A 72,089-nucleotide genomic window follows, 5' to 3' on the forward strand; every position below is an offset into this window, starting at 1 on the left:
TTAGCCCAGAGTCTGTATTTTTTTTTTTTAAGGAATAAAGATTTTTGCTTGAGTTTTGGATTTTCTGGTGACACTGTAAGGGGTTGGAATTGCATTTGTGTTAGTTCTGTGGCTGGAGCTCTGGTAAGTGTTTTGCTTCAAAATTATTAATTTTCACATCTATGAGGAGGGAGATCCTGGCATAGCCTTAGGTGCTCTAGAGGATCAAGTTCTGCTTAGTCTCCTCAGTACAGAACTTCAAGTCACTCCTACCTGGTGAAGCCATACAACTCTCTGCTTTAGGTATGGAAAGACAGAGGGCAGTTGATTAGGTCCTGGATCTGGAGTGTTTGTGCATTTAGGCCCCACAAGGTACACTGGCCTTCCATGTAATCAGCTCCTATACCAGAAGGTGAGGTAAGGGTTATAAATGATTAGGCCCCTGGCTTTCTCTGGGCTCAGATTCTGGGGGGAGTCTCAGAAAGAACTCTGTAGGCAGAAGCATCCCCCTGGAGGTGCCTATGATGAGGGTGTGGGTGCTAATGAATGGTAGAACATGTGTCTGGCCAAGCGTCACAGCCTCTTCTGCAGGGAGCTGCAGAGACACATGCCCATTGCCAATCTGATGCAGCCACATGACCTGACCCTGGAGAGCCAGGCTGCCTACAGCCTGGAGTTGGTAGCCCAGGACAGATGTTGCCAACCTCCTTTTGCCATCTCAGCTCCCAGTTTGCTTTTGCTAGATGCCAATGATTCCATCCCAGCTCCTTTCAGGCTACCTTGGCTGACGTGGAATTCTCTGACCATGAACCAGAGTGATAGCTGCTGCTAGACTTGAATCATGCCAAGTCCCCATGAGGGTCCCAAAGGCAAAGAGGTGTTTATCCTGGTTGCCCACACCCCACTGGAGCCTGCCACACTTTCTGGCTCTACCTGCATTCTGGCAGCCTCACCTCCAAGCACCAGAACATCTACAGGCCTAGATGGACTCTAAAGCACAAGGCCATCGTGAGCTGTCAATGCTCTCAAAGTGGTTATCATCCTACTAGCGTCCCCCAGTGCCCACACTCTTCTCGGTTATCCCTGCGGCAGAGGTGACCTTGTTAGAAAAGCCCACGACACTGGAGGTCTGTGTTACTTTGCTGAAGAGAAGGGTGCAGCGCTCGCTCCTTAACTTGTTGGAACTGGTCAGCACCTCGGACAGAGATCTGGGCGCCAAAGCCTTCCGCTCAGAGTGTCAGTCCAAGCCACCCAGTGCCACCTAGCGGTAAGATAGTGTCATTAGACAGCCAATGCCTCACTGAGGACGACTTGACCTTGGTAGCGGAGGGCCGTGAGGACCCACACTGTGAGAGCGAAGTTGACAAAATGACAACTTGACGGTCTGCGCGAAGCCAGAGCGGTGTCGTTGCTCAAGAACAACCCTTCCGACATCTCCCTCGCCACGATAATCGCCTGGCACGTGATCCTGAGCCCCAGTGGCCAGGTCAGCTTCTGGCAGCTGAAAGCTGAGGTTGACCGGTCTTGTGCTCCCTCCCTCGTCCCCGAGAAAGGACGTCCTCTTGCTTGTCCTGAGCTGCTATTCTACTATAATTGCTTGTGGACCGGGCGCCACCTGGCGGGAACGTTGTGTTGGTCTCAGAGTTGACATTAGTATCAAGGAGAAAATGAGCTGGTGGTGGAACTCAGCTTTGGGAGTAGAGAGGCAGAAGGTTTTTTTGTTTGTTTAATTAGTGGATTGATGGTTTGGCCAACGGCTGAAGCCTTCTGGAGAGGCTGGGTTTCCCCTATCACAGGGGAGCACACACAGCTCTCATTTAGACCTCACTAACATGCCTTCATGCCAGGAAGCCTTTTGCAAATTCGGTGCTGATTATTTGGGACTTTAAATGTCAATTTTGCTGTTGGGAGCATATCTACAGATGATCACAGGAGGCCTGATAGCACCGTTCACGGGAGTCTGTGTCTGCCTTTGCTGTCCCTTTGTCCGTGGTAACTCTAGATTTAACACAAACCTTCCTCAGGGTCAGCTCCTGATTGATGCACTCCTGATGAGGGGAGCAGAGCCTGAGCTGTCATCTCCTTACCAAAGGGTGAAATAGTAGTGGCTGCTGCTCCGCTCTTTACAAATAGGGTTCAATCTTAGTTCCCTTCCACTCCCCATCCCTTAACAGAGAGGATAAATCTGCTGCAAGCTTAAGGTAATTTCTGAATATTTATCGCTACAGCTGAGCAATGTGTTTGACATTCTGTACATATTTTATGGGTAGCAAAGTAATTCTTTTCGGTTTCAGGACACATCTGAATCCAGATGAATTTAGTGTGAAGGACAGTGGAGAAGGAGACAGTGAATCGAGTGACAGCATCTCTGGTACCAGTAAGAGAGGGAGTAAAAAAAAAAAAAAAAACCTCTCAGATGATTAAATAAGTTCAAACTGTACCTTTGAACCCCTTACTCTCAAAGTCATCATATTTATATCTCAGGGAGAAAAGAGTAAACACATTGCCCCCAAAATGCAGCGAGTGTGTTCTAGTCATTTGAGGCTGCTGTAACAAGGTGCCCTAGCTTGAGCAGCCTAAGCAAGTGTCTATTTCTCATAATTGATACATAAATTTTGTATAGGGCCAGATTTTCCTTGCTGGAACATGTGTACACGGCTTTGCTTGACTTAACTTTGTTTAAAGATTGCTGCACACAGACAGGCTCATGCCGTGATATTTTGAGGTTTTTGTCTCCAGCCAACATATTATCTGATGGTCAAATTCTTTGTCATGGTGCATGGGGTGTGTGGTTCTGAGGTGGAGTTCCTGTGGGGAAAAGTGGGGTGAACAGTTTTCATAAAAGTGTTAATTTTCATGAAGGTGAGGCCAGGCCCTAACTCTGTGAGAGCTAGAACTTTATTCAAAGGTGACAATGAACAAGATGCCTTTGTGGCTCAAATGCATCCTCACTACGAAGGACACATTTGCCAATATGCGCTTATAGAGCCTTCCGCTTCCGAAAATTTGCATGACATCTAAAAATAGCTGCACCCTGATTGTCTTCCTCAGAATATGTTTTGGTTTGTAGACATCTTGCCTAAAACATGGCTTTTGCAGTTCAACTGTTACAGAGCCAGGCCTCTGCAAAATCACGTACCAAAATGGTCTCAACATGTCACTCTGAGTGACAATGGACGTGCTGCAAGTTTGAAACGAAATGCTTGCTTTTTATTCGCAAATCTATCTGTCTATGTCTCAGTAAAGGATACCTCTAGTTACTTATTGCTCTAGCTAAGCTCTTCAGTGCTATTCTCCCACACACAACTTCCATTCAAACAGCAAATCCTTTTGAGGTTGCTATCTGGGTGAGTCTCATTCATTTTTCTTCTTACCACATTCAATGCCACTACTACATTCCTGGCCCCATCATCAACTCCTGCTTGAATGACCGCAACAGGCCCAAACCGGCCTTGTTGCTTCTTCTCTTTCCCTTTTTCTCACAAGTCCGTGTGCAAGAGCTTGTTTCAGTCCTCTTCCTTCACTTGTCCAACCCTGTGTCTCAACTTGCCAAAGTTTTCTATTTCAAAATGAAATCCAAGATCCTATTGTGGTGTCCAAGTTCCTACCTCTGTGTAACTTATAGTCCAGAGTATAGTGCATTAAAACTCATTTTGTCATGATCATGGATTGTATGGATCAGTCTGGACAAGGCACCACCGAGATGGCTTGTCTCTACTCCAAAGCCTCTGGGGCCTTACCTGGGGAAATCTGATGGCTGCACTTTGGAATTACTTGCATACTTCTTTTGCTGTGTGTGTGGTGTGAGCTCCCACGACTCAAGCTACTGGCGAGCTGACTTGAGGGGAAGAAAGGCAGGCTCCATGCTCCCTTTACATGTGGCTTGGCTGTGGCAAAGCGGTCTCAGGAATGTCACATGACAGTTTAATGCAGCATACATGAACAATGCAAACAGACTCAAGTTCAATTTTCCTTTATGACCCACGTCTGAAATGATAGTGATTTATTTTGTACCTTATTATTGCTCTAAGCTCACCCACATTTGAAGCGAAGAGACAAAGAGCCAATCTCTGCACTGAAATATATTTCAAAGAATTTTGACATCAACTACACCTGATCTAAAAGAATTTTACATTATCTGGTCTCCAAATGCCTCACTTGTCTGATATCTTACAGTTTTTCTTCCCCGGATACTTTAGATAGTCTCAGTGACCTTGTTTGTTGAGTACACCAAACATATCTTTGTCACAGCCCTGAGAGAACCACTTCTCCCTTTCCTGGGAAGCTCATCCATCTTGTTTACTTCCCTTGAGCTTTTACTTAAATGTCTTTCTACTCCCAAATATTGGCTTGCCTCTCCTCCCTGTTACTTGCAATTTCCTTTACTCTGAATTACTGCCCTCCACAGCATCTACTTAAGGCATCATATTTCTATGCTTGCTATTTGTTCCCTGTTCCACATTGAATCTCCAGTATCAAACACGTGCACAAAGTGAAGCGAGGCAAAACAAAAAATATCAACTTTGCTGAGTGTATGAACGAAAGAAATGTGGACCTAACCTTCAACTTCTTAAAATGTGTGTGGTGACCCCATATGGTGGTAGGAGTCAATTTGGATACTGTAAAAGGTTCTGCATATACAACCAAAAATTTATTCCCAATCTTAGGTGATTAATCCAAGTGCTGGGAGTGCTCATTTGTGTGACATATGATGACGTCACAGAAGACTTGAACACGGATGTCACCACTGCACAGAAAAAGCCTGCCTGAAACACGTCAGCTCAGATAAAGACTATTGTATGCTGCTCTTACAGAAAATAATCAGTTAAGCCAAACAAAGATGTTTAATGTTTTCCTACCACCGTTCCTCATTGTATAGGTATCAAATGCGTAAAACTCTGGATTGTATCCTTAGAATGTTTGGTTTTAAAAATTGCCGTTTAAGCTGCAGACTTGAGTTTCCTAGAACATGGAATTGTTAAGTAAAAGTTGGCTTAGGATTAGCACAGGATTTTCAAAAGTTCCTAAAATGGCCCTAAGTACTTCTGTACTCTTGCACTACTTATTTATGTGAAGTAGAGTCCAGTGACAATTATAAAATCAGAATATTGATCAACTTTGAAAAGCGTTGAGGATGCCCAACCAGGTGTGTCCAACCTGTGACCTGCAGGCCTCAAGCATCTCTGGATTACTGTGAAATGCTCCAACATATGTGAAACTACAATTTTAGGTTGCAATTAAATATGCATCCAAGATGTAAAACAAAGACATTCGTCTCATCAGTATGCAAGTTTCCTCTCGTTTTTAGTAAATGGTAAAATTGTATACACTACAAAAAGTTTAAATTAGACATTTACTTACTTTTAATTTTTTTGAGAATTTGCTGCATCTGAACAGTATTCATAACTTTTCCACCGCTTTCGCTCTGTCTCAACAATATATCTGTAATATTGTTACATAATGCATATGTAATGATAACAAAGCAGCATTTGCACACTCACAGACAACTGGGGAGTCCATACAGTAGTGCTCATATGTGTTTGTAAGGCTGACCAGTTGGGACTGGATAACTTATCTGGATGCTCTTCCTTAAAGAAGTCTGATTAAGAAGAGTCTCTCTTTTTGTTTGTTTGTTTGTTTCTTTTTTTATTTTTTTCATATATATATTTTTTCCCAGTTGATGGAAGGGGACTTTATTTGGCCCCGGGGTCATGGGCACCTGTGGCCCAGCCTTATTTGACCTTCTTCTTGGGGTGCAGGTTGTTGGTGTGGCTGCACTTCTTGCAGCAGTTGGCTGCACGGGGGTGCAGGTGTGCATAGCACTGATCATCTTCTCACAGTTGTACTTCTGGGCCAGCTGACGGAGTGATGGTTCGATGATGCCGCTGCGCAGGCGCAGCACCAGGTGCAGGGTGGCCTCTTTCTGGATGTTGTAGCCAGACAGGGTGCTGCCATCCTCCATATGCTTGCCAGCAAATAGCAGCCTCTGCTGGTCAGGTCTTGGATCTTGGCCTTGACATTCTCAATGGTGTCACTGGGCCCAATCTCAAGAGTGATTGTCTTACCCGTCAGGGTCTTCAGGAAGATCTGCATGTTGGGGTCCCCTCGGCCTCCTCATTGAAGAGAAAGCTTATTTTTTAAATATTAATCACAGGTTATTTACTTTGTATCCCAGGCATAGCCCCCTCCCTCATTCCTTCCCAATCCCACCCTCCCTCCCTCATCTCCTCCCTGCCCCTTTCCAAGTCCACTGCTAGGGGAGGTCCTCCTCCCCTTCCACCTGACCCTAGCTTATCAGGTATCTTCAAGACTGGCTGCAATGTCCTCCTCTGTGGCCAAGCAAGGCTGTTCCTCCCTCAGGGGCGGGGAGAGGTAAAGGAGCCAGTCATTGAGTTCATGTCAGAAATAGTTCCTATTCTCCTTACTAGGGAAATCCACTTGGATACTGAGCTATCGTGGGCTACATCTGAACAGGGGTTCTAGGTTATATCCATACATGGTTCTTGGTTGGAGAAACAGTCTCATGGAGGAACTCATGCCCTGATATATTTTGTCCTTGTGAAGAAGAGTCTCTTAGCAGTCATTAATTCCTGTTGGTCTTCTTTTAGGGGTGGGGTCCTATGAGATTTCTTCCATCTGTGGCCATTATTGTCTTATTCAGGCCTTGTTTCATTGGTGCGGCTTCCCTTTTATATAAAGAAGACACTGGTTTGAAGCAGACACCGTTGGAGCAGATGCCCTTTTGAGATTGAAAAACCCTAATTAAGAAGACACCTTCATTAGATTGTCCTGTTGGCAAGCATGTGGGTCATTTTATTGATTGATGATTGATGTCAGTGATGCCACAACTAGAAAGTTGGTCCTTAAGGTATAAAAATGCAATCTGAGCAAGCCACGGGGAACAATCCAGTAAGCAGCATTCCTTCATGGCCTCTCCCTCAGCTCTTGCCTTCAGGTTCCTACCTTTAGTTCCCTCAATGATAGACTCTGATCAGGATGTGTAAGCTGACACAAACCCTTTCCTCTTCAAGATGCTCTTGGTGATGAGGCTTATTATACCACCAGAAAGCAAACCAAGCCAGCAATGTTCCCTGAGCATGATTTCCTTCCCATGGAGAAGGCCTTCAGTCACATTAGACAGCTGTGGGTTATCCCCAAGGTATGTCAGGAAATGTTTGACTTGTATGTGCATTTTACTCACTTACTTCATTGGAATCCTGTCAAAAAGTTCTTGAGGGAGAGGGGGTTGTGGGTGGAGAGAGTGTAAGAATCAGACTCACAGCAACATGCACGCTGGTTTCTCGTGACTGTGACTGTGTTTTAGAGTAAGGTGAAAGAGGATGGGCATTTTACAGAAGTTTCACTGGATTCACTTGCTTTATGAAAACTCTAGGATCCTTTCAGTACTCGGGGATTTCTACAATGTATTTATCCTTTTCAGACCATTTATGCTAAAACAGCCTTTTAAAAATATCGAATTTCTGAAACCCAGCACTGTTTATTATATATGTCTGGAATTACTGTCTTATTTTTGGTCTTTATTTGAGCTCCTCTTCCTAGCATAATAAGCAGATACCCTTGGTCCATCACAGTTCATGTGCAAGATGGTAATTTTATCAAGAATATGTACTCCAACCAAGAGAAGTTGTTCTCAACTAAAGAAAAATTCACATTGAAACTTTCTGGAATACATAAGAATGACCCTCACGAAGTCCCCTGGTAATGGGAAACACGGAACCCAAACTGGACATTTTCTATAATCCGGCAAGGCTCCCAGCAGTTGGGACTGGACATCATCCCAGCTACAAAACCTTTGGCCTGCAAGCTGTCCTGCCTGCAACACGTGCTGGGGAAATGGTGGTGCAGGGCTTGTGGAAGTAGCCAGCCGATGGCTGGTCCAACTTGAGTCTCATGCCTGACCCTGAGTGGGTGGCCAGGAACAAGAGGCAGGGCAGCTCAGAGACCCAGAAGAGAACCGAATATGACTGGCTAATGAAATGATCCCTAATGAAATTCTGCTATACTCATAGATAGGTGCCTAGCCCAATTGTCACCAGACGTGAGGTGAAGCCAGGAGAACCCCAAAGAAGAGGGAGAGGAAGGATCGAGGGAGCCAGAGGGGTTGAAGACACCATGAGAACAAGGCCCGCAGAATCAGTGAAGCAGGGCTCATTGTCACTCATGGAGACAATCACAAACCCTGTATGGATCTGAGCCAGGGCCTCTGCACACACGTTATAGTTGTGTTGTTGGTGTTCTTGTGGGTCCCTGACAGTGGAAGTGGAGAGTACTTCCTGACTGGTTGCCTAGACCAGCCTTAATATTAGGGTTTGTGTCTAGTCTTATTGTAATTTGTTATGCTATGTTCAGTTAATATGCCTGGGAGGCTTCCCCTCTCCCTCCCCACACTTTTTTTTTTTCCAAAATGGAGGAGGAGCGGATCTAGGGGAGAGAGGAGGTAGGGGAAATAGTGCTGGGCAGATAACGCGTGTAAAAAATAAAAATCAAGATTAAAATTAAAAGCCCAGAAGAACATTTACGTGACTTCCTATCTGTATTTATTATTAAATACATGAAATAGCCTTTCATTTATTTAATAAATGCGTGCCACAAACTTATGTAGGTTGTTTGCAAATATCAACTCACCTAAACTGCAAAACAAAGGTTTTACCATAGGTTTTTATCTTGGAATCCCATTTGCATGCTGAAAAACCAAGGCACAAGAAGACTGTAATCTTTTGTTCAAGGACCTTAGCTGTGAAAGCTAGGGCTTGGCTTCAGCCTGCAAAGTTTGGCCACCCTCTTACTTCTCTGTCTGTGGCATATTTTTTTTTAAATAGATTTAAAAGCACGTGTTTTCTGAGTCTTTTTAAAGATTTAGGAACAATTTATGTTTCTGAGGATGTTTCTATCTTTGAGTTTGAATGTGTTGTTCTGGTTTGTAGATCAGTTTGTACTCTTTGTGGCCTCTCTCATAAAACCTTTAGTGGTGGTATTGAAAGGATGACTTAGAGGTGATGCCGCAACACGTGAATTAAAACCTGGGAGCTACATGACAGGAAGTCCAGTGAAGGGATTTTTTAAACTATTGTTTGTATTTCTTAATATTTAATACTGAATGATTAGCAAACACACTAATAATCTCCTGAAGTTTGTGTGTGTGTGTGTGTGTTCTGGAGTTAGAACGTGGGGCTTTGTCAACATTTTAGTTCTGATTGTAGTTTAGCTCATTCTCCTAACCAAATCTGTGTTAACCAGAGCCAGTAATTTCAGACTTGCTTCAATTTGATGTCTACTGCATTTCCTCAGTGTACCGGTAGGTGGCGCTGCAAGTTATTAACGGAAAATCGCAAGAGAAGGCGCTAACAGCTAAGAAATGAATCCCTGGGCTCCTGAGTGTTGTTTACATTTTAAGGCATATTGTTATTTAGCGTTTTGGCATCTCTGGTTTTGGAGCTTAAACTAGTCTGTTTTATTTTAAATTATTCCAGGTTATTCATAAGGAAAACATCTAAAGGTCCTGAAAGGTTAAGCCAGAAGTTCCCATAGCAGCAAACTACCAATTTCACTCCTACGTCACACTGTGAAAATACTTACAGCACTGAACTTTCGTCAATAACCTTAGACCTTCACATTTCCAAGCTAAAAAAAGACTATGAAATTCCAGCCAGGGCGCTGAGAACTCAAGCGATGTTACTGTCAAGTCTAGGCTTCTCAAAGTGAAGGGCTGCCGAGAGTATATGACGTGGCTTACAGCTGCCGGGCAGCAGGGCCACCTCCCCTTTTCTGGAAGTAATGATGAATTCAGTCACCCTTCCGAGTGCAGATCTCCTCGACGTCCTGCCGAAGCTGCCACTTCCTCCTGAAACTTTGCCGCTCCTGTAGACCGTTATCTTTGGGGAAAATGCACACTTACGTTTCTGCCAGGTGTTTCGCAAGCCCAATTACGTACATTAGATTCCTCATTTTGACATAAATTATACCAAGTCTGTGACAGAGTGAATGATAGCCTTGTGTAATCCGGGGTGTTTCACGAGTCTTGAAGTGGTCTTTATTGTCGTGAATGCAGAGGAATATTTGTTTTACGTTCTAAGACCCTTTGTGAATGTAAATAAAAGTCCCATGTAGCTGTTCACATACTTTTGATTGCGCATCTGATTTTTTTTTCTTTAGAATAAATTTATACCGGTTTAATTGGAAAAACTCTCACCGGAATCATGAAGCTAGTGTGTGGGGAAATTTCTTCTGGCAGGCTGCTCTGAGAGGTGGGGCCACGTCTCTAGCCTGTCATTTGAGAAGGTGCCGAGCGATTAACGGGTAAACGACTGGGAGACGTTAGCAGTGGATGAAAATCTAAAATCAGTAGCCACACATGGCCGGTAGGGCTGGAGCAGCCCTGACAGTGACGTAACTTCTCCAGAATCGGAAAACTTTTTAATGGGAAGCAGTGACCAAGATGACACAAGCTGGGAGGCCAGCTCCGCGAGCCGAGGCTGCGGCTCCAGACATATTTGAGAACTGTGAGCTCTCCAGAGGTTGGATTTTGTCAACCTGACTGCACCGAGGAACGCCGAGGCCACTAGCAAAGGACACCTTTGAGCGTGATGGTGAAGGTGATTTCTGCGATCACCGAGAAGGGGCAGCGACCTAAGGGAAGGACTCAGCTTGCGTGTGGGTGGTACCATCCAACAGGCTGGTCTCCTGGATGAAATGAGAACCAGCTAGGGCTTGCAGTTCCTTTCTTCCTGTGCTCGAGTGTTGGTTCGTGCTGCTGAGCCTATACACTTCTGACCCTGGTTTCCTCAGTCTTCTAGTGCGGACTCATACTAACAACTCTCCAGGGAGCCTCTAACTCTTCTGTCTTGGGCCTCAGCTGCATAATTGGTTCCCTTTTTTCTGAGGCTTTCGGCTTCTTGGGCTTAGCTGCTGCTGGGTGACGTGAATTTTCCAAATGCAGATGACCGTTATTGCATTCTGCCGCTTCCAATCACACACATCTCCTCTATAATCATATATAAGTATGTGCATATAAATATACACTCTATTGGTTCTGTTCCTCTAGAGAATGCTGACTAATACTTCTGTACTTCCCTGGGCCTGTTATAGCCTTTTACGAGCTCAGGTATTTCAAAATAGATTGAACTTTCCATCATTTACCATAAAATCTTTGAAAAATTTATAATAAGAATTTTCAGTAGTGAAAGTATTTTTTTCCCCCCGGGCTGGAGAATTTCCAAAGGCTGTTTCACCGTGCTAGCTAGAACTGTAACTTTATAGCCCTCACAATCAGTGCGATAACCCTGCAGACTGGGCAGCAGCAGTCACGATAAAGCCTGTCTTCTCTCATTCCTACAGTCTTCCCAACAATAATTCAGGAGTTATGAGACCGTGATTCATGTTTTAGCCATGTTCAGGCAAGAAACTGGTAAGTGCTTAGAATACTTTTGCTCTCTGGACTCACTCAACTTATTACTGCCGTATAAGTTGATGTCTGGATCCCATGCTGTCTTCAGAAGCTAGTGCCCCATGCCACCTGCCATCTTTCCAGACAGTGGTCTCAGCAACAGATTAACGGCAAATGTGAATTTTCTTTGCTTCGCCTAAATCACGAGTTCAAAGTAAACTGGACAGTTCTCTTTTGGCTCACATTTAATATTTGAGGACTGCTAGAATATAGTCACCACAGACTGGCTGTGTAGTTCAATGGTAGAATGTTTGCTTAGGGCCTCATCCAAGCTAAGAAAGCATTCTACCACAAAAGCCTAGATATGGAATAGGTACACACACACACACACACACACACACACACACACACACACCACACACTCCCTACATGCATGCATTCTTGTCATTGCTGTAACAGATACAGTTGTACACACTCTGGTATGTGGATATTATATTCAGCATCAGACCAAAAGGAAATCTCCCTGTTTGCAGTATGGACAGAGCTAGATGACATTGTGCTAATGATGATCCAGACAGAGAAAGAAAAACACCACATGATTTCATTCATAATGTGTTATTAAAGCAAATTCAAAGAAGCAGAGAATAAAATGGTGGGTCTAGAGATGAGGGTTAGGAGGAGTGGGATGCTGTCCAAAAGGTATGAAGCGTCACTTGTGTAGGGCGTGTTATAGAGATCTAACAGACAGCATGGGGACATTTTCTTAAGTTTTCTCACCACAAGACAAAGATATTGATGGGACCTTAGCTCATCTGTAGTGATTGCTTCGCCATAGGTACCTTAAAACAAAAACAAAAACAAAAACAAAAAAAAAAACAACAACATCATTTTCTGTGCCTTAACCATATAACACCGGCACTCAAACCATTTTACTGGGTAAATACTATTCAAATATCTTGCCACCTTGTTACTCTTTTCTAAACTTGAGGTTCACAGAAGCAAAAGCGCACCACGGTTTTGTGTATAGAAACCAGTTTAAAAATTATGCCATGTGCCATACCTATTCATTGGACACCATTTTGGTAGTTTGCCTTTCTTATTAATGGGTAGCACTTGACTGAATCAATTTGTCTCGACTTATTTATGAAAGCTATAGTGCTGTCATTGAAGATGCTAAGGTGTTTTACAGTTTCTGTATTTTGTGAATGAAACGTTAATCCATGCATATTTCCGTAGATAGAAATACTGATTTCTTTTGATCACACGCTCAGGTTTGGAATTGTTAGGTCAAGGAGTGTCAGATTTTGTGCCCTGAATTTTGTATTATCAGCTGTGCAATAAATAGTATGTAACTCTCTATGAGTTCTGTAAGCAGGCGCTTGATCCAATCAGGAACTCTCTGTCAGCTTAACTAATGACAGAAGGGAAAGTTTTATATTTGTTCAACATGAGAGAGTCTTAAATTATCATTACATACACACCACAAAGTGTGTAGAACATTTGGTAGCCTCTCTTTAGAAAAACTGTAATAACCCCCATCTTTGACAGAGTTGTTTTACGCACTGAAATGTATACAGTAAGAGGAAGGCAAGCAATTGATTCCTCATTTACTTGTACACTGTAATTAGCTAAGAAAGAAACAAATCAACTCAAAGCCAACTTCCATAGTGTATCCACGCACAGAAATTGATTGCGGATTTGAATTTGCTGAACAAAAAGTGAAGCTAGCTAATCTCAATTTGTATTTCATTGAGTAAATGTCAGCTATTGATTCCTGCTGCTTCCTGCTGGAGAGGCAACAGGCCTGTCATTCCTTAAGGTGGCAGGGCAGTCACTGTGCTATTGAATTAGGTGTGGGCTCGGCGTTTCACTTGATTGAGGAAGATGAAATACTTAGCAATAGTGGAAGGAGAACCCTCGGCCGGCTGCCCCTTCTTTCAGACACTTAACTCATCTTGATTTAATGCTCATTGATTCTCATCGGTGGATGTTGTACAGATCGAGCCCTTTTGTGATGGGAAGTTAGAAGATTGGGATAAAGCTCACTTTACAGGCCAGCTCCATGCTCTCACGAGTGCTTGAACCCTTGACAATGCAACATTACATTTGAAGAGAATGGTTTGACCTGTGTGTTACAGAACAGGTTTCCATAGCCCGCCTGTTTTCTCTCAAGGAGCGATCCATGCTGCCATTGTCACAGGATCTGTAAGCTTTTGACAACGTGCAGTGCCTTCTGCCCTGGCACAACACAGAATGTTTGAACACCAATGTTTATGTAAAATGTGACCTGAAGTGACAGAAAGAAAGTCTTCTTTTTTTTTCTCGAAAGAAATGCCACAACTCCATTCATGACCTCCATCTCTTTCTCTCTTTACATACAACATGTGAATAACAGGACTTATGCACTGGGGTTTTGTGATGGCTGACAGACAGAAGTAGTAGGTGTAGGTGCATAGAGCAATGCCTTCTTATTAGTGATATCACAATGTTTTTCTTCTTGTTGAAATATAGTTTTCATTCTAAATAATGCCATATTTTTACTTCTGTCTTTTATCTCAAGTACATTTAATTTTCCATCCCCCTTTTGGCTACTATCATAACCTTTAAAATGAAAATTATTTAATATTTTATTTATTTTTAGATGTTTTGTATGTGAGCATATTTGTTTTTGTACCTTACCTGCGTTTCTCCTCTTTTTTTTCCTCCTTTGCCTGATAATTTTCTTTGTTCCAATAGACAAGTTTCCTCCCACATTCATTTATATGCTCATCACTCATTCATTTTTATGGCTGAAAAAATTTTCATGGAGTGTATATGGCAAATTTTTCTCATTCATCCCCCTTTGGCTGCACTTCCAGGTTGGTTGGCTAACTTAACTCGTGTTCATAATGCAGCAGTAAACACGGTATACAGGTATCTCTGAAAGGTTTACTTGGAGACATTCAGGTAAATAGAAAGATGTGGGATAGCTGGACCATCCATTTTAGTATACACACACACACACACACACACACACACACACACACACACACACTCACATTGTTTTTTGAAGACAGGGCTTCTCTGTGCAGCCTTGGCTGTCATGAACTGACTTTGTAGACCAGGCTGACCTTGAACTCAGAGAGAGTTGCCTGCATCTGACTCCCCCAGTGCTAGGATTCCAGGCATGCACCACCATGCTCGGCTACTTTAATTTTTTAAACTAACTTTTCAAACTGATCAGCAATAAAGAATTAAATTCCCAAAGGACACAACAAATGTTTGGGGGAGAAAATGTCTTTTCCTGTAGGTGTGGCTGTCCTGGAACTCACAGTGTATAGTCCAGGCTAGCCTCAGATTCTTGATTATCCTGCCTCAGCTTCTGGAATGGTGGAATTACAGGTGTGAGACACAGAAGTCCTCAGTAGGAAGGTATCTTACAGTGCTTCTCTTATAGCTACAGTTGGTTATACTGTCTATGTTTACATTTCAAGCCAGCAGAGATCTTCACAGACATATAAGTATATTTGTGTGGAAATATAAGCATTTAGTAATATAAACAGTATTTTTTTCTTTAAGAATCTTAACAATCTCACAAAACATGTTATCTTCACCTACCTTGTCATGTATTAATATGCTATTTAAATAAGCCCAGAAGTCATCCAGTTCTCACCTCAGATACTCCCATAATGCACTTGTGGCAACCACCTTCAGGAAGCATGAAGTAACTGAGAGCAAAGGATCTACTTCCCATTCAGGTTTGTAGCTGGAGATAGGATGGTTGGGGGAGGCATTTGTAAGTAATAGGGAATTCTTCTGGGAAGGACTTTAATGTGGAGCCAGGAAGCTTATAGCAATTTCCTACTGTACTAGTCAGGGTTCTCTAGAGTAACAGAACTTATACCATAGGAAAAAACTATATTCTATATATATTCCATATATACTCACATATATGAAATCATCACATAAAACATTATATAAAACCATTATATATATATGAAATCTATTAGAATGACTTGCAGGCTCTCATCCAGCTAATCCAACAATGACTGCCTATAAATGAAAATTTCAAGAATCCAGCAGTTGCTCAGTCCAAAGACTAGATAGATGTCTTAGCTGGTCTTTGTTATACATTGAAATCCTGGAGAAGTGTGCTTTAATGCCAGAGAAAGAGTAGACATGCTAGCAAGGTGAGTGCAAGCAGGCAAAGAGTAAAGCTTCCTTCTTCCATGTCCTTATAGGCTTCCAACAGAAGGTGTGGGCTAGATTAAGTGTGTCTTCCTGCCTCAAGAACAAGAACTAGAAATGGATCTTTCTATTTCAAATTAAGTTAAAATCCCTCATAGATATACCCTCTATGTTTGGATTTTAGTTGATTCCAGATGTACTCAAGCTGACAGTTAAGAATAGCCATCCCATCTACTTAAGATCCAGTAGAAGTACAAACATTTACAAACGTTTGTTAGACATCTCCTGTATCCTTTTTGCTTTTATTTTCTGCTCCAGTCTCACTGGTCCATGTCCTCCAGAGCAGAGATGGAACAGTCAATGTAGGCAGACAGTTCAAGCTGTGATTTCTTTTAGATGGCCCTAAGGCCAGCATACACTTGAAGTTTAGAGAGAGAGGTCCCTGGAGTGAGCGCTTCATTGTTTCGCCCTATCATTTCATTTTCCGTGTAGGCTTTTCCTCCAGGAGAGACTAGTGTGCATGCCTAAAAATACCCATCCTAGCGTTTAAGCTGTAAGGGAATTGTGATTTTCATTTTATGCATCAATACCATGAGGCTTGATTGATTGGTTCTTTTGATTCTCCTTCCCAGAGAAGGATCTGTTTCTTGTGTTGCATAATCAGGGCCCAGAGTCTGTGTTCCTGAGAGCTGGGCCATATAATACGGCCAGCTGACAAAGATAATAAGTGCATATCTCTGAGGCGTTCTACGGAACAGCTGTCTGCTCCTTTCCCAGGCAACATTTCCCTCCTATTTCTGTACTAGCCAGAGCATAGGGTGTTCAGGTGAATGTCCATAGCAGGCTTGTGGTGGAGTAGTAACTAATGTACTGTGGATCTCTATTTGTACAGCCATACCAAATGATAGCTGCCATGATTGTTTCCTCTGCATATAAGAAAACTGAAGTAAAATTACTACTACAGATCCTAGACCCAGAGTGTGGCAGAGCTTCAATGCCAGGCCGTACCTCCTGGCTCAGCACACATGTAACCTTACCCGCAACCTTTCTTTCCTTCAGTGTGTTAGTTTTTTATCTAGTTATGTCTAGAGGTCTAGAAATCCAAGCACTCACTTAGAAGTTTCTGTGTTTAGGTCCACAGGGGTAAATAAACATCTGGAAGGCATGTTCACCCACTGGATGCTGTGACCTGTTACCTGGCTGAGCATCCTTCATCCATCATGATGGCTCCTGCTAGACAGGACAGGTCCTGTAACAGGAAACACTTCTCCCCCTCTCATTGTCACTTTCTTTGAGGCATGCTACTGTTCAGAGCCCTGTCGAGATTCTTATTAAAAAAGAAAGATATCGTGCAGCTTACATTAATTTTTTTTCTATAGCAAAGTGTGGGTTCTTGCAACTTTCTCAAGGGATTTTGATTTTCCATGACTGCTGGCAAATTCAATTTTTGAGTTTTACATAAAACACTAGAAAATAGTGGTCTGGTTAGAGGTTATACTTGTAATGCAATGATCCTTTGATGCGACTTCACTGGTTTGCAACCAATTTTTCTTTACTGTAATCTTTAAGCCACCAGCTTTCTAACATAAAGCCATTTTAAAAAATATAGTGTCTAAAATGCTTGACTTTCTTTTGTCTTCCTCCTTCTGATTATGGAGATGCTATCTGACGTGTTTTTATGATGCTTGTTAAAAGGGGGAACATTTGCTAGAGCCGAGACAATAGCAGAATTTGTTTTGAAATTTCTCAGGGCACCATAATATGTTGTTAAGGCAACATATTATATACCCAATTAATTCTGTAATGCCTTTGATGACACCATACCTTGTGTGTGTGTGTGTGTGTGTGTGTATGCATGGTATCTCTGTGTGTGTTTCTGTGTTTCTGTGTGTGTTTGTGTGTCTATGTATCTCTGTGTGTGTGTCTTTATAGTGTGTGTATGGATGGATCCTACTTTTTATATAGATCATTATATATGTAATTTACATAATGATCATTGTATATGTAGTTTATGTTAATTAACTCTAAGATGATGTGGATTTTTAGACTATTCTTTCAGTTTCTGCTTCAGTCTCTGTTTTCCAGTTTCTTATTCCCTCCATTTTGCAGACAGCTAACATTCCTTACTCACTAGTACTTCTCTAGTGTTGAAACTAAAGCAAACAGGTGCATAAAGTCCAATGCACAATTTTGGTTTCTTTTGTGATTTGCCTAACAAAGTATGTGAGCAACAAACACACTTCGTGCGTTAGTCGAGAAACAGCCATTTTTGGGTATGGAGCTCCACTTTTCACCGTTTTCCCAAACACCTGAAATAATCTGGGCTAGGGTATAGATTTAAGTAAGATATTTCTGTCATTGATATGAAAATCTTTTTCTTGAACAGTGTATTATTTTATGCCTTAGGGCCCAGTCACCCGTTTATACCATTCAACTAATTGTCCCTGTTCCTTCAGCGTGTGAAGCTAAACTTGGGTAGTAATGATCTACATGTCCAAGATAGTGAGCATAGAATGCCTCAGAGCTGTTGAGGACAAAAGTCACACTTACAAACTCCATTTCACCAAACAAATACAGAAAATGGAAAGAGTCCAGTTTAATGGCATGAAAGTTTTTTTTTTTTTTTAAATAACTATTTTGGCTTGAAGGAAGCAAATGAAGGAAGGGGATTATTTAAGAATGCGTCATAATCTGAGGGTTAGTAAGTTCATTTACTTGGGTTTCTTTGTGAGAAAAGAAAAAAGGCAGGTCATAAAAGGCATGTTCCACCAACCCTGAAACTTGTCTTTGGACTTGTAAAGCTTCTGTTCTGAGTTTTCCTTCTTGTTCATCACCTGTTCTTCCCAGAAAGGGAGGTGGCTTCCCGGTCTGGGGACAGATGGAGGCCCAGCTGTGTGTCAAAAGGCATCTTTTCTGTAACCATCTTCTCTCTGCTTGGTGAGTGCCCATCAAATGGCACCCCACAGCCTGTTGTAAAGAAATGGATTTTCACTGTCACGTATGGGAAAGGGCTTGGGTGGTTTGGGATTGGGAAGGACAAACCATGACTTCATTTCACATGCTTTCCTTTTTTTTCCTTACTTTTTATCCCACTTAAGATGGGATAGAGTTAGGGGGTATTCAAATCTTCTGTACAATCTGTGCAAAGGGAAAGTGGATCAACCTTGATCACATCCATTTCTAGTGACGGGGATGATGTTGAGGACCACAGCCAGTCTTCATCTCTAATGCATCTTTAAGTGCAAAGGAGACAAACAACATAGAAACAAGCATACCTGTACATCTATGATCCCTCTGACAAACTGGATGATTCATTTTAATCTTTCCATTTCTACCTTCAGGGGATTAGCTGATAGGCATGGAGGCCACGCATTCTTCTGGATATCTTAGATGGCATCTAAAATACACATCATGGACCTGTATACCTAGAGTGAATTGTCTTCCCCAGGACCTGGCTCTGTCTGAGTACCAGCATGTGGGAAACTAGTGAGACTTAGTGAATCCACATTGTACTGACAGTACTGGTCTTTTCTTTTTTCTCTTTGCTTTCTTTCTTTCTTTCTTTCTTTCTTTCTTTCTTTCTTTCTTTCTTTCTTTCTTTCTTTCCTTCCTTCCTTCCTTCCTTCCTTCCTTCCTTCCTTCCTTCCTTCCTTCCTTTCTTTCTTTCTTTTTTCCTTCTTTCTTTCTTTTTTCATTTATTTATATATTTATTCACTTTACATACTGATCACATACCCTCCTCTCCTCTTGGTACCAACCCTTCCACCCTCTTTCCCCTTTCCCCCATATCTTTCTTCTCAGAGAAGGGAGTCCCCCAAGCTCCCCATCACGTGCCATTCCCCCTCCACACACACCACTTCATGTATCATCAGGACTAACCACTTCTTCTTCCACTGAGGCCAGACACAGCTGCCCAGCTAGAGGAAAGTGATCCAATAGCAGGTAACTGTGTCCATATCAGTTAGAGGATAGGGGTCTTCGTAACCATCTCTCTTGTTTGTCCTTTTGGCTCTTATATTCTGAGACTGTATTATATATTATGTAAATTCAAGCTCAGAGTTATTTTATTTTTCTGACAGGCTGTTTTATCTCTTTGGTAGATTGTCTCTTTTATCATAATATTTCTATTTATATCTTCTAATGCTTATTTGAAGGTTTAAATGATCAATTATAGAAAACACATAGCATGAACACTGCCATCTTAGCCATTTATGTTGAAGTCATCACTATTATAATACTGTTGTTAGAAAGCGTGTGTCAGTGTGTGTGTGTGTGTGTGTGTGTGTGTGTGTGTGTGTGTGTGTAACATGTGTGTTCCAGGACAGTGTGTGTAGGTCACAGAGCAACTTTAGCAGCTGATTCTTTCCTTTAACAGTTGATTCTGGGATCAAAGTTAGGTCATTGGTCTTGCATATCCAGTGTTTTTATCCTCAGTCATCGTCTTGCTAGCTATAGTCTTAACTATTTTTAAGGGTACAGCTCACTAGTATGAAGTATATTCACATAGAAAAGCTTATTTACTAAAATCATAATATATGTAAGCATCTTAGTATACTTTATATTCACATACTAATATATACTTTAAGTATATGTGTATTATATATATACTTTATATCGTAAGTATAAAGTATATGCTTTAGAGTATATGCTTATACATACTTTATATATGTTTGCATTTAGTATATATTCATATACTTTTTTAGTATATTGACAGTTTTTAAAATCCATTTTAAAATTAGCTCAATGATACTTATTTATGTTTAGATAATTGCTATTTACTATGACAATTTTGGCTGATTGTATGTAGAAATGGCCACAGATATTTTATTATGAAATCCATGTCCTTCCCACCTACCATATATTCAGCTTCTTTCTACCATCTTTGAAGTCAACTAATATGAGCATCAATTTCAGGTTCAAAGACTCACTGACACATGATTTACCAGAAGACAGAATTCATCAGTAGCTGTGAACTTGTGAAACCAGACAACTGATGGGCTTCCAATACATGCCAGGAGAATTGACAACAGATGGACATTTCCTTTTCAAAAGTGGGGAACTGCCTAGAAAAGGAAGTTCTGGATCCCAACCAAATTCTAAACCCATCTGGAAAATTCCATTACGCCCATAGGGCTAGGGAATAGTCCTGTTTGGCTTGGCCCTTTGCTTTACAGTCCTATTTGGATGGTATTGTCATTTCTATTATCCCAAGTCACAGCCCCATCCAAGATGCTAGGTAGAATCTTCTACTTCAAGACATTGAAGTCAGACTATTACTAAAATACCATGGGCTTGTAGCCTAAATAGCAAAAACCATGGACCCACTATTGTGACCATGCTACCTGTGGGCTATTGTTACCAGGCTTTCTGTCCTTGCTTTGAAGAAGGCTATCTGCTTAGTGTTCCTTCATAAAGCCTTTTCTCTGTGTGGTCCCATCTCTCCTGTGATCCTTTTTGTAGAAGGAAATTAATCCTACTGAATTAGGAAATCACTCTTAAGACCACGTTTAATCTTAATTTGTCCCCCCTTTTTCTTATGTAGCACAACCTGGCCTCCAACCATATAGCTAACTTCTGATCCTCTTCCTTCCACTCTACAGTGTTGAAATCACAGATGTGTGCATTTATAGGCTGTGTATGTGGTGTATGGTGCCAAGAAGTAAACCCAGGGCTTTGTATATGCTAGACAAAGACTCTAGAAATTGAGCTATATCCCCAACCCTTTAATTGCTTTCTTTAGTGCCTTGTATCCAAATATAGTGACTTGAGATGGGGCGGGCTAGGCCTTTGTCATATGAATATTGGGAGGATATATCCCTTACACAATGAGACTCACTCAAGTTACACTTTCCCCACCATGTGGACATCTAACAGATATTATGTAATTTATTGAAAAGATAAAGCTTACTCCACTGAACTCTCTCTCTGTCTCTCTCTCTCTCTCTCTGTGTATGTTTTCCTGAGGCCTCTATTCTGCTACATAAGTTAGTTTTTCTCTTACAGCATAATTACTATACTGATTCAATAATAAGTAGCAATATAACAAACTAAGATCCTAGCTTTGCTCTTTTTTGATGACTCTGACTGCTTCTTTATGGCAGTGTTGGGGATTGAACCCAGGACCTAAGGGAAAATAGATAAGTACTCTGTCATGGACCTGTATCTCTAGCCCCATCTACCTATTTTTGACTCTTCATTTTCCTAGAAACATCCAGTGAGTTTTGTAAACATATTAGCATCTTAACTTCTGTTTTTAATTTTTTTATTTTTCTTTATTAATTACACTTTACTCACTTTGTATCCCCCCCGTGGTTCCCTCCCTCCTCCCATCCCAATCCCTCCCTTCCTCCACCCTCTGCATGCATGCCCCTCCCCAAGTCCACTGATAGGGGAGGACTTCTTTTCCTTCCTTCTGATCCTAGTCAATTAGGTCTCATCAGGAGTGGCTGCATTGTCTTCTTCTGTGGCCTGGTAATGCTGCTTCCTCCTGAGGGGGAGGAAATTAAAGAGCAGGCCAATCAGTTCATGTCAGAGACAGTCTCTGTTCCTATTACAATGGAACCCACTTGGATACTGAACTGCCATGGGCTACATCTGTGCAGGGGTCTTAGGTTATCTCCATGCATAGTCCTTGGTTGGAATAGCAGTCTCAGGAAAGACCCCTGTGCTCAGATTTTTTTTTGGTTCTGTTGCTCTCCTTATGGAGTTCTTGTCCTCTCCAGATCTTACTATTTCCCACTTCTTTCCTAAGATTCCCTGCATTCTGCCCAAAGGTTGCCCATAAGTCTCAGTATCTACATTGATAGTCGGCAGGGCAGAGATTTTCAGAGGTCCTCTGTGTCAGGCTCCTGACTTGTTTCCTCTTTTCTCCTTCTTCTTATGTCCAGCCTCTTTGCCTTTCTGGATAGGAATTGAGCATTTTAGCAAGAGTCCTCCCTCTTGATTAGTTTCTTAGGTGTACAGATTTTAGTAGGCTTATCCTATATTATATGTCTATATGAGTGAGTATATACCGTGTGCATCTTTCTGCTTCTGGGATAGCTCACTCAGGATGATCTTTTCCAGATCCCACCATTTTCCTGCAAATTTCATGATTTCCTTGTTTTTTACTGCTGGAAAAGACTCGGGTTCCGCGAGCATCTTAATTTCAATTGTATCATTTCTGTGGGTTTTGATTAATGCTAAATATTTATTTTATTAGAAGTCTTGAACTGACTTTTTAAAGATGTGATTTGAGGAATTTTATTTCTTGGGGGCAGCTGTTGTGAAGCATTTTTCTATTTTTTCATTGCTATAAGCTGTTACTTTGGGTATATGTTTTTAGATTGCAAGGTATTTCTTTTGCCATTTAAGACTCCATTCCTTCATTTTCTGACTGTCATTATTTTGCTTTTGAAAAGTCAACATGAGTCCTATTGTCATTCTGTTGAAAGTACTATGTTCCGTTTTCCTTGACTGCTTTCCAGAGTTTTTTTTTAATAGTTTCATTGTGCTAGTTTCCAAAGATTTCCACCCCATGCTTCATGCTTCTTAATTTTTATGCCCTTATCAACCCTTCTCCTTTGGTCTAAGGTACTCATGTGTTTTACATTCCAGCAATAAAGTCTACCAGCTTGGATGCAGAGTGACTTCTGAGGTCCATGCACTAGAAACCTCACTGCTTGCCTTGCTTTCCAGCTCATTCACTCTTATCAAACACCCTAGGAAGCTGACTAATATGAAGAACAACTGCTCTGAGACTACTGTGTCAGAAGAGAATAAAGTCTTGTGGAACAAACCTCTAAGATCTTAGACAATAGGTTTCTATGAAGAGAGAGGGTTAAGGAAGGAGAGCAAGAGAAGGGAAAAAGAGAGGGGTGCAAGAAGGAAGGAACTGAGCGGAAGAAGAGAAAGGATAGAGGGGGAAAGGAAAGAGAAATGCCCCTTTGGAAACAGAATAGACATTGTAGGTGGACAGAATAGACACTGTGGGGAGGAGACTGGATGGAGTGAAAATAGGCACGGGAACAGGAAGAATCCGGTTGGGGGAGGAAGAAAGGGAAGAGTACTGGGAGACACAACTGGAATGGGAGCATCTCTGGGAGAAGCTAGAAAGCTAGGACAATGGAAACTCCCAGGAGTCTCTGAGGGTGACCCTAGCAAGGGGGGGATATAGAGCCTGAACTGGCCATATCCTGAAACCAGGCAAGACTTCCTATCAAGGGATTGGGATACCAACCCCAGCCAAAACACTTCAACCTAGAAGATGTGCTAGAGTAAAGATGGTGCAGAGACTGAGGGAGCGGCCAACCATTGACTGGTCCATCTTGAGACCCATGCCATGAGATGGAGTCCTGGCACTGCTCATGGTCTTCTGCTATACTTTCAGATGGGAGCTAAGCAACTGATGGGAATAGATGCAGAGACTCAGCCAAACATTAGGCAGAGCTTAGGGAGTCCTGTGGAAGAGGAGGAGAAAGGATTGTAGGAGCCAGAAGGAGTAAGGACACTACCAGAAACCCCACAGAATCAACAAACCTGGGCCCACAGGGACCCATAGAAACTGAACCACCAACCAGGGAGCCTGCATGGGACTGACCTAGGCCTCCACACATATTGTGAAGCTTGGTCTTCATGTAGGACTCCTAACAGTGGGAGCAGGGGTTATCTCTGACTCTGTTGCTTGCTTTTGGGACCCTTTCCTCCTACTGGGCTGCCTAGTCTAGCTGCAATAGAAGAGACTGTACTTAGTCTTGCTGTAACTTGATATACTGGAAGCAGTTTTTCTTAGGGAGTGGGTATTAATCGGACATGGTCTCTTGGCTGACAATTGGGAGCTCCTGTCTACTTCTCCATCTAAAGTACCTTACAAATACTTTTGGCCTTTTATTTTCTAAAAAATATTAAGAGCGCTATTCCTCAACATGTGACAAACTAGAAACCATTTCAAAGAGAATTAAAGCTTTAACAGATGGACTGAGCCCACTACTATTCCTCAGAAACGCACAAACTCTCTGAGAGAATTGAATCCCCAGAACATCAGAAGCTCGGACTGAGTGGGACCAGAAAGATTCTACAGGAAGAAGCCTTCACCTTCCTGATCATTTATGGGCTAGAATCAGGCTGAGGTTTCTACTTAACTGCATATGCAGACAGACTGTTTCTTGTGGTAAGTGAGGTTTAAAGTTGGTCTCCAAGAGAGACGAGATGATGTTTCAGAGAGTAAAAATAAGAGCTGAAGAAAGGAATTCAGGACTGCTTGGGTCAGTGACTTCTATGTGACTCCTATCCCTGTGTGCCCCTCTCACGCCCCAGCCTCACCCACTTGAATGGAAATATCTATTACATTTGCAATATGCTAGTATTACCAGTGTATTTGAGTTGGGGTGTGTATGTGTGTAATTATTTTTTTTTCTAGTTTTCAGCTCTACAAACTGAGGAGAAATTATAACTCCTGAGGAATTGCAGTAGCATTTGCTTCCTTCTTCCTCCAACTCTTCCTATAGCATACTCAGAAACACACACACACACACACACACACACACTTGTGTGTTCTAATATATATTCATATATATATATCCTAAAGATCTATCTATATGAAGCTATAAATATATAGAATATATACAAATAGTATATAAATACAACCTGATGGTTCCATTCAGTGTTGCTCATATGTGTATATTTTTAGGACCAACCACATGGCATTGGCTAAGCAATTAGGGGATACATACCTGGGAATACTAATTCCCCCTCGGTCGGCAGTCTTTAACTGTCTGAAGCTCTCCATCTAGGGGCAGAGTCTTGTGAGAGTTCCCCATCCCCTCCAGGATGTCATCTGGTGTTGCCATTCTTGAATTCTTGTTTAGATAACCATATCATCGACGTTTTATCTAAAAGAAATGTAACTTAGAGCTGGCTGCAATGGCAAACACCTATAACGTGGGTACTCAGGAGGCTGAAGGAAGAAGATCTTGAGTTCAAGGTCAGTCTGAACGACAAAGGGGAGTCCAGACCTGTCTGAGCTGCACAGAAAGCCTCGTCTCAACAACACAAAATGAAACAAAACAAAATTTGATTTCTGTAATTCATGTGTGGGAAGTGAGAACTTCATACGCAGTTGTGCTTCCCATGCTCCAAGTGTGATGAAAGTGAACCATCCGCCCACCACCAACTTCATGTCCCTCCCACCTTTTTCTCTTCTGTTTTCTTTCTCATTGTGTATCACTCTATTGTTTGGATGAGTAAGCAAGTCAGAAACTAAAGACTTTCTGCTGTTTAGTAACACAAAGGGCAGTAATACGGCATTTAATGACCATGTGTGGCATGGTCGCCAGTCAACCAGAACAACTACCTGGTCATTTAGAGCAGTGTCTTGACCCATGGGGAAGGCTGCTCGGCCAATCATTAGAGGAACAGCCAGGGGTAGCAGATTGGGCTGTTCCTGTATGCAGAAGATGAACGCCAACTCCGCACTTGCCATCTGCTTTATTTTATTAAATCATTTCTTCCTTCCCTTTAATCCCTTCAAGCCCTCACATTTTATCCTCTCTCTTCTCATTCAATTTCATGACTTCTTTTTTTTTCATTAGTGGTTATTGCATATAACCATATATATATATATATATATATATATATATATATATATATAGATTCCTAAATATAACAGTCTATATGCTGTTACTTGTATGTATGCTTTCATGATTGACCATTTGGTACTGGACAACCAGTTGGTGTGCTCTTCCCTGGAGGAAATGACCTCTCCCACTTGCAGTTTTTCTCATTTGCCTAGAGTTGTGTGTGTAGGGTTGAGGCATTGCAGTCTCTTCCCCCCATGCACTTTGGCATGTCCATTTTTCAGCTCACATTTGGGTAGTCATGCTAGTGAGCCTTAATGGGCATAGCTTCTGAATAACACTGTATCTCACCCGTCCTTATACTCACAGATAAGTATAATTGTCATCAAGGAAACTTTTCTTTGCCACAGACGACAACTATTACAGAAAACATAACCTTTGAAAATGCAGAACTGTAGAACCTAGTCCCAAAGGATGTGTATTTTTTTCTTAAAACAGGAAAAAGGTAAGAAATCTTGACTAAACTCATCTGTTCCCATCTTGCTTCCCACTAGACCCTATACTAAGAAGCAGACTGCTTTTATTCTTTTCTAGAGAGTTTTAGTTTTAATGTGGTTTTTTTTTTTCTGTTGCAAGATGTTCAAAACAGAAACTGCCATAAGTTGAAAGGCTGTCTTTGTGCAATTTATTTCCTTTCAAGCTTAAGGAGAATTCAGGAAGAAAACATTTCATCTTATCATGCTCTTCAGTTTTCTTGAAGGAACTTTCCTGAGTAATGAAATGGTTGGTGACTGTTGAATAAGGGGAGCAGAGCAAGGAGATAATTTCGTGTTTTTTTTCTTTACCATTTAAATTGAAGCAAAATATATAGTTGTATTAGAGGAGAAAGTATGTGTTGGATTTTTAAAAACATAGCCTTCATAATGCAGAAAGATCTCATTTAATGACATAATTTACTTGAAATTTTCAAATATTGAAAGGAGGAAAAGTATATAAAATTGTATTGTGCATGTTGGTAAGGGGTGAGGAGGTGGTGAGAAAGGAGTGAAAACACTATAATTCAGCATAAAATCATGATTTTATGGTTTGGAGGAAAAGCAGGTGCCATTGTATCCCCCCCATCTCATCTGGCTCGGAGAAACAGAGATCCAGAGAGGTTAAGTGGCCTGCTCGTGATACAGCCTAGTTAATTACTGAAAGAAAGAGAAGCAAATGCTCTTTGTGAATCAGTTGTGTTTAAGAGAAAAGAAAGGAAAACATACTGAGCACATGGTGCAAAATGACCAGTTCTTACTTATGAGAATAAAGCACACTGGGGTAACACTGAGTCCCTTCCCTGAGGACTTCTTTGCGCCAGCCTTTGCTGAGATGCAAGCCTTCTCCCGCAGAAACACACTTACCCTTAGCTCAACAGAGTGCTATAAAGCCCCAGATCCCAGGGACACATGTTATCCCCAGGAGGCTGAGGATGGAGGGTAGAGAGAGGTGAGTCTGTCATGAGACTATTGCAGGCCTCCCCTCCTGGTGAGTATGACGGTGCCGTGCTGACAGTTACTGCCTTCACTCAGAACCATACAGAAAAGAATAAAGGTGGTGTATTCCCTCATAACAGGCTTTGGTAGACAATAGACCACAGCAGAGGTTTGGCGTTTTGATGCCTTACTTCCTTACCTCTACCTTGACAAGGTCTGGAATTTAAGAGTTAGGTTTTATTCCTGAACTCTCTCTCTCTCTCTCTCTCTCTCTCTCTCTCTCTCTCTCTCTCTCTCTCTCTCTCTTTGTTTTTTGGTAATTGATACATATGGTTTTGTTTTAAATTTATTGTTGTAGTTATTCTTAAGCGTGTTTTTTAGTAGTGCCAAGTGCATTATCACGACCACTACCAGAACCCTTTATCTGGCAAAGCTAAGACTGAGACACTACCCGGCTCCTTTGTCTCCTTCCTTCACTCTGCCCCAGTGAGGCTGGCTACACCAGATACGTCATATGCAAACCGAACAGTATGCTTTTCGTGACTGGTTTGTTTCACATGGTAAAACTGTTTCAACATTCACCCACATTACAGCGTACGATAGACTTTCCTTTCTTTTTAACGTGAAATTGTATATATCCACTGCATGTCAATCACCTATTCACCTTCCGTTTTCACTTGGGTTGTTTTCATCCCTTCCCCTTTTAATTAGCAGTTTTGGATGCTTACAGGCAGATCCAAAATGAAAGACTAGAATTCTCAGTGTACACATCAGAGTAATCCTACAGAGAGCATAAAAACCAAGAGGAAAAGAGCCTGACCTCGTCTGTGTTTAGGAGGATAGAAGACCAGAAGGGTCAGATGGCCAAGCCTCACTTTTCCCTCTCTGCATATAATAAAATCTATCCAGTGCCTTTCACCCTAGTGAAGGACCACACACACACACACACACACACACACCCCACAAGCAGGCACAAACATACACACATACACACACATACACACACCATAGGCACAAACACACACACAAACACACCACACACACAGGCACACACAAACACACATATACACACCACATACACACACACCACACACACCCCACAGCCAGGATTTGGAAGTGTAAAGGTGAGAATGAAAACTTAATGGAGAAGTTAACAGTAGAAGTAGGTCTTGAGAGTTGAAGAGCACAAACCCACTCAGAGAAGGAATAAAAAGGGACAAGACCCTAGAACTGTGGAAGCAGGGTTTTAAGGACCTGAAACACAGGTTATTATTCACAATAAAACATATAGGTGATGTTGGCATGAGACATTCTCATGCCTGATGAGTGTAACGAGGTTATGTTAGTACTAAGGATGTTCTATATTAGCCAAGCCTCCACAGAAGCTTTTGCCTATGTCTCTTGTAGGAATATCTGGAGCCCCGCTTTCCCTCAAGCTGTGACTCAGGATGAGTTGCTCCTGTTTGTCTGATCTGGTATTTTCGCTGAGATCCTTTGAGCTTGTTACTGCTGACTATGTGCTCCGTAAGAGCACCCACGGTCTGTGCCGGGGAATTTGGCTGGTGTCCACCTATTACTCTCTAAGCGCTAAGTCTGTCTCATGATCTGTCAGTGAGAATAGGGCAATATAGTTAAGTTGTGTTCTCCTCTCTGTGTGTGTGTGTCTGTCTGTCTGTCTGTCTGTCTCTCTCTCTGTGTAGAGGTGGGGAAGGTGTATAAAGAGAAGATGGAAGAACAGGAATTCATATGTACACCAAGAGAAAGATAGAGCCATGAAGTTGCATTTCTTACATTAGAATCTTGCTGACTTTTCTGGATACCCTTCAACTCACTTCCCAAACTCAATAGCTTCAGAGTTATCCAATGCTTGCTTTTTTCTGTTTCCTCTGGGTTTATTTCCTCCACTATTGCAGAAGTCCTGATACCAATGCACCATTTTCTTCCTTTCACTTTTGTCAATTAAGTAAAACCCCAAATGTCTAGAAAAATTGACAGTTTGTCAAAGGTTCTCTGTCTTGTCCTTTGTACGTATGATTCTCAACTTTGGTTCAGTTAGTAAGTTTTGAAAGTCTCCTGTTGTCAGACCAAGGAATTTTTTGGCATCTGACTCCTGACTTCCCAGGATCAGAGAAGCCCCTGGGGGCTCACTTGATGGCTGGCTGGTAAATTGTACTATCAAGTTTAAGTCTAGGAGAGAGATTTTAGAAGCAGATAGTTATGCTGGGAAGGCTAAAAAAGAGCTGAAGCTGGCACTAGGATGAAGGATAAAATATGAAAGATGGCAGAGGAGTGAGCTGGAGAGAGATCATTATGGAGAAAGTGATGGGAATGGGACTGAAAACATGGTATCGAGAAACTAGAGACAGGTCAGATGTGGTAGATGTTGAGGAACATGAAAGAGATGGGGAATTAAACTTGTCTTGGGAGAGTTGAGTGGTGGCTGATGAGATGGACATCAACAGTCTCATTTTCCATGGGAGTTAACTGGTGTGTCTGAGGTGAGTAAAAATACTAATGGCAGAGTTATGGGCCTCATAATGTTAGAAATAGCATAGAAGAATAGCTTTTACTTCATTACCTTATGGCCTTTTCCTATTATACCAAAAACTTCATACAGAACATACTCAAATAATTTTCTAAAATGTCATTAAAACTAAGAAGGTACTTAAAAGGACACATGAGAAGCCACACTGAACAAGTACAGAAATAAATTAGAGATGAGAAAATATTAAAATACCTGACCTGCGTGGGTATCTGCATAATATTTAAAATGATACCATCCATTTAGTTCTAGTGTTTGGTGTCCTGATCTGAAATATGAAAAATGTTCTCACAATGAGGCAGGTGAATTGGAGGAGGATATCTTAATATACAGTGAAATATAAATTAATAAGTTCTCTAAAGCTATTAGTAAAAGCACTGAAATACATTAGCAGGTGCTTGGGTTCAATGTTCTTTGAAATCAGATTTATTACCAAAGTTAATCTGAAAGGCATAAAATCTTTGCTGGGTTAAAGGGGTGACAACTGGGAATACTCCACTGAAGTTCCAAATTGTAAGGGGATCAGAATTTATAATCCTCTGTGATGGGGAACCCGAGCACACGGGGGTTAAGAAACTTACATCTTGGGAAAGGATTGAAAAGAATTCTGGGCGGTTGCCATTGAAAAGGGAAGTGCTGTTATTAGCTGGATTGACTTAGTTATGAACAACTTTAAACCAGCTACAGCAGCCACCAAGATAGATTTCCCTGGCTTTCATGTCTGTGGGGCTTCCACATTTCAAAAGTCCGCTCCAAACCCATTCTCGCAGCAATTACAAGCAGTGTTTTTCTCCCCATCTAGCCTGTCTGTCTGTACACACTTGACCTGACTCCCTTACTCCAGACCCTCCACCTTTTTTTTTTCTTTTTCAATCAGAGCTTCTTGGAGATGCTGTGACTCGGATGTGCCAGTCTTCCCTCATCAACAACTTCTCTTGTGGCTTTTTTTGTTATGTTATGGCTTCTTTCATTCACCTGGAAGTCTTATAAAAAGGAGCATGAAGAAAAGGGGATCTGGAGCACATTGGAATGCTCCAAATGTGTCTCTCACTCAAAATACTTATTATATTATTTTTTGTATTAAAAATATCTTCCTTAGCTAATTGATAGGGAACTTTTTCTGCTCCAAGTGATAAGCCCATGGAGCCATTATCTTCCTTGTTATTGAAGCCAATATTCTAGATGCTGTATTTGGTTTTAATTTCTGCTCCTCTGTCTTCTTGAATTCATAATCTTTAGATTCCCATTTATGTTTATTCTCATTTTGGGAATTTATGCTAGCTGTTACTTATGCTTCAAACAAGCCTCTCCAAGAATAAGCATGTTGATATCTTTGAATGGATAATCCCCTCTTCCAGAAGGCTTCCTCGCCCAATTTAAAGTTACGTAATTGAACACACTTGCCAGGATGTGGGTGGTGAGCCCTGCTTACCACATCACGTCTCATAACTTTTCTCTTGCTTTTCTGCTTTTTCATTACAAAATGTAAGCTTTGCAAGAGCAAGAGCTATTCATAATTTGTTATCAAATTTCAGTCAGTGTACAGAATAATGGCTTTCATCACGACATTTTCATACTTATTACCATTGTACTCACTTTCTATTACCCTTTCTACTTTCTCCTCTTGCTGGTTTCCATCCTTCTGCTTCCATGTCATATATGCACACACACACACACACACACACACACACACACACACACACACAGCTTGCCTTGACTCCACATATTAGAGTCAAATATATGCCATAATAATGTCATAGTCAGTTCTTGGACAGAGTAAAGTTAATATTTATTAGATAGGAAAAGAAGCAGCTATTCTCAATCTTCAGTTCTTATGTGGCAGAGCTTGAAATGTTAGTGTTTGTCTAAAGGGTGCTGAGCAGTTCTCAGTTGCTCCTTAGTTATCTATCATGGAGGTGGGCTACTTGGATCACCCTTCCAAAAAGATGACCTTCAGCAGCTAGAGACGTGGTCAACGGTCCAGTATCAGTGCCGAAAGAATCCACCCCAACTTGTAAAAGTGGGACCAGCTTCGTAGGTGACCCTCAACTGAGGGAGGGACAGCAAGTTTTTAATTTTGCCAAAGGCTAGCCACACTAAACAGGAAATAGCCTTCGAACAAGAAATCGCTACTCTGGCTTTCCTGTGGGCCAACGTATGTCGGGACTGTACCGTTGTCTGCGCTGCTGTCTACCCTGTCCTCTTCCTCTCTGTCTTCCCATCTCAGGATTCAGGTGTGCACTGTTGACTTGCCTTAACCTTTTCTTTTCTTTTTCTCCTTTGATCTTGCATGAGTTCAAGTTCACAGTACAACCTCCCAAACTTCTACTTTGTCCTGCTGTGTGCTTATTTGTTTACCTGGGGACTAAAGCTTTTGTTTGAATTACCACTAAATTTTAATAAGGTCATTTTGTTATCTATTACTATTATTATTATTATTACTTACACTAGACATAAAATCTATGGACTTGTGTTTGCAAAGCATATGATTGCCAGTAGTTTACACTTGAATTCCTCACACAAATATTCCTTTGAATATTATTTTAAAAAAGGTTGCAAGTAATCTTCTGTTGTCTAAGTATCTTAAACTACCTTCAGGCATTCACCTTGGACAAGGGGATTGTTTTTCAACTAGGTATGCACTCACCTGGGGAGAGGTTTAATTGAGATATCATTTCCCCAGGAATGCTGATTATTAGTCTGACTTACATGCAGCCACAAAACTTCTATACAACTACTTAGGAGTCCTCATTGACTGCCAATGGCAACAATAGAGAGAAACAATCTATTATTGACAATTTGCTCTTTCTGAACAGTGTCTAAACAATTGACACGATCCTACTCAGCAATCACAATGACCTGGCATGCTTAGCAGAAGCACTTTCATTTTAACAGAAGAGAAAATCCAGATTCCAGAAGGCTTCTTCTAAGTGCTAAAGCTGTGACTTAGATCATGGACTTTCTGATTCCAAAGGCCCTTTCTTGTCAAATTCACCATCATGCCTCTGTCTGGTAGGACACTGTCAATTAGGAATCCCGTAATCATAGGAGAGGAATTAGATAAGAACTAAGATGCCTGCATGCTATAGAAAAAATACTTAGTTTATGATCGAAATTTGAGCAATAACAAGCTGTATATAATCACTCACCTGACCTTGTCTTAATTCTCAACCCTTGTCACTAACTGACAAGTGGAACCTTCATGTAAATGTGGCTAAGAGAACTGCATTCAGTCTTCTTCACTTTTTTACTTTGTTTTATTTCAGTTAAGGACTCCAAGGATTAGCTTGTTCTGTGTCCACTCTATCCCTTCTTCTAGAACTGTCTTCTTGTCTTAAGGAAGATGTGATTGTCCTAATAATCACATTTCCCAGGCTTCCTTGCAGCTGGGGCTCTTTGCCTGGCAAAGTGCTACTAATCAAGTGCATCCATGTGCAGCTTTCATCTGGGACTCATTCCTTTTGCTGTCACAGCTGTGATGGAGTCTACAGGGTTCAGAAGTGAATTGTTATGGCAGCTACTCTTTGTGTGACCCAGTTTTGGGCTGAGATTTCTTGAGAATAATTTCTTAAAAAAGCTCAACGCAGAATAATTACTTTATATGTTTGGCTGTTTTCCCCACAAGCTTCTGATATATACATATATCCATATCCATTGCATGTTGCACTGTTACATTTATTTTGACTTAAACTCACTCGATTATGTACTTTAAGTTGGGGACTTGGAACTCCACAATTCACAGTGTTTCCTGGCTTGGGAGGGATGGTGGCTCCTCGTATAAGAAAGGGCTAATTTATAAGGGCTGAAGAATCTTACTTTATCTGTTGGTAGTTGTACAAACATAAACCTGATGCATGAGTTTCCATGGATTGGATTATCCTGCTAGAACTCTTACCACTTTTTCTCTTTTACTTTCTTATTGTCCAGTGCTATGAGCAGCCAGACTCTAGGCCATCACTTTCCTACGGAGTACACACGACAAAATTTAGCTGTAGACGTTTATTGCCAAAAAATGGCCTTTACCTTCCATTCTTCAACTTTTTAAACTATGTAGGCCTCTGAATGTAAAAGCTGTAGTTGCTTGAACTGAAGCAGTAGTTCTTAGAAACTGACTGCTCCCCCACCCCTGTGGAGAAGTTACAGTATGGTAGCCCTCGTCACGTTCTCTCTTCAACGCCATTCCCCAGCCTGTCAGAAAAATTCCCTCTTGCTTCCAAGATAACCAGTGTGGCTACAGTGCAATCAGTTCTGACTCAGCTTATTTAGGTTTCCAAATACCAAATACATATCACTGTGAATCACAGGGTATATTTCTCTGAACTTATCCTGTCAAACACTGTATAGTAGCAACCATAAAGTCTCACCAACATGACTGCCTGAACGTGAGCTGACACTGATAGACACGTTAACATAGACAGGGGAGAGCTGAGGAGCATCACCCCTACACAAAGAACTACAGGCAACTAAGGATTGCCGAGAGCAGGAGAAATGGTCTTCCAGGGAAATGAAGGAACAATGCATCTATTGGCTGCCCAAGACCAAGTGGTCTTCTCTGAACACACACGCAGGCATAACATTATATGGAGTGAGAAGAATGTATTTATTTATTTATACATGTTTGTAAAAATAACTGACAATTATTGGCTGGACTTTCCCTCCATCTTTGTTCCCTGCACTCCTTGTAGGCAGGGTAAGTTTTGGATCACAGGTTTTGTCGATGGGTTGTTGTGCCCCTACTTCCACTAGTCCTACCTGGCTAGGAGGTGGTCACTTCAGTCTTTATGCCTGGAGGGGACAGGCACCTCACAAGAATAACAACAGGGACAACTAAGCCAGTCTCATGGGGACTTTCAGAGACTGAGACATCAACCAAGGAGCATTCATGATCTGGACCTACGCTTCCTGCACACATGCAGCCAGTGAGCTACTTGGTCTTCATACGGGTTGCCTGGTGAAGATGGGGGTGTTTCAAACATGGACTCTATTGCTTGCTTTGGATCACTTCCCCCTGATGGGGCTTCCTTGCCTGGACTCAGGGGATGCAGATATGCTCAGTCCTGATGTGACTTGATGTGCTCAGGAAGGTTGATAAGGGGAGTTCTCCTTTTCTGGGGGAAAGGGAGAGGAGAAGGAGGAAGAAAAAGGGAAGGGGGGGCCTGGGTAGAGAGGAGGAAGGGGCACCCTTGGAATGCAAAATAAATATAAAAAGAAAATAAAAATTCAAAAATAAAAATAACTAACAAAATAGAGGTCGTGAATTTAAGAGAGAAAGGGGGTGGCTTAGAGGGACAAAAGAGGAGAAACTATATGAATATATTATAATTTCAGAAAATAATTTTAAAAAGCAAAAAAAAAGATGGTATAGCCAGTTGGTTTTCAATAAACAGTTTTGTGGAGACCTAAGACTTCACAAGGATTCCTTAGGGCCTCGTAGAGAGACCTGAGTGTCCCACCTCTCTTCACCTTGTGTGGCTCTGCTATTGCCTTTTTTATGTTCTGCTGCTAAAAGCAGTTTGAAAATCACCAATCTCATGAACTCCTCAGCCCCTCCATTAATCCCCTCTACGATGATTCTCACAGCTGGCTGTCTAGAATTGCTTGAATATATCCAGTGATATAGGCTCATTACTTGGCTAGGTAATTCTATTTTAAGAGGTATTCCTCTAGATCACGAGACCCTTTACTGAAGATTACTTTTGTTGCAGGACATTGAGAAATCAGGCTGGATCTGAGCTTGAAGTTTCTTCCCTGCTGTCTAGCTTTCATGATGCCAAGCAGTGATCATCAAAGTACTGGAAGAGAAAAACTCGCAAATGGTCCTATCCAGTTTGGGGCTTCAGGAGTCACAATAATGGCGTGTCTGGCAAGATGTGCCCATTGGTAAAAATAGTGGCACGGATATTATGTGGGGTGTGGGGGAGTAATTAACCTCTTCATGATTAGATTTGTGCTTGTTTCAGGAGCAGGAAAAACCATGCCCTATCATGTGACCCTGGCCAGGAGCCGATGCCTGGAAAGTAGATGTGTAGGAGAGAATTGATTACTGTTGTTTTGCTAAATGGATACGTCTCAACCTGCCTTCTGGGTACTTTAGCTTAAACACATAGACAGTGTTGCTCTAAACCTTCATCTTTTGGCAGTGGTCAGTGTTTAATATGGAGCCCCACAACTGGTAATAATGTGGAGATCAGGTGACTGGAGAGTTTAGCCATGAGAGGAACATCTGTGTCACCCATTTGAAGACTCAGAGAACATATGACAAAGCGGGGAAAAGCAATGTGAGGGCCACAGATGGAGGAGTCCAGCGAAGCACTGTTTGCTCCATATGCTGCAGCCACTCCACTCATGAGCTCACTGCAGCTGGGGTTTCCTCCATAAGACCTGTGCAAGCTTGGCCCCATCACCGTCCCATCATGCACTGGGTAGGGGCTCATGAGGTACCATTTTCACAGAAGGACTGTGGTAGTTCATGGTTGACACCGAGACATTGCTCCTGTTTTAGTAAATAAACTCCAGCTCATGGCAAAAGTCAAAAATGGCCTCAGTGAGTTTAAAAACATAAAGTGGGAGGGGCATTGTTGAGAAGAAGAATTTCAGAGGGGGATGGTTAAAAATGATATTGGGGTACATTAGAAAGAACCTAAAGCTCAGTTTATTATGCATGTGAGACTGTCAAAGACTAAAACCACAAAATTATATGAATAAAAGCAAAAAAAATATATTATTGTTTCCTAATTTTCTAGACTGAGGGAGAATAATTTGTAGTTAAGTTATTTTATTATATGGTTCTGGTTATCTAAGGCTTTCTTCATAAATAACTTCTATTTACAAACAGGCAATCTTTGTGTGTTGCCAATATGAGACCTCACTTGGTATCCTTTCTGGGTAGGAATGATTGGAAGAATATTGACCTAAATACCTAATTTATGTATTTTGTCATAATCAAATCTAAAACTGCCAGAAGAATGATATCAAATTGCCACAAGCAATTCGACAGCTGCTATGTGGCTTATGAGATACGTAACCGGGATGGGTGAGCAGAGAAAAAAAGGGGAAGATTTTTGAGGTCAAAGTTCCACTTTTTACTAAGTCTGTCATACAGTTTTCCATATTCAGTTCTAAAACCAATCGTCTTAAATCCCGGACACATTAGGAAAATGATGTGAGGTTTCACAGCTAGCAAATGATGAATCTGGGATCTTAACCCATGTCTTTCCAATTCTACAATCTGAGTTTTGATAATCTATAGGGAATTTCCAGTCCTCCTCTGTCCACCATTATGGTATTATAGTAATATATACAGTGTGACAATCCTTAACTCTTACTTAATAATTTTATTTGTCTGCCTCAGCTGGCTATCTGCACAATGGATGTAACAACCACAGGTGCTTCACAGGGCTGCTATGAAGAAAAGGGCAGTGACAAGCTGATCACTAATTATCTTTCAGCCCACAGCCAAAGTCGGGTTATGTTAATGTTGTGTTATTTTGTCAGCGAGCAAATTTAAAAAGTACGAGGCTATATACATGTAGCTGAATTTAAAAAAGGTATTTGTTAAAACTCCTTCAGTCCCTTTTATGCCGAGGCTTTGATGGATTGGATCATGATAGTAAGGAACACAAGTGGTAATGAAGGTGGCAGAGAGGAAACTCTAGTTGCGCTGGGGCTGAGGACCCTGGAGGAATTTCACACCCTGTAGTGAAGCACCTCGGTGATACACATATACTCAGGAGGAAGACAGCCTACTCGATAGGCACACCAGGTCAGTTCAAAGGCATTGCTGGGGTACCAGTTTTATCCCCTTTCTATTTGTGACCATCTGATTCAGGAAGTAAATCCATTAAACCAAATAGGATTAAGTTACAGAACCCAGCTGGGGTTGTGACTGTCAGACAGCCATCTCCCTGCTGCTGTTAATGGTTTGTGGTGCAGAATCCTAACCCCCGGCTATCCCACCACACAGGCAAGTGCAAGGCTGAAGGCCCCAGAACATCACACCCTTCTCTAATGTGTCACAATTACAGAGACAACTGTGCTAAGTAACTTTTCACCGATCTGCTCTGAAAACTTGCGGTGTGTTCAATAGCCCTCAAAATTTTTCATTTGGGACCTGTGGAGAGATGGTATGGTGGTGGTTACACTGAGCAGTGGTAGAATAAATAGTATTTCTTTTTTCCCCCCTCCTTTTCCTTTTGAAGTGTATAGCTTGTAAAAAGAATCTGAATCCGGTTTAGCTGCATTTGTATCTCAATTTAGCACATTGAAAGAGAAGGAAGCAAGGTTGCAAAGATAGCACAGGTGCTAGTGGCTGCAAAATTGGATCACACACTTGGCTAGGAAACAAGCTTCCGTTTTTTGCTGGGAACAATACTTTACCTGTACAAAGAAGCTGTCAGCTGAGACATTCCAGGATAGGGGAGCCAAGCCATTGACGCTGTCCATGGTGCTGGCATACGTGCCCTGTGTCAGACGCAGAAATCCATGGATCCTGGGTGCTGATCTCTCCAGGCTTCTCCTTGCAGAATAGGACCACGTCTTTGTTGTTTCTGGTGTGTGAAGCTTTGGAACATAGATTACTGGAGAGAAGCACTAATTATTTACCCGTAGAACACTCCAGAAGCCAATCCAGGTCTGCAAAAGGCCTCTTGCTATTATCAAGAGTACCAGTTCTCTGGCCCTAGCTTGGCACCTCAGAAATAGGTGCAAATGAGAAGAGAAGGAGGTGGCAGCTCTCAAGGCACACCCGCACCAGTTCTGTGGCTGTGATTCATTGTCTTTCCAGGAGAATGCAGATCAGCACTTGTCTTTTCAGGTGACAGGGGAGGGCAATTAATGACAGTCAGGTTTTCTCTGAGACCCACACTCCAGTTAATAAGATGAACCAAGGAAAAGGCCCAATAGAAAAGGTTCTGCATGGAAGGTGGGCCCAGTGCTAGCAAGCAGGTGAGGAATTATTTAACTGGAGTATTAGAATAGGCTGGTTTCTCTAATTTCCTCTTCCAAGTGCAAAGTTCTTTATTACTCAAGGCCAGAAGTGATTTATTTAGTCCTGGGGTTGCATTGTCCTTTGGAAGGCTCCCTGACTGTTTTCTCCCAGTAAGCAGTGGGAAATTCACCCAGTGAGTTGGTATGGTCCTAAGAATCTCTGTATTTTCTTTAGGGAAAATTGAGAAGGGTTAATGGCATTTAAGAATCCATTCCAATGCGACAGGGCAAGACAGTGCAGAGGTTCCTCTACCTTGTATTCTTGCTGAGGCCATTTTAGCTTTGACTAGAATTTGATATCCTTGATGAGAAGCCCTGTGGAAAATTGCCCAATTATGGTCTAGAAACTCGAGGTCAAGATGCCCCAGCTAGCTTATCTTAGCTTGTGCTTGTTTGTACAAAAGTCCTACCTCCATGTAACTAAGAGCCTCCTCCAGCTACCTTTTTTTCACCCCTTGGCTTCTATTAAACTGTGTCCTTGTGTAATGCTTCCCATCCCACCCCTACCCCAGATGGGGTTTTCGACATCAAGATCCTCTTACTCTAAACACGTGGGTCTAAACTCAGGTCCTGAACACCTGAATGTAGTCTCATCTAGATGAAAAAAAAAAGAAAAAACTTTTAGTTGGCTATAAACTGTATCTGAGTGATCACCTCTGATGGGCTCTGTGTATCACCAGCATACTTTGGAGCATACTTACAGTAGCTAGAGAGCCACCAAAGCCATATAGAGTATGACTCATCTTTTTTTTTTTAAGTTTATTATTATGTTTTTAGAAAGATGCATCTCATGTATTGCAGGCTTTAGTAAAAATCTCCCTGTGGTTGAAGATGACCTTAACTTTATAATTCTCTTACCTTCACCTCTTAAGTGGTTGGACCGAAGGCTCGTACCATCACATCTAGCTTATACACTGGGGGGATCAAATCCAGTGCTTAGAAGACATCATATCCTTAGACTCCCAGTTTACTTCTGGATGTTTCCTTCATGGACCTACAATCACTTTCTCCAGGCAGACACTGCTCCTGAGACCTTCCACATTTTTCCATTTCTATTGCCTTTGCCTGTGCGGGTCTGCCTGTAGGCAGAGACCCTTGTCATCTCAGAGTCCCTCCTTCACTTCACGGTGACCCTCTCACAGGAATGGGTGAATGACCCACTCAACTGTGGCCCTCAGAGCTTACCAAGATTGTGCTGCCTTTCACAGTGTTCTCAAATTCTCGGATTGTTCATTAACTCACCCATTTACTCCATTACCTTCTTAACTTCTTTGGATAATGACCAAAAGAGTCAATGATAAATATAGATGCATTATCTATTTTTGCATTCATAGGGACTCAAGACAGCAGGCATTTATTGCAAGTTTCCCCAAGGAAGAAATGAAGTACCTCATGTCTTGGGTGTGAGTCCTGGCAGTGTGACATTGAATTATGTATCTTATTTTGCTTACAGAGACTTCTCTTGATACCTTCTATATTTTCCCATGTCTATTGCCTTTGCTTGTGCATTTCTGTCTGCAGACAGAGACCCTTATCTCTTATTTCTTGTTTGTTTTCATGTTTGATTTTAGAGACAGGGTCTCTGTACGTAGCTCTGTCTACATATAGAACTCTATGTAGACCAGGCTGGCTTTGAACTCAGAGAGCCACCTGCCTCTGCCTGCCAGGTCCTGGGATTGAAGGTGTATGCTACCACACCTGGCATATATCTTTAAATGAGATATAAAATATCTTTATTTGTCATCTTCTGATCTGTTACAGAGAAACATGGGTGAGAGGAATGCAGACCTTAGGGGACCTTATGCAAATGTCCATTTTAATGGCTTCCAAACCTCGAGATGTATTTGTGCTCATGGGAGCCAGCCTAGCTGCGTCAGCCCACTTGAGGCATAGATAATCAAATGCATAGCTTCCCTGACAGGCACTGATCACAGACACAATTAAAAAGGAAATGGTCATAATATAGGTGACAGAGACAGAAGCAGCTTTCTGAATGGGAAGTTATTTCTGTGAGGAAGATGACAAAGCCACAGAGTCCTTGCCCAAGAGCAAAAGCAACTGCTTCTCTTCGCTGTGGGTGGTGGCTGAGGGAAAAGAGGGCTTATGTAGACAATAATTTACATTTTATTAAAAATAATTGGAAAAGTTTACAGACATTTCTTGCAAATGTGCAACTGTCAGGCATGGATGGAAAAGAAACATTTTCCCTTCAATTGTGAGAAATTCTAATGTCGCAGCGAAAAATCAGGAGTTTGATGATTAAATGTGGAGAGCTGTCATCCCGGCATTATATTAAAATAACTTGCCTCCAGCAACTGCACAGTCTTTCTTCCTTTAAATCTGTCATGTCTCGGGAGGCCACAGCTCCGGTTGGTTGAGTTGGCGACTTTGTAGCCATGGAGGTTTAACAGTAACAAGGACCCTCAGAGGCTTTCCCAGGGTGGGCGTGTGTGTTAGATGAGGGGGGCTCATTAACCCCTGAATGCCTGCAGCAAATCACTTGCGCGCGTCTATTTTGTGACTTAGCAGGGCTCTCTGGAACCTTAAACTTGAGGCAGAATGCTTGCAGATAAATTGCTTTCAGCGGTGCTCCTCAGACCGCAATGTCAGGCGGCGGGCAGAATGACTGCGCTTGTTTATGAAATCTGTTGCTTAATGGGACAATCAGTGTCTCATTGCAGCCTCTAGACACGGTGTTTTTAATGATGGCCACACGGTGCTGCTTTTACATGTAAACCATGGAGAGCTGAACATTGGAGGCAAAGCTTAAATTGGTAGAAGAGAAAAAGGGGATTGCTGGGTCGAGAACGGCATCTCCTACACAACCGAACTGAGCAGATGTGTCTCTGCACGTGTCTCTTTGCTTTTTGGAAAAGGGCATTTAACCTCCCTCCCCAGTGGAATGTTTCCTGTGGCTCTCAGGGCTGCCCCTCCTGTTTCTCTGCTTCCTTCCTGATGGGTGCTGTATGACACCGTAAAAAGATTTCTCTCCCTATACTTCTGTTTTATAATTATTTGGGGTTTTGTAAGTGTCTCCACATCTTACTCCACAATGTTCGTAGCCAGAGAGAACATTGTAGCAGGTCTGTTTTTAATTTGCTCAGCCTATTATGGTACATAGAGTCTGCTTACCGTATTGTATAGCTTGGAGTGTGTGTGTGTGTGTGTGTGTGTGTGTGTGTGAGAAAGAATGTGGGTATGCCCATGCCATAGCACATTTGTACAGGCCAGAGGACAGCTGCAGGTTTTAGTCCTTGCCTTCTGCCTTGTCTGAAGTAGGGTCCCTCATTTGATGCTGTATATGAGGCTACCTGGCTTGTGACCTTCTGGAGACCCTCTGCTCTCCAGCTCCCATCTTGCCAAGAAAGTCCTGGAGTTACAGACCACCTGGTCTGGATTTTATGTGGATTCTGGGGATTTGAGCCTAGGTCCTCATGCTAACACTATGTGTCTTTTATCTACTGAATTGTCTCCACAACCTCTTTCCTTCCTGTAAAAAATGGATGGGAGTTCTGGGGATCTGAATCAGGTACCTGGGTTTGCAAAGGCAGCATTTTTACTGAGCTCTCTCCTAAGCCCCTAGAGTTTTGTCTTCATTCTCACAATAGTTCTGACCATAACACAGTGAACAAAGTAAGGCAAAGGGATCACACCAGAGCATGTGTGATAATATTTGGGGCTCAAAACTTTTCTGTTGTGTATTTCTACACAGCATTTTGCTAACTACTTAACCCTTGAAAACTTCAGTTTCTTCTGCAACAGTGATTTCCATAGAGGTTTTTATAAGGGTTAAGTATCATGCACACAGCTAGCAGACTTGGCACTGAATCTGTTTAATTAATTAATCTGCAGCTATTTTTTTGTGGTATATTGCAGCAATAAAGAGGGGGAGGACTGACTGAAGACAGCACCACTGGGGCTAACATTTCACACGCCTGGCCACAGGGCACCTGAGTCTCCTGAGTTATCAGCAGATTCGTCCCTGCCCTTGCCATCTTTTCTAATGCCTAAGGGCTATGCGTATTTTCCACCTTTCAGCAAATCCACATGCAGCTATGGAGGATATAAAAAGCAAGTGAAGAGCCTGCAGAAATGCAGGTGCAGTTGGGGTCCCTCAGCCAAAAGATGCAGCATTTCTTCAAAAGCCCTCAAATGTCACCACTCTCTGCTCTCCTTGGCTGGAGCCACCCCCAGCATTGCCTCTTCAGAGACACTGCCTGAGCCAGGGAGCCTGAACGTGGAAGTCACCTCGACCTTCCTCCTTCCCAGAAGGAGACATACACATACAAAAAAAAAAAAAAAAAGGAAGCCATCAAAAGCACCACGGCTCTTCCCACTCAGCGTGTCTCAAAAGCCTCACTCTGACCTCATCGATCAGCCATAAAACATAAAATCAACAGAACTGTTTTCTATCTCACACAGAAAAAAACCAACACTGACCACTAGCTTTGTCAGCCCTGCTCTCAGAAACATACAGTAAGAGTGGGAGTACCCAAAGTCTGCTCTCATAGCTCCCAAGGCTTTTTTTTTTTTTTTTTTTTTTTTTTTTTTGGTCCTAGTCCCAGATGACAGCTGTGGGGCAGAGCAAAATCCTGCTGATAAGTCCCGAGTAAAGAAAGCACTCCTCACTATCCTTTCACAGAGGGTGCCTCCAGCAAACCAATGACTGACAGTCTGAATAAGTAGTTATTTCTCCAGGCTCAGGTGCAAGGGGCACACACAACCCAGTGCCTGACCTTTACAGCTGAGCTTGACACCCGGGGCCAGCTTGCCACTACCATTACCCAGCTAAGGTTAAAGTATTGTCAAGTTAATTGATGAGGAAGCTCTATTCATGCTACTTCCCTGCTGAAATAATTTTTGAATGTGCTCCAACATCCACAGGATTCAGTCCAATTTCCTTCCTCTGGCATTCACGGCTTGTTATGATCTGACTCCTATCTACTTTCCTGGTTGTGTCTCTTCCACTGAGCTGCAGTCCTGTGATACAAACAGGCTGAAACACTTCTTTTTGCCGTGCTTTCTTACCGTTGAGTTATCTCTGTTGTTCTTGCTCTTGATCTTTTCTGACTCTTTTGTCTTTAAATGCCATTTGCTCTTCCAGTCTTATTTAAAACACAACTTCCTCCATGATACCCTTCCTGTGTCCAATGTTGACAGATGCAGCTCTTTGCACAGACCCCTCTTAATACATTTGATATTATCCATTCTCTATTGTTTTATCTGTGTTTTACATTCTTTGCTGGATTCTAGGCTCCGTGAGGGCAGTGCCACCTTGTTTTGCTCTAACATGCCGGAATTTATTCCCACAATGTCTGACATCCATAGAAAATACTCAGTAACAATTGGTTTTGATCGAAGGGATGCTCCCTTTTACAGGAGAGCATCATATTGATCAAGGAAAGGGTGTGCTTGGTTATGAGCATGAAAAAAACACATTAGTACAGAAAGAGTCTGCTCAGAAGGGTTCAGGCATGGCTGGTAGTTAAATGGCTAGTAGTTAAATACAGTATTTAAAATATCATCCCTGAGTTGAAAATTTTACTCAGTATAATTTTCTACAGTACTGAAGGATGTATGTATGTGTGACTGCATCTCATACTCTTATACCAGCAATGATGCTTCAAAGTCTTTCTCTCGCTCTCCTTTCTTCCTCTCCTCACATTTGATTAGGCCACCTTTAAAATAACCTGCTTTCATCTTCTTTTAGCACTCCTGTTCTTAGGAGATGCATACATAAGCAGCATTTAGAAGGTGTTATTAATATGCTATCTGTCCTTTATGTTAACTCATGAACATACATTGAGACATATCAGTTTCTTATTCTGTGGGTCAGAAAGATCAAAAGAAAGACATGCAATCCATAGAGGAGAACTTGCTTGCAGTTTTCTTAGGAGCTGGTGTTTTGGAAGACACATAAGGTGAGTGATTATTTCCACTGTTACCACCACAAACAAGGGCAAGTGTCTATTTTCAAAGTGGGTTTCAATTATTAGGTCTCTTTTCAGTCTCCATTATATTTTCTCTTGGCTTATGAGGGCCTTGCCTACTTTCTAATTTTTATGGCCAGTTTTGCCAATAACCACATCTTGTTATTTATTTAGAGTGAAATGACTCACTAACATACAAGTGCTGGTGGCAACCCATAGTCATAACTTTATTTCAAGAAAATGAACTCAACATGTCCAAGGAAGTTATTATTTGTGCCAGGCCAGACTGCTCTCCGTTTGAATGATTACAGCTGGGGAAAGATGTTCCCCCATGTACTTAAATGGTACTTATTTTCATGTTATGACTGAACCGTCACCAAGGTTGGGGAGTGACCAGTAGGCTACGCTGACTACTGACACCCTTGTCTCAAGAAGCATCTGGGCAGAGATGACCTATGTGCCAAAGGTTGCATGTTATACTCTGGTTTTTGGTTCTTAAGCATCAAGCACCAGGCAGAGAGAAGAACTCAATTCCTCTATCAAGCTGCTGCCCCTAAGCGTGAAGGAGAGATCAATGAGAGATCACCTCCTAAGCAATGGCATTAGGATGCCCATGCTCCTCCTTCTTGCCCCAGAGTGCTGTCTTTTATTTTCATTTCTATGCTAACAAGGTACACCTGTCCTAACGTGTGCTCTGAAGAGGTTCTTTCATGCTCAGGGCCTGGGGAGCTTTAACATAGTTAGATGTACTCTAACAGCAGGTTGCCATCAAAAAATTCTATAATAGGATTAAAATAAAAGAGAAATGTACTTGCAGTGGAATGGCAATGATTATTTAACACATTTCAAGTACTTGGTGGGAAGGTACAGCACAAACACGGCAGACAGGCCTGCTGTGTGGGTGTGCTGCCTTCTTAACAATCAGGATTTTTGTGTTGCTGATCGCAGATTTTTGCAGCTCACTAAAAGCTGTACAAGGAGGTTATTTGGAAAAGGGCCTTATCATTACTGGAGATGATCTTATCTGGCTTTGTCTGCATTTTGTGTGTGGCTCATAAGTCTCACGTAGAATGTGAGCTCCAGGAGGGGAGGCAGGCTATTTGTCTGCCTTGTTCATTTCTCAGTTTCTAGCATCTGGAACTCTGCCTGGTACATAACAGAAACTCAGTGATAATGTGTTGTCCGATAGGAAGGTTCTAAGCAGGGATCCCAAGTCTGATGGAGGTACACCTCTCCTTAATCTTAGGCACCCGTTTCTCATCTTTAAAATAGGGGTGAAAAGAGGCAGTGGCTTTCTTATACTCTTGTGAGACCATCTATCCAAAGCAAGGGAAGACCTGCACATATCCAGCAGATTGTGTTTCATGGTTTGGAGCAGAAGTGCAAATAAAGCTTAGCTTCAAGGCTTACAGTGGTGAGAACACCTTTGGAGGTCACTGGTGCTCCCTTACTACAAAGCTCCAACATTGCTGGCCTCTAGAGAGACAGCATTCACCAAGGGTAGGAAAGACAGAGCCTTAGTATATGCATAGGATCGTCTTGGAGCAAGTCCTGGAAATGTACAGCATCAAGGCCATCTTGGAAGTCAGGAGGGGAATCTCAAAATAACATTGGCTTTTGGCATCTAGAAAAAAAGCATTCAGAGGGCTTTAAACGTTTTTCCTGATCATGAAATACCTAAGTTTTGCTGCAGTAGTTACCTCCACTCATTTGTGCACTTACAGGCACTCTCTCCTGTCTTCTCTCTCTCTCTCTCTCTCTCTCTCTCTCTCTCTCTCTCTCTCTCTCTCTGTGTGTGTGTGTGTGTGTCTTCTGGTAATGATCAGTTTATCCCATCCTACTAACATCCTTCATTCCCTTTTTTTTGTTCTTTGTTCAACTGCAACCTATGAGACCTGTTCCCACTGCTATATATCCTACATAAGTCATCTGGCCATTCGCCTCGTCTCCAACCCTATTCTTCCAATTCTACTTCAGAGCCTTCCATCATGTTTAATTCTCTGTCTGAAGTGGAGGATCTCATTGTTGTTCACTTGAACACTGAAATAGCCTTTTACCTGGTTTTATGTCTCCAGCCTCTTTTATCTCCACTTGGACCGCTTCTCATTACTATGGCCAAAGCTAGTCTCTAAAAGACCTCATTGCTTGAAGAACTCTGCTAGGTTCCTCCTCTGACACTGCTTGCTAGGACAACCATGTCCCACCAGGAAAGACTACCCGCTGCCTGCAGCTCCTATCCTTCACTTTCACTCAGGAGATAATCTACCTCAGTGTCCTGTTCTCACACAAGGCCTCTGCTGCCACCTCTTCTGCTTAGGCCATTTTTTTCTGCCTTGTTTTATCCCCCCTTCCCCTCTTTTTAATTATCTGAGACCCTACTGGCATCTTCTCTGTGTGAGTTTTCTCTGACCCTTCTCAGGAAAATGAGTTGCTCTGTCTTCCCAACATTAAATTTGTTCTTATTCTTTCCCCCTACCACGGTGTCTCACAGTTTTTTGTGCTGGTGTTTTTTTCTTGCCTTCTAGCCCGAGAGCCTCCTTGAATCCAGGAAAGGATTTGGTTTTGGTTCTCGATCTTCAGATAAACATAATATGTTCATGTTTACCACTCACATTGAAGAACTGTCAGAGCAAATTCTTGTGCAATATTTCCCAGTTTAGTTTATAAACTGGGAATAATAAAGGATTAAGAGCAAAAATAAAAGCAGAACAATTCCTAAAGTATACTAACAGTTAAATGAATGTGGTCTCTCCTTTCTTCTCTCTCAAAATATCTCGTATTGGGCCATTCTCACCCCGCTTTTAGGAGTTGCAAAATAGGTGTTAGGCTACTGGAAAATAACTGCTGGGCTGTGATACTATGGCAGCAGAACTGATAAGCCACATAGCTACTTGGTGATTAATGGGCAGGTAGCCTATACAGTATGGATGTACTGAACCAGGGGATAATTTGCTGTCTAACTAGAGCAGGGTGAGGTGTTTTCTTTTTTTTTATCACAGAAAGAAATCATGACTTATTCATTTGTGCAATTTTCCATTAGTAGGCTTGGGCCCAGTTAATCACTAGTAACTGAAATAATAAAAAGTGAAACTGTGTGTGTAGATCAGTGTCTATAATACATAAGCAATTCTTGACTCACACCGCCATGCATATTCTCATCAAAATCAACCTCTAAGACTCCAATTTCTGTTCTTGCTCCAGTCTGCCCACTATGAGTGGCTGGTACCATAACCATCTGTCTACAGAATGTACTCCCTCTTCCTGAGTTCCCGTCACCCCTTGTGGCAATCATCTTAACAGACAGTTGGTAGCTAGAGTAGCAACTACATTTAGCAAAATGCAAGAATGTTCTATACCTGTTTTACTTTTCCATTTGAAGGAGGGGAGAAAAAGAGGAATCCTTGAGGATTTCCTTATGGCCTCGGGGGTTGGACAGTCAGAGCCTCCTGGAGAGAACTCCAGGAGGCAGAGGCATAGCAGAAACCTCATCTATGTGCAGTCAAAGCCTCGGGCTGCTGGTCTAGCCACAGTGCCCTTCCTCATCCCCCGATGTTTCTCTTCCTCAGATCTGATCCCAGTGTGGCTGTAGGGCAGCTCACCTGTGGAGCAGACTGAGGAAGGAAAGAGAGAAGTTAATACCTGATAGTACTCCAGCTCTGTGATCAATAGCAGCCTGGAGAGGGCTTGGATAATCACATCGCAGCCAGTAGCATTGCTGAAATCCTTTGTGAGGTCCCGAATGAATTGCATGTTTCGGCTGGACCAATGCTCTTTCACTCGTAGCTTTAAAATGCTGTGGAGCTTGAGTCTGGCTTCAGTGTTTCTTACACTGGGGTGGTCAGACCAACTTATTTTTTATACTAACTCTCCTACCCAAAAAGCAAACAGCACCGAAATAAGCATAGTATTAAACAGTGGAATATGAAATAGCACCAAAGGCAAGATTTCTTGCTTCAAGGCTGCTGGTATGGGGTCCACAGTGACTTCAGGCTGCCTTGTCACCCACAAGAGTGAGTCACTCTATGCCAGCATCACATGATCACAGGGAAGAACAAAGGTGGTGATTGTTCAGGGCTCGTCTGCATGATGAGGTGCGACAGCTGCCCTGAATGAGGGAAAGAGTGAAGGATGAGGGTAATGTGCCCGTCCCTCCTTTTTTCCTCTGTCAGTAAAAGCTTTAAACTGAATTTGATCTTCTGAGACAAAATTTGGTACCAGACTGCAGATATGCAGTGTATGCTTTTGCTGTGTTTCCCGCACGAAGGGCAGATTTACAGCAGCTGAAATAGTTTGTCAGATTCCTGACAGCCAAAGAACTCCAGCACATTGATGGAGAGTTGCTGACCCAGGGTAGGTGGGGGCCATGGGGACAATGACCCAAGACCCTTCATCTTCCCCAAGGAAAATGCTAGGGAGATTTCAGAACATCCACAAGAGGAAAGCAATGAAATCGCATCCTGGAAACGTCGGCAGGGGCCTCTCTGCTCTCTAATCAGAGCAGCAGCTGAATTCCTGGAGATGACTAGGTAATGACCATGAGGACAGCTCAGATGCCTGTGCTCTTCAAAATGGATTCTCCCCAAGCACAGAAGAAATTCTAGGATGGCTTAGAGTTCAGAGCGTAGAAATCCTAACAGTGCAAACATATCGATCTTATTTTCATCGCAGCATTAAGACTATCAGGCAATCAACAATGATTTAGCTTATTCCTCAGACCACGGAGATCAAAACGGTGAGAAACAGCTCCACTTCTTCTTTTAAATGGAGGATGAGGTTGTGGTGCTAATCTGGGCATTGTCTAATGTTTATTGCCTTTAAGATAGAAAAGCACATTTTTTTCCCCTCCACAGGAGGTTGTGTCAATGTGAGCATAAATATACCCGTACTTTCCATTATGTCACAAATTAAAACTCTTGGGATGAACTCTAGTACACTTCATACCGATTTCTTTTTAATTTTTGCTTTTTTTGAGCAAACTGCTTTAAATGAGTATTTGCTCCCCTTTCTTTCCTGTTTCTGTAGTCTAGGGAATGGCCACAAGATGGCAGTGTCACTGCGTAGCTGAAGAAAATCCAGCCTTCGGCTCTGAAAGGTAAACCAGCTTGCTAAAAATCCAGAAGGTGGCAGATTTTAGCCATTTATGAAAAGACAAGGCTGATGAACAATGTCTTTTTTTTTTTAAATATATTTTTATTTATTTTTTCCAGAAGAAGATTATGAGCTGAATCAAATTATCTGTGATATTTAAAATATTTGAAAATGTATCACATTTTTAAGAAAATGTAATACAAGGTGAAGAGCTAGCAAAACTAACAGTGACACAAAATCAAGGTGAAATTGACCAATAAATTGAGAACTCCATTACAGGAACAATTTCCCCGAGTTTGAGTCACAGCGTTTGAGTGATAACCTAAACCCGTCTAAACTTTGTGAAATGTTCAAGGCGAAGATGGAAGGAGATAGCAAGGGACGCGGAGGAGGCAGAGGGGGCAGCGTGGGCGCTTGTGTTTATATTTCTTCCACCAACTTTTCTAGTCTCTCGGAGGACTTTCTGCAGACCTGTGCTGGAGAGTTCAGTTCTTTTCAAGGTTACTGATTACCTGAAGGGATCCTAGTTTAAAAAATGAAAAATGACAGCTTGAACACAATAGTCCAATTTAGAGGGATCACGTACCCCGTGCAGCTTCTGTGGCTGTTGCATTTGCAACCAATAAGAAACCACGTTTGTTTCGAGGGAGAGCTGCTGTTGTAGTTCCAGTTCTTCGACTCCAACCTCGGGCTGGTTCCTGGGAGTTTATTCTAAGGGAATACCTGCTTTTCGGTTGGCTTTGGCCCGAGGCAGTATGGATGGGCTTGCTGTCTTCGCTCCTGCAGGGACCTCACGTTTGTGGTAGGGTGCCTGGGTGGCAGGATGGTAGGACAGCGGGATGGCAGCTTGGCATCATTCTTCTGAGTGACAGCTCTCTGTGACTCTCTGCACTCCAATATGTCAGGGAACCGGCTTTCACACCGGCATCATTTATCTCATTTAAATATTCCAGGAGAGTAGGCTCTGAGCCTCGAGTTAGATTCATTGTTTTCCAGTCTGAAAATGGCCTGGCAGCCTCTCTCAAATGGATGAGGGGCTAAGAAGGGAAGAAAAGAGAAGGAAAAATGGTGAGGAAATGAGACAAGTGAGTGATATATAAGGTGAGCACAGAATTCAATATCCAGGACGAGGGCACACATGTCTCAGACCCCAGATATATAGCTCAGAACTGAAGGAGAAATGGGCAGGAAGAGAGATAATCTTTATCTCTGCTCCCAAGCCTTTGGGAAGAGCTAAGGCTAAATCATTCTCTGAAGAAAGCAGGAAATGAAGCCTGTGCCAGGTCACACATGAGATCCAGAGCACTAGCCACTGCCTGGCTGTGTCTTCCCTTCTCTCTTACTTTGAGTCACATCCTTAGTCCAAGGCCATTCTACACATGTAAACTTCAGTAAGCAGTGCTTGGGTCTGGGTTGAGCCACAGGATTTCAGTTTTATTTAAGAAGTGTTGCTGGATTTTCCTTGGATTTAGCATCATAAATCTTTGCAAAAAGCAAGAGAGGGAGAAGAAATGGACTGTGGCATTTGCCACAGCTCAGTTTCTTTCTTGGAAGTGCATGTTAGAGATTCATCCCCTTTCCTGACATTTCAAATGTCCATCTATGTTTGTGAGGTTTACTTACTCATCCACCTACATGAATTTTTGGGTTTCCCCCTCTGTCCTGTCCTCCCTCCCTCTCTTCTTCTCTTCTTCCTTCCTTCCCTCCTTCCCATCTCCCTTTCCTCCCTGCTATCATTAATCCTATCTTATAAGTCATCATGCTACTCACTTTTAATTGTAGTAATAACTTTGGATTGAGATTGTACTTTGGTTCTTGCAAAGCATTGGCTCATTCTACAACATATGGTATATTGTATTTCGTTTTGAAGATTCCTCCATTATGGTATTTGAGCTGAGTTACCTCCAAAGACATTTTCTGATCACAGAATTAAAAAAACAAACAAGTCTCAGAAAGCGCTTTGGTCATCACTAACTTGTGAGGCATGAGTCTAATTATCCACAGTGGTCCTAATAATCCTGTAATCCCCAATCTAGCCAAATGGATCTATTGGAATCGATGCTCTGCGAGTTTGCTTGAAGCATCCAGGAAATATTTCAATTTTCCAATCAGTTGGTTTAAGTGAGCATATGGCATTCACTAGCAGCATGCTACTTGAGGGACTCCTGTCGGTGTGATTGTCAGTGTGACTCCTCCTGTGTGCATGCTTCTATTCCAAATTTTAAGTTGTTCACAAACAGAAAAACTCCAGCAAATTACTTTGTGTGTTAGGAATCTACACAAGTGCACATGTGCATGCACCCGTGTGCGCACACACACAAACACACACACACACACACACACACACACATCAACTCGTCTAACTGCTTTCATCTCTGGAGGTCTCAGAACTTGCTCAGTGGTTCTGTAGAACTTTATCTCATTAGCTGCTTCCAAGCTGGCAACTTGATAACTTGATGTTCCCAGAGTACAGTCTGAAAGAACATGAGGCCTGCATCAGTAAACTGTGGTGATGCTGGGGAGCTGGGAGAGAGAGGATGCTGGGAAATCTCTGTGAGAGATTTCCTCCTTTAGATAACTGGGATAAATTCTTGCAAAGGATGATGAAATCATCAGAGGTCTTAGAGTTTTGTTATACTTCACCTAAAACTGGGAAAAGGACCCCTCTATTCAATCTCTTTTCACTCCTCTCGTTAAAGGAGAAGGAGGGTACTTACATTAGTTCCTGAAGGCAACTCACAGGTAAGGGTGTTTGTAAGACTATTTTGATAAAAACCATTTGTCATAGTGAAGTAAAGAAGTGCTAGTTTATAAACACGTGCAGGAAAGAAGGGATCTTGATGTCAATCATGCAGTTCCCAGGATACATCTGGTTCTTTTCTAAAACTGAGCAGTGAGTCCTGTCCTGCTGTTTTTGAACTCAGGTGGCACCATATAATCTACTTTGTCTTGAGAAACAGTATGGGGAAGCCCATGTTACTTGCAGGCAGAAGCTTTAGGAACCTGGTCCAAACTCTACATAGAGAATGACATGGGAAAAAAGCTGTACATACTTACAGCAAAATTTAATGCACTTAGGGATAAATATATCCATTATCCCATATCCCCAATCTCTCCTCCAACACTGACCTCTTGCCTTGCCTTGGTCTGCTTGTAATAATAAAATAATAATTTAATAGCCATAAAACAAAAGGCCTAACTTTTAAGGGTCACTTGTCATGTTTCAAGGGCTTGGCGATAGTCTTATAAATGCAATTTACTTGTGAGCATTTTGATACAGCCTGTACTTATGCTTTCTGTGTATTTGGAGCTGAGTACCGCCAACATGGCAAAACAGTTTGCCAGGACCTCGCAGTTATGAAGACAGTCATGAAATCTGAAACCTTGCCTCCATTCACTTTGCCCCTACTTTGTATGTCTGAAAATACTAACACATCTTCATGATGCAAACATGGTGACTGTGTAACTTGGGGCCCATGTTAATGGAGAGAAAGGCTATGCTGACTTAGGGTCTTGTTTGGCTTCACATCACATTGAGCAGATGAGCTGTTCTGCCTATTCATTTTTATGAGATAGGGTCTAGCCATGAGTAACCTGGAGTATATTGCATAGACCAGGTTAGTCCTAAACTTGCAGCGTGCCTCCTACTTTTGCTTCCCGAGTGAGTGCTTGGGATTTTGGGTATGTACTGCCTGCCTTGGTATTTGACTTATTCCTGAATCAGGTATCGGGTATCACTTAAAGGCTGCAAAGTAATCCATGTCTTTAGATTCTCACTCTCAGCATCGTTTTGGGAGAAGACATTTTGTAATTGATATGATTTTAGCTGGCACAGAGGCAACAAAGGAACTTTTAAAAGAGACTGTGTTTCTTTGGCATTATCATTCTGGGATGCTAAGAATACGAAACGAGGAAAGCATTACCAGCCAGGGTCATTATAAAGTTTAAATCACTATTTGTGGAAAAAATATTGCTTAAGTCTAGTTGAGCCAGGTTAAATCTCTATAGTGAATATAGCTAAGGCCAGAGCCCAGTTCTGGTCTCCCTTTGCCTGTATGAACACCTTAAGTTTTTGAGGTTGCTTAGTAGGTGTCAGGCAGTATATAGAAATAGGATATTATTATTATACTCATTAACAGAGACCTGATTTTTTTTAGCTTATTTTAACAAGAACCTTTGAAAAACAAGAGAAATGTTAAGATATCTGATTAATTTAGATTGAGCAATTAATGATGTGGCATAGTTAGCTGTGCTGTTAGCATCACTCATTAGGTAGGCTGTGTGGGAGGCAGCCTTCGTCTTGGGGAGAAAGCTGTTAGAACCAAGCACACCACATATCTGAAAGTCAGCCCCAGTAATCAGGCTCCTGTCTTTGAGACTTACAGAGGTTAAAAAATCAGATTTTGATGGTGTGTGGTGCTTTGCTGGGGATTTATTTTAGCAGAGGGTGAAATGGCTAAAGAAATAGTCATCTCAACGGTTTCTGCTTTCCGTAGAGTCAAAGCTGTGCTGTGGATGGGGCTGCTCATATCCTTGCATCCTGCAAGAGCTTGGGGATATGTTCTCTGGTTATTTGGTCATTTCCATCTCCAACACAGAGCCCTGTGGCCTGAGTCCTCCTTATCTAAAGTGTTCTTGGCTGGCCTCTTGGTGTACTTACACAGTAGCAGCAATCACTGAAATAAAATCACTAAGAACTTTGATAGTTCAAGATATTCCCCTAAATACCCAGAAGATCACTCAGTATTAAATTAGACTGATCAAGTGAAAAATAATCAGGTTGTAGGGGCATTTGACTGGCTCTCATTAATAACAAGCTATCTGATGAATGATAGACTACTTGAAGAGAGGAAACACTGCTTCCCTTTCATGTCATTGTGGGAGTTAGGGAAAAGGTATCTCAAATGGTGATGGGGGAATGAAAGCCTTTTCAGATAAGGATCGCACTATTAGATGCACTATTAGAAAAGCTTCAAAGTCAAGCATGAGTGGCGGCTTCGGAAGTACATCATGGCAGTTGTGAGCTGGCTCTGGGAGAGAAACATTTCAGGTAATTATTCAGTAAGATTTAAAGAGAGCTGATAGAATATCCAAGGACATGTCTGATGTCACACATCCAGTGGGGGATCTGGGCTATCTCAACCATTGAGGCAGAACCAGGAAGTTCAAGGATTTGATATGTGTGGGATAGCAAAGAACAGAAGGTCTGTTCGTAATCGGCAAGGCTCCGGGTATCCTGCTCATCAGGCAGAACACCTCAGCTTGTGGAAGAGATGACTCAAAAAGATTAAAATGGACCAGGTATTTCCAGGTGTAGGCTGGGAGGTTGATGTTAACCAGCCTTAACAGGGTAAATTGATGAGGAAGTTCTGTTTTATAGGGGGAGTCAACATGAGAAGGGCCTAAGGACTGGAGCTATGTAGACTTTAAGGGCTTATTGTGGGTTCTCTATAGCCTCAGACTGTTGGACTGAAAAGGAGTTTGTTGGCATGACAAACAAGCAAGCCCAGCAATGGTGAGAGGCTACAGATCTCCTGTCTTGAGGCAATGCCTCCATTCAAAAGTGTTGAGAGCTCATGTGATGGAAGATATTGCTCTGCCTCCCAGCCTAATAAGTAAAGGGCAGGAGCTGGGAACCCAAGCCATGGGGTGGATGGTAGGACCTCAGTCTCTTGTGATTGGCGTCAGAGAAGAGCGGGCAGACAGGAGGAATGCTGCCCACTTAGTAGGGTCAATCCTTTCCTATCTTACAGGGCATGTACCTTATGGTGACCAGGACCTTCACCTCCATTGACATATCCAGAAAGTAGCTGCCAAATGGAGAGGCTGAAAGCATCACCGTAATCCATTACAGCTCTGATGTCTGCAGATAATGGAAGCATCTGTTTGTATAATGGCTTATGGAAAGGTTACATGTTTGAATTTAAGTTATAAACTCTGTAATGCTGGGTGTATCCCAATTTCAAATCTCTTTTGTAGTGCAGTTTATAGTTTCATAGCAGTGGTTTGAATGTGAGCTTTGACACTTACTAGCTAATGACACTAGTCATGTAGTTTCTTTCAACGCCACATTTCTCGCCAACGAAATTGCCATAGTAAGAAAATCCTTGTTGGGAAGTTTGAATTTTATGTATGTAAAATGCCTGGCACAGAGTAACTGTTTAATACATGGAAATGACATATGTATATACACTCTACAGTCTCAGCATAGAGCATTGGATAAACCCATAGTGAATGGGCACAATCAACGATTAAACGGTTTTATTTATTTTGTATTTTCAGTATTGACCAAAGACATATAGGAACCATATGTGAGGTCTGGCATTTATTTTTTAATATGTTATATACCTCATGAGTTAGTCATCCCTAACTGTCAATCACCTTATACCTTCCCAGCAGGGACCACAGATGGGAGAAATGTAAGAATTAGAGGAGCGCTCATGACTGAGTGGTACAGTGACAGAATGAGAGGTTGTGAATCGCTGATATTTATACTGTCAGCAAACACTAACAGCTATCACACCCCAAATTATTTTCATTTTTAATAAAATCTCTCAGTAAATTAAGCTTTGTCTCAGGTTTTGCCAACATAAAAGCCAGAAGGACACACCATATACATATAGGCGTATTGCTAACATTAACTGGACCCAGCGGAGGATATGTGTGCGAATGTGTGTGTGTATCTCCTTCATATATGCGTATGAAGCTAGGGTAGAGGTATGTTGGGAAGGACATGGGAGGAGTTATGAAGGGTAGATTTGATCATATTTTGTTGCCTACATGTGTGAAATTATGAAAAATAAATTTTACGACGAGAAGAAAATACACAAAGAGACTTTCAAAAAAAATATGGGATGTCTCTTAGGCCCAGTGGTACTTAGACTAAAAAAATAGCCTGTTCTAATTAGGGAGGAAATCTTGGAGAATTAAATGATTACCATTGAGGCTCTCGGGCAACACAGTGATAATGGGACGTTAAGCTGCTATGATTCCTTCGTTCTCCCAAACTAAAGGGGGGGTGTTTTATGGGGCAAGAAGGAAACACAAGTTCACTTTAGGAGACAAGTTCATCTATGCAAGCTCAGAGAGCTTGCGAGGAAAAAAAGAAAAAAGAAAAAAGGAAATAAAGACATTTCAGTTGACCCAGGAGGAGAGCAGTGAGTGCTGAGTCAGTTGTTCTGGTCTTTGCTGGCTTACTGCCAGGAGGCACCTACTTGGAACACGAAGGACTAGGCTCTTCCTAGGCAACCAGGGGTCAAGTTCTTCTTCTGCACGGGTATAAGGAGCGGAGGTCACAGAGTTAGGTCAAGTTCACCCGGGGTAGGGCACCCGGGGCACGCTGTTGAACCAAACACTAATGAAGCGTCTCCTAACCAGTGATCAAGCCTTGTTAGACTTAGGAAGGGCTTGAAGTTCAATGTAATTCTGTAGAAAACCGAAGATTTCTTCATTGAATTGGCATTAATTACTTTTTAAATGTAAATTTTCAGCTGCAAGCCTCTTTTAATATTAAAAAAAAAACTTTCTAAGCACATCACGGTAAATCAAAGACTAATTGGTCACCAAATTATAGGGTTTAAAGCTCAGTCTCTCTTTTCTCTCTTATTTTTTTTTAAACCATGAGTAAAAATAATTAGCAAATGTGAATGTATTTTTCATTTCATTAATAATAAACTACCGGTGCTAGTTCATTTTTAGGAAAGTAAACATTTGATTGAGGGAGGCGGTGATATCATGCGGCCTCTTTGGTTGCCGTTCTAGGCTGAGTCTGCTTAGACGCTTTGGGTGGTGGTCCTTGGAGGACAAGCAGAAATAGACACCGCGTTAGCGTGTTGGGTTCTGCGGATAGGATTAAGCAAACTCCACACAAATGCAAAATTTATGGGGGCTTTCATTCGAAAGGCAAGCACCGCTGTCTGTAGAAGGCTGGTGGGAGGGTGGGCTGGTCAGGGGCCGGTGGAAGACATGATGGAGAACCTGGTCTGAGAATCCAACCCGAAGCTCTTTTCCCTGCCTGAGAGAGAGCAGTCTCGGCTCACTTCCTATCAGCCATAGCTATTTATATGCAGAGGCAGACTCCACAGCTGTAAGGAAAGTGCCTTTGAAATCAGAGTTTCTCCTCCTTTTTTTTTTTTGCTTAAGAAAGATTTACGCAGTTGTTTTCGAAGATAATCATGGAGAAGGGGCAGAGTTGTTTCCACAGGGGAGGATCCGCTGTGTCCTCTTCTTTTCAGATAAAATTAAAAACCATGTATTGTTCGCACACGGAATGTGTGCTGCGAAATTAATCATTGCCACCGATTCACGGTTATGTTAATATTGCAGGCTGGACTTACACAGACCTGGGTGGTATAGCTTCAGTCATTCAATGTGTCTCCTTGATACGGTCAAGGGCGGTGCTAAGCCCCAGATGTTTGAGGGGACCGCCTGCATAACATAATAAAGTGCTTCACAGCGGACCTCTGCTTGAGTAACTGGGACTACTCAAAGATCGTGGCAAATACTAGCGCGGTAAACTCACAAACCAGCCACATAGCTCTTTGCCGTCATCACGAAGCACTTTGTACTGTATATAATCATGTGTGACATACTTTCGCATGAATAGTAGGCACTTTAGTTATTTCCATCTACCTGTATCGCTGCAAACATGTTAGCAATGCTTTGTGCTGCGCACTCACAGCAGCTATGGTATCAATGGTGAAAGGAGCTTTCCAGTGCCATTAGAATCTTATGGCACCACTGTGATATAGGCCAGAATACAACTGAGTGGCCAGTCACTTTGGTTCCTTTGTATTCATTTCCATACAGCTCATACCTCAGGAACAGCATGTGATGTATTTCTTTGCTTGAGAACAGTAAAGAAAGGCGTCAGGATGCTGGTTTTGTCTGCAGAGTATCTATAAGTCCTCAGGATTCTGTAAGTCAAGCTGTTACCTCTGGTCAGTAGAGGAGAACAAATCTGGGGGATGGAAACCAGGAAGTACTAGTTGTTCCGAAGGCTTGCACTTAACACAAACCTGAACAGTTTGGGGGGCAGGGGTTTGTGGGTTTTTTGTTTGTTTGTTTGTTTGTAGAGGAGGAATTGTAACATGATTCAAAATCATTCACGGTCCTGAAGAGGGTTAGAATTATTTAGGCGAGGCTCTGAGGTACAGAAGACACACAGAAAGTCAGTGTGCCTTTGGGCCTCAGTCTAGAGACCGTACCCTTTAGTCCTCTGGGCTCCCTTCAGCCATGAAATTCTGTAATTGCTCCTGGAATAATTTTCCCTTTTCCTGTGACATGATAAGAGCTCTGGGGTTAGAAAGTGATCTAACAGTATTGTGACGTGAATGAAAATGTGTATTTCTAAGAGTTCTGCTGAGTGAAGTCCAGATTCTATCCTAACAAAACAGCACTTCCATGCAAACAGGGATGTGATAGAGATGAAGAACAATACTACCACTCAGTATTTCTACCTTTCACCATTAAAACAGCAGTTTAAGCATCATAAAAAGGTACTAGTTTGATAAATAGCGTATTTAAAACCCTATTTAACAAAAGTTTTTTTTTTTACCTTTGTAATTTAAAAACTGTCACTTGAACTAAAAATATAAGCTAGCAAGTTGGCCTTTCATAATCAATGTTTTCTTTTTCACTTTTTATTTGTAGTTTGTTTGGTTAAGCAGTGATTAAAGAAGTGACAGCGGTGCAGCTTGGAGTGGCTTGGTCTCACCTCATTCATTACCTGGAAGATGGTGGATGATTCTTCCTGCCAGTTCACATTTGAAATGTTTCAGTGGCAGTCCTTGTTGGTTACAGTACTTACATACTTATCTTCCTTTCTAGTCACACAAGAGTACTGGACTTAAAGAGGGCAAAGACAACTGGAGGATTACTTTTTTGTAATAATCATAATCCCCAAATTTCACATGTTGATAAAAATATAAGACTCTTACGGCCCTAGATTAATTAATGGTAATTATGTCAAGTCAGAAAGAATGTAGAACAAACATGATAACTTGGGGCACCTGGGTGCATTGACCATTAAAGGCTGCTACTCAGGATTAGCAGAATGTTCCAATGGGCTTTTTCTCTTATGGTGAGAGTTAGCTGGCAGGCTTGGCAAGTCATTATGTTTTGTTGGCCTTAGTGATCTGATCAGTAAAATTAAAGCTGTGCAGCAGATACAAGCAAATATTTCTGTGTATTATAAAATCTATTGTATACTCTTTTTCTTCTTCTTCAGGGCTTCTTCATGTAGAAGGCTTTGAAAGTATTTGTTAGATTCAGATGAGTCACATTTTGCTCAGAAAAGCCTCAGAGCACAGAAGGGACAGCCTGCCTGGAGTCTCTCTGCTGTAACTACCCTGGGTAAATCGCAAATCTGTCTCTCTGGTTGTGAGCAAGGATTATCACTGTCACTCCTAGGGGTCTTTTTCTGTTCCAACGAGATAATAGAACTAAAACTCTCAAATGACTTAAAAGACCATCTAAGTGGAAGGTATTAGTATTAAAAACGAAACAAAAAACCTTTCTAAAGAATATTGATAGAAACATCTTTATGCACACAGTGCTTCATTATTGAACTGTTTTTCATGTTATTGGTTGTTGTTGCTTTTGATTCCAAACTGTTAAACAGAGCATGACAGATGTGTTAACAGAAGCAATTTTTTTTGTTTATCAATATTTTTTAAATTTTATTGATTACACTTTATTCACTTTGTATCCCCCCATAAGTCCCTCCCTCCTCCCCTCCCAGTCTCACCCTCCCTCCCCCTTCTTCACGAATGCTCCTCCCCAAGTTTACTGATAAGGGAGGTCCTCCTCTCCTTCCTTCTGATCTTAGTCTATCACATCACATCAGGAGTGGCTGCATTGTCATCTTCTGTGGCCTGGTAAAGCTGCTCCCCCCTCAGGGGGAGGTGATCTGGGAAGGATCATCCTGAGTGAGCTGTCCCAGAAGCAGAAAGACCCACACGGTATATACTCACTCATATAGACATATAACATAGGATAAATCTACTAAAACCTGTACATCTAAAGAAACTAATCAAGAGAGAGGACCCTGAGTATTTTACTCAATCCCCATCCCAAAAGGCAAAGAGGATGGACATCAGAAGAAGAAAATAGGAAACAACCTAGAAACCTGCCACAGAGGGCCTCTGAAAGGCTCTGCCCTGCAGACTATCAAAGCAGACTCTGAGACTTATGGCCAACTGTTGGGCAGAGTGCATGGAATCTTTTGTAAGTGGGAAATAGTAATATCTGGAGAGGACAGGATCCCCACAAGGAGAGCAACAGAACCAGAAAATTTGAACACAGGGGTCTTTCCAGAGACTCATGCTCCAACCAAGTACCAGGCATGGAGATAACCTAGAACCCCTGCACAGATGTAGCCTATGGCAGTTTAGTGTCCAAGTGGGCTACATAGTAATGGAAAGAGGGACTGTCTCTGACATAATCTGATTGGCCTGCTCTTTGATCAGAAGTAATTTTTAACAACAATGATCATGAACAACTGACTATGGGTTCCCTGGATCAGTGCATCTTGGGATCATCAAAGCCTTTGATAGTTGAGATCACAGCCTCTTGGAACTTCCTTCACAGAGGCTGGTTGAACCTTGAGCCTTTGAGAGCATCTCCAGATAACTAGGCATGGCTGAGGTCACAGGGAGGAGCCTACCTACATCCCACAGCCTATTTTGTGTTGTCTATTGAAAGAGTACCAGGTATCTCAGTTCATTTAATGGTATCAACATTCCCATAAATTACATTGCATTATACTTATTTAATGTTGAGGAAATTGACTCTTTAAATGAAGAAACTGAGGTATGAAGTGACACAATTTGGATAAAGGCCAAGTCTACATAGACTTGGTTTAGCAGTTCCTAAAGAACTTTATGTATCTGAGAGTTTTACCCATTCCTTCCATGAACACATCTTTCCATGGCTCTAATTGTCAAAGTAAATAAGCCATTGCTGTAACTAGTTTATCAATCATGTTGTCATCTGTAGCTTACCAATTGGTTGAAATTTGCCTCTGTCCCATGCTGACAGAATCAGACCCTGAATTTCAGTGTGATGTCACATGATCTATGTGGACCTTGTGCAAGGAGTACCATCTAAAGAGAACAGCAGAGGTTAGACTTTCATGATGGCTTTTGGTCTCTTCCAGCTTTATCTAAACTTTTCTTCCAAGTAACTCCACTGTGGGATGTTGAGGTTCATCTGGAGCTACCATGTATTCAAATATTAACTGCTTGCTTCCCCACTCCTCAGATCCTTACTGTTCTACGAGAAAATTCTCATGTATCCAAAATGACATTGTGTAAACTTTGCCTCCCAAATTATCTACTATTGGGTAAATAAAGTTGCTTACAGCCTGGACTGGGCAGAAGAGAGGTAGGCAGAGCCAGAGTTGGTAAGCTTGGGGGTGGCAGAAAGACCACGAGGGCGAGAGAATAATGAGGAGAAAGGACAGCAGGTCGCCATGGGTTAGCATGAAGTAGAAACACTTGTTGGAGAGCAGCTGGCTCTGAGGATTGGCATGATGGAGTGAAGCAGCTCAAATGGAAAACATGTGCAAGTATTTATGGGGCTTTTGGCTGGGAAGCAGACAAAATAGCCTAGAGGATTAATACTTACTGAGCTGAGCCCCTGTACATTAAGGCTTATCAAAAATCTAACAGATTTCTGTGTCATTTGTTTATGTAATAGCAGGTTTAGGAATAATTGGCGCTTTAATAATTAAATGAATCAGTATTAAATATCAATAATCATTCTACAGTGGGAGACATTGTCACTTCTCACCTTTCTAAGTTCTCAGAATCATGAAATTTCTGAAGCTTCCTTGACTAACTGGGGAGAAGAAATCAACTCCCATATCACCCAAATAAACATGTCATAATCTTTCCTGTGAACACACATGTCATAATCTTTCTGTTGTGAAGAATTCCCATGCATTTGTGATTCTCTGAATGGGAACCCTACTCTGTACATGAGTCACAGGCCCCTCATGGGCTCACTGAGCTAGTGCTTGCGATTGCCATGCTTTGGGTTCGTTTGCCTTCAGCCACAACTATCAAAGTTCGGACGCAGGTGGGGGCCACAGGTGAATGCTCTTGTGAGGCCCACCAGCCACACTTTGGTCCAGCACAGAGTCCCATTGCAGGGCAGGGCCCCAGATTAAGGTCCATCGTTCAAAAGTCAGGTGTAGAAAATTAGATTGTATGGACTTACTTGACTTTTACTCTCCGGGGTTACAGACAGAATAACCTGGATCGGAGAGACTCAACTTGTGTTCTGCAGTGTGGTTAAAGAGAGTGAGAGGAAGAAGGCTCTGAACGTCATCACAAATTCCAGAAAGTGAGCTCTGTGGAAGCTTCTATCGGTTAGCATTTGATGTGTTGACTCATAGCTCCTATGTGATGTAAATCAACTCCTAATTTGAACTAATTTATCAAAATTAGTCAACTCATCTGAGAATTGTTATGAATAGACACATAAACATATGTAATATATTGTATAATTAAATTGAAACACAGCCCTTGCTTTGGTCAGATATATGATATCTGCCATAGATCCATAACAACATCTGTGTCATTATTAATATGCTAATCACCAATGGCAATTTTAGGAGTAGGTATAAATTTAATTTGTCATTTTACATGCAACTATAATTGTTCAAGTGTGGCCTTTTACTCTTCTAAATGTTTACTTTGGGATAAAAGATACCGTTTATGCCAAGTCCTTTTCCCAGAAAATTCTACTCTACTCATCCATCAATATCAAAGGTAGAAGGGGGCAAGAATAGGCCAGTGCAGATGCAAAGATTCTACCCATCCTGCAATCTGCCTTTCTTCTTTCCAATTCATAATCTGGCATCAGATTCCTCTTCTCTCTCTTGCCCACTCATTTCAGGTGATCAGGAATTTTTCTATGACTTTTCCCTCTACTTCAGTGCTCCAGTGGGAAAAACCTAATAAATGATCGCAGAATTCTATACTTCATAGAAAGAATGAAAAGAGAATAAGGGGAACGGATTTCACAAACACTTGGTTTGGGTTACTGTTTTTAATGCCTCCAAAATTATATGGATCTACCGCTTTCCAGAAACAAAAACTGAAATCTGAATAATTAACAACAACAACAACAAAAAAACAAAAAAACAAAAAACAATGCAAGCAATATCTGAAGAGAGCCATGTGAAAGCCAAGTCCACTCTGTTAACCTTTTGTCACATTTTTATTTTCTCCCCAACATGGATTGGGATGGTCAGTCTCTTCTTCATCTACCATAAGCATGTCCAGAGGGGAGTCTCAGGGAAAGGTCAGCGTCAGCATGCAGGTTAAGAGAGTCTCTTTCTGTTGCTTACATTGTTTTTTCAAACATAGAGGACCACTGATTCTTTTTTTTTTTTTTTTACTTTGTGAGTGGATTTTATGATAGGAGAGGAAAATATTTGGAAAATATTCCAAAGATAATGCTTGATAATATGGTCCATAGGTCCATAGAGGTAATGTGCAATAAAGGCCCTAGATACTAAGGGATATGAATTCAAAAGAAATAAAAAATTTGATTTATGTCTCTGGATTTCAGATAAGTTAGAAGCTCCATGTTAGCTTCTAGCCAAATCTAGGAATTAAATGCTGTGGATATTACTCCTGCCACACCCATGGTGTACTCTCAGCTCTCACCTTTTTTATATATGTTATTTTCTTTCTTACTATAGTTATAGGCAAAATAAAGTTGATATATATATATATGTGTGTGTGTGTGTGTGTGTGTGTGTTTTGAAACATTGTTTTTTGTGTTTTTGAAACAGGGTTTCTCTGTGTAGCCTTGGCTGTCCTCGACTTTTTTTTTTGTAGACCAGGCTGGCATTAAACACACAATGATCGGCTTTCTTCTGCTTCTGCCTCTGTCTCTGCCTCTGCTGGTATTACAGGCCAGCGCCACTGCACCTGGCTGCTTTCTATAGTTCTTATGGCAGGTCTGGCAACAACATTTAGGGCTTTGTGCATGGTAAGTAAATGTTCTCCTACTGTACAATACTCCTAACCCTTATGTTTATAACTATGACTATAGTTAGGCCATTACTACTCACTTGCTACTAGATGGTTAAAAATGAAAGGACATGTTAATTTGATTGGGACAGAAAACATTATTGAAACAGAGGCCAATTTTAGAGCTACGTATTGTACCTACGGTAGTGGCACAAGTTATGTTTGGGAGACTCATTCATATTCATGACTGGGCAGAGACCATGCTGGTTGTGAAAGTATACATTATTCCTCACACAATGAATTCTCTATTGTTTATTCTCACTTAGATTGTATTTTGCTTTGCAAAGTCTAAAAGTAGGTGAAAGAATCAATTCATATGATGCCAAAGTGGGGAAAATTGGTCTGCTACTTTTACTTCCCGGTGTTCGCAGTAAAGAAAAAATAAATAAGGAATGTTTTGTTGCTGTCTGTCTGGAGGTAAACAGGGCTCTGTCAGAGCTGTGATAGCTCTTGGGTGGAGCCTACAAGAAGGTACTCCCAAGCACTGCAAAAGGCCATTAGTGAAGACAATGGCAAAAGGGATTATATAAAAGCTTTTAATTCTGATTCTAATTAACCTTGACTATTAATGTCAAGGTTAGGCTAGGCTCTGGCTAAGGTTGGGGCTACTGGACTATGAAAGGAGCACTGGGGTTTCAATGCCCTGGCAAGCCATCCCTGCTCTAGGCTTTCCAGCATAGCAACCTCAAACAGCCTGATGCATCTCACTCAATATCCAACATTTTTTTCTTTTTGCTATAATATTAGGATAGTTGTGATTTTCAGGATTTAATGAAGTTAGGTTATTTGCATTGCCTAATGCCTAACACATTTTAAGCATTGTTAGTTTTAAGTATTGTCATTTTTTCTTTAAGTCTTCCTTCTCCTACAGGTGGGTTATGGAAGATGTTGAGAGAAGTAGGATGTTTTTATAATCTTAAGGGAGTTGCATTCCACTGGGACAAGAGACATGGCCACAACTAGCTATGATGTGGGCTAAAACAAAATCACTTCACTAAGAAGAGACAGATATACAAGGACACAAAGAGAAAAGTGCCACAGCAAACTCTACTGGGAAGCAAACTGAAAAGGGGTTTCTGGGTCAGGGTGCATTAGCAATGGTCTTGAAGGATTCAAGGCAGTTGTTTCTGATCTCCTTGATGAGAGATAACTAGGAATATGCAGTGAGAGCCAGCTCCTTGAAAGGGGTTAGTAGAGTGTGGAGGAACTAAGCATTTTTTAAAAACATAGAGAGACCCAGGAAGAAAAGCAAGAAAACTATGTCAGGCTAACTCTCAAGGGTAGGGCAAAGTCTAATTACCCAAATTGAAATCTGGCCTTTGTAACAAGCCCATGAAGTCTCTTGAACCCATAAAGACCTGCTGTAGAAGCAGAGGCATGCCTGAAATAATTAGCTTTGTATTTCAGCTCTTGATTGGGAATTCTTGGTTTGTATCAGCCTTTTCCTCAGTAGCTGAAGAAGTATTTTGAGAATGGTTCGAAAATTGCCTACATGGCAGCAGGGCAGAAAAATGCAAAATCAATAAATAATCAGGGCGAATTTTAATTGAATATATTTCTGAGGCCATGCAGACATGTACACTTCAAGACTGCTCACTAGGGAAAAGTCAGTGCATCCCTCTTTTAGGTTTCTTGCTTTCTGGGGGTAGTGCAAAATGGGCTTTTGCATTCTTTCCTTAGCAGATGTAACATTCGTTTTTTTCCCTCCTTGGTTAAACTGCATTCTAACCTTCCTATGATTTACATAAAGAAGTATTTATTTTGCAAAAACTTAGTTTTAACACTTCACGTAGGAACTAGGAACAGGAAGGAAAGCTTTTTTTTGGTGTGATGCCAATGCTTCCTTCAGGGCAGAGATGTAGTTATTCTCAAACAGGGAAGAGATTTGAGCTCAGTAACTTCTTTACGGTTACTGTGTATTGTGAAGTCTCAAGGCCAATGGGTCACGAAATCTTAGAGATGGCTGGGTTGGTTTTATTTCTATTTTCTCTAAATAGTGTCTTTGTACACCTGTGTAGCATTTAAAGGTTTTTATTAAGATTTTTGAGAGATCTTCAAGAGATCTTCAAGCCCAGATTTGGGCTTAGAAAGCAAAATCCTCCCATGACCCAAGCAGGTGGAAGGAATCAAAGTGAAAAAGCCTGGTGGATTTCCTTGAGTCTTTTCCTTGCAGGTGTCCCGCTTTGCCCTTGGCTCTGCAGCCTTGTGTTTGTGGGGCGGTTCTTGCTTCCTTAACCTTTGCATAGACTCTGCTTCTCAGTTGAGAAAAAAGGTTATATCTGAGCGATCTTGTTTTTTAAATGGGTTTAATTAGTCACCTTCCAGGTGCCCAATTCTGTGTTTGACGCTTCCAGGAATGTATAGAAGATTTATGAGGCACAGCCTTTGATTTTGGAGAGCGCCAAAGTGCTACAGGAAGCTGGTAAATAAACATTAGTGTATATGAGCCTCCTGCAGAGATTGTCAACCAGGAACCCCTCCTGGAGATGCTGTCTCTACAGTGCTGGATGAAACCCATCAACCTACATTTTAAAAGGTGAACCTGTTACATCTGTTTCAGGCTGCTTATGCCTCAGACTTAAGACAGTAGTTTTACAGACTTAAGGCAGCAAGATCCACTGTTCAAACATTCTGCTACTCAGTGATTTGAAAGGTATTTTCATTTATCAGTCTTTGTTCATTAATCTATAAAGTTATGACAATGATGACTATCTCCCAGGACTGGTATAAAGATCAAACTATCCCCCGTTTCTAAATGGTTCTAGAAATGCACATTTTCTTAGTGTCCTCTTCAATGACCTAGTTGTAAAGACAAACAGGGTATTTTGGCTATAAAGTGGTTTTGTATTTGCCAAATGAGAATGAGGTTTAAAATCTCTTCCACACACCTGGTTCTTTGTTTTGCCTAAATTTTATTGTTAATTTTCTGTTTGCTTGTGTTTTTAACTGAAGGCTTGGCAATATGCAATGGCTTGCTTAACCCAGAAACTCTGAGGTGTTACCTCAGGTCATAAAAATTATATAATCTTTTGAGGTATAAGACAGAGTCTGGATTTGGAGTTTAAGTGTCTTACACAGAAGGTAAGAAAGAAAAGGTAGGCTCAAAGTTTTGAACAAGGTTTTCTGGAAAGGATAAGAATGAGCCATGAGGCGGGAGCAGCCTTACCAGGCCACAGAGGAGGACAATGCAGCCAGTCCTGATGAGCCCTGATAGGCTATGGCCAGATGGAAGGAGAGGAGGACCTCCCCCATCAGCAGACTTGGAGAGGGGAATGGGAAGAGATGAGGGAGGGAAGGTGGGATTAGGAGGGAATGAGGGAGGAGGCTACAGCTGTGTTACAAAGTAAATAAACTGTAATTAATATAAAAAATAAAATTTAAGAGAGAAAAAAGAATGAGCCATGAGAAGTTAGTAGAGGGAAAAGCTAAGAGGATAAACTCCACTTTGAGGAAAAAATCAGGGGTACTGCCTGTTGATGAGAAACTTTATATCTAGAGGTCCATTTCCTTGTCACATAGCCAGTTAGGGCAGGTCTGTGTCTTGGTTAACATCAGTTGATAGTCATGCTGGCATATCATGGAGGAGAAACCTACTGGCCACCAAGAAGAATTACCTCAGGGATCTATCTATATATAGCTACCATTACCAAAGCAGAGTTTAAAATCTGGGTCTGAGGTGCTGGGGACACCAGTGGGACAGAACTGAGTTAGTTAAGGTGGCCAAGGGTGGTGGAGCTTGAAGGAACATCAGGATTATGCCAATGGATTTTACTCATCTTGGAATCAGTAGGAGTTGAAGAATAGATAAGGGTGGGTAATGCCATTGAATAGAAATATATGGTTTGAGATCCTCACCATGAGAAAACTGTAGTTCTTTTAGATCAACAGTCACGTTGTCTGTAGTCATGAGACTCAGCCAAGCCAAATAATCTTAGGGTGTCACTCTACTCTTGATTCTAACTTCTATTTTTTTTTCTAAACTTCCGCTATCCCAAGGAGTAGGAAATAAGCCTTTTGCTTATGAAAGTATTGTGACTCTTCTTTAGGAGAGGGCTCTCCTAGAGCAGCAGCTATTTGAATGTTTCTCCCTTACTCAGTAGCATCACACGGTGTTGTGCAGGAAGAGACTTCAGGAACCATCCAGTTCAATCTCCTTGTTTTTCTGAAAAGGAAGCCAACCCAGAAAAACTGTATAACCTTTTCAAAGTCACACAGCTGCTCAGTCACAGAGCTGTGTCTGGAACCCCAGCCTCTCCTGCCACTCATATTCTCAGGCTGTGCTTTCTCATGATGATTGAATACTTGCTTGAATTTCCATTTGTCTCCCCGGGAGTCTGGATTGATGTGTGTGCTCAGGCTGGGCAGATCACTGCTCAGCACTTCAAATAGAACAGATTTCCCTTTGCACTTGCTCTTGGAATGCTAACCACGGAGCATGGAGATAGAGCTGACACTCACTGCTCACACTGATGACAATTTCATTAACTGTGTTGTTGGGCTTCAGCAATCCACTCATTTCATAATTGTGCTACGCTCATTCTGGTGAAAAGTACATGAGGATATTTGAACAGTTCATAACAATGAAATCATTGTTAAAGTTTCAACAAAATTTGCATTATATATTCATGAATGCTTAAAAAGAGAACAGAAGCTAAGGTTGGGGCCTTAGCTGGCGTCCTTTGCATCTACAAACTTAACTTTAAGGGCATACCTGAGGCAGTCATTTGTTTAGAGCTATCCTAGGAACAGTCAGGCTATAAAAGATAACCATCTTCCCTTTGCAGGCTGCTTTCACGAAATACGCCATAGAGGCAGTCAGTGTCTGTGACCACACACCCACTGGCAAGGTGGCACTTGCAGGAAGAAAGGGACAAGGACAGCTTCTTTTTGGTCCTCTCTTCCCTTCCCTGCTCCACAATGACTATTTCTGGCTCTACCTTGAAGCTTGGGGTATAAAGGGACCTTTAACAGCATCAACATGTTTTTATTCTGTGAAGTTAAAAGTATATGTTTTGATGCCATAAAGGGTTAGATTCAGGATTTCTTTGTTAACCCAGTGCTATGTAAATCTCTGTACCATTGAGTCTGTACACTTAGCCATTTGAGTGAATAAAGCTATTTTCCTTTTTATTTAGACTCTGAGAGAAGGGTGTCTAGATAACATCTCGTGTTGAATAGATCAAACATCCTTGATATATTATGCCGTAATTTCTTCCTCTCTTTTCTAAGTGTTCACCCCTCTTGTACTGCTAATTGATCTGCCAATAGTCAGTCAGATTTTCCTCTTGTAAAAATGTATGAAATTAAGGCTCTTACTTAAGATGGGCCCTCCCTTTATTTCTGATTTTCCTTTGAGTCTATTCTCTAGCTTCACTTTAAAGGAAAATAATAATACAATTGTTTTGATGTGCTTTTTAAAATTCATGCAAAGTACGCGTGCACTCGTCAGAATCTAGGTGCCTTAGACTGATGAGGTTTGCTTCTTGCACAAATATTGGCTGGTTTACCTGCACTGTCATTCTTACAGAGAGCCATCCTTCAAAGCATGGCCAGTACCTGTAGAAGGGGAGAGAAGAAGTTGTACACCCATATCATAGTTCCTAGAACTTTCTTTTGAGAGAAATAACATCTTATTAAAGATACATGGTCATATGCAGTATGAGAAGTAGCAGAAAATAGAATCCGATCATTTGCTCAGCAGAAAATAGGCAACATCTGTTGAGCAGCTATAACAACTACCAGTACTTTCCTAAACCATCTCACTCGTTTCCGAATAGTTAGTGTCAATATTTTCTGACCATTAAAATGGAATTAAAGTCTAGTCTGTCTCCAAATTTTGGACTTGAAAACGTTTTCATTTTACTGGGGGGGGGGAATAGAATTGTACATTACTCACTTATATAGAAAAGAAAATCAACAAGTTCTAAGATTTTGAAGTTTTAGAACATGTGGGAGGCATATACCTCCTGACAAGTGTCTGTTCACCAGGTTTTAGATGAAGTTTTGTGCAGAGCATCCAACACTGCCCTGTGCTGCTTCTGAGGCTCCTTGGTAACATTTATGATCCAGTACTTGAAGATTTAAACTCCAAGAGATACATTTCCAAACTGACAAGGAACATGAATCATATCAGTCATACAGACAAGGAACCGAAACAGTAAATGACAGATGAAATATAAGTTAGTAAAGTTTTACTAATAACGCAAATGAGAAGTAGGTTGATAGGTTAAGAGAGAAAAATTATCACAATGGTTTGAGAAGGATAGATGGATCAGGATAAGAGAGAACCTAGACAGAAAGATGGGATAAGCATTAACCTGAGAGGGAAATGGAAGTTTTAATTAAATGCCTGGATTTGGGGACTTTTCAAAGCTGTAAATTGGAAAGGGGCGGGAAGCTGGGAGTACAGACAGCATATGCATCTAGTGAATGTACCTGAGTTTTCAGATAAACCTCTTAACACTTAGCTGCTTGTGAACATTTGGGGCTCCTGTGTCTGTGAAGCTTGACTAATAGAACCTGTATGGAGAAAGAAGTCTCCTTGGATCACCCCACAAGGAAGTGTGCTTATTCTAGAGATGAGTGAAGGAGAGACCTTCTTACTGTGAAGCAGAGGGCTACCCATCCAGTGCAAGAGTATAGGGAAGGGAGGAGGTGGTTTCTGCCTTCAGTATCAGAAGTGTTGACATTATCGTATGCCAGGAAAACACTGATAGGGTATCTATCCATCATGCTCTGTCTTATCTGTATAGAAAGAAAAGGAATATATCAGAGTACAGAGGATCATTCAACTATTTGGACTCCTCTCTTTCCGCAAAAGATTACCAGGCAGTGAGGTGCTGTGATGGGAGCCTTCCCTAGCACCAGAAGATTTACACATTTTTTTTTTTTAAATGCAGTTTATTCAGGAACATTGAACAAT

General features: G+C 41.7%; 1 long non-coding RNA gene and 1 pseudogene across 1 annotated transcript; both read right to left on the reverse strand.

Moving 5' to 3' along the window:
- Positions 1-5,711: 5,711 nt before the first annotated feature.
- Positions 5,712-6,096, reverse strand: LOC110551926 (ubiquitin-ribosomal protein eL40 fusion protein-like; annotated as a pseudogene).
- A 15,761-nt stretch (positions 6,097-21,857) lies between these two features.
- LOC132656518 (uncharacterized) lies at positions 21,858-38,915 on the reverse strand. The gene is made up of 3 exons (XR_009594276.1): positions 38,494-38,915; positions 25,261-25,419; positions 21,858-22,037 (listed from the first exon to the last, which is right to left on the reverse strand). It is a non-coding gene; the product is annotated as an uncharacterized LOC132656518 (long non-coding RNA).
- Positions 38,916-72,089: the final 33,174 nt, after the last annotated feature.

The sequence above is a fragment of the Meriones unguiculatus genome, chromosome 9 (assembly GCF_030254825.1).
Source record: "Meriones unguiculatus strain TT.TT164.6M chromosome 9, Bangor_MerUng_6.1, whole genome shotgun sequence".
Lineage (NCBI taxonomy): Eukaryota > Metazoa > Chordata > Mammalia > Rodentia > Muridae > Meriones > Meriones unguiculatus.